At 48.9% G+C, this 69015-nt stretch overlaps 4 protein-coding genes across 6 annotated transcripts; all 4 read left to right on the forward strand.

The window, feature by feature from the left end:
- Nucleotides 1–3168: 3168 nt before the first annotated feature.
- Nucleotides 3169–17687, forward strand: LOC123035092. Of its 2 annotated transcripts, none has more exons than XM_044452958.1 (5): nt 3169–3196; nt 10030–10986; nt 14616–14751; nt 16434–17192; nt 17279–17687. In XM_044452958.1, exons 2-5 carry the CDS (start codon nt 10225–10227, stop codon nt 17665–17667), a joined length of 2046 nt encoding a protein of 681 aa, XP_044308893.1. In that variant the 5' UTR covers nt 3169–3196; nt 10030–10224; the 3' UTR covers nt 17668–17687. The 2 variants fall into 2 exon arrangements, with proteins under 2 accessions (XP_044308893.1, XP_044308894.1); XM_044452959.1 differs by lacking the exon at nt 3169–3196 and adding an exon at nt 4204–4263.
- Nucleotides 17688–28508: 10821 nt separating this feature from the next.
- On the forward strand, nt 28509–38854 carry LOC123035072 (zinc finger and SCAN domain-containing protein 12-like). Its single transcript, XM_044452912.1, has 5 exons — nt 28509–29309; nt 31026–31149; nt 33245–33514; nt 35565–35660; nt 37388–38854. Exons 1-5 carry the CDS (start codon nt 28509–28511, stop codon nt 38185–38187), a joined length of 2091 nt encoding a protein of 696 aa, XP_044308847.1. The 3' UTR covers nt 38188–38854.
- A 3841-nt stretch (nt 38855–42695) lies between these two features.
- LOC123035100 (zinc finger protein 287-like) lies at nt 42696–48225 on the forward strand. Its single transcript, XM_044452976.1, has 3 exons — nt 42696–43468; nt 43614–43710; nt 46586–48225. Exons 1-3 carry the CDS (start codon nt 42728–42730, stop codon nt 47416–47418), a joined length of 1671 nt encoding a protein of 556 aa, XP_044308911.1. The 5' UTR covers nt 42696–42727; the 3' UTR covers nt 47419–48225.
- Nucleotides 48226–52778: 4553 nt separating this feature from the next.
- Nucleotides 52779–66557, forward strand: LOC123035091 (zinc finger protein 397-like). 2 transcript variants are annotated; one of them, XM_044452956.1, is made up of 5 exons: nt 52779–52796; nt 54542–55312; nt 58105–58228; nt 59702–59935; nt 63343–66557. In XM_044452956.1, the coding sequence occupies exons 2-5, from the start codon at nt 54629–54631 to the stop codon at nt 64428–64430; spliced, it is 2130 nt and encodes a 709-aa protein (XP_044308891.1). In that variant the 5' UTR covers nt 52779–52796; nt 54542–54628; the 3' UTR covers nt 64431–66557. The 2 variants fall into 2 exon arrangements, with proteins under 2 accessions (XP_044308891.1, XP_044308892.1); XM_044452957.1 differs by having other exon boundaries at nt 63346–66557.
- Nucleotides 66558–69015: the final 2458 nt, after the last annotated feature.

Genomic DNA, 69015 nt, shown 5'->3' on the forward strand with positions numbered 1-69015 from the left:
GATAAATAAGTAACTCTTCAAACGCCAAGGATTGTGGGTATCCTATGCCTAGCAGGAAGGAGATGAAGGTTGCCTCCGTGCTCTTGTCATGCACAGCTCTTAGATGAGCAATTTTGTATTATTCTGGGTTATTTAATGTAATGGTAATATTTGTTGCAGTGCATTTAAACCTCACCCCACTTTCCTGGTGAGCCTTGAGAATACACTGGAAGAGAAATAATCTTAAATACATAGATATAACTAGGCCGTCCCTGCCATTAGGCAGTCGGGCATTTTATTTATTTATTTATTTATTTGAAACATTTTTATGCCGCCCCCATCGCAACAAAGCCTCGGGGTGGCTCACAGCAGCATTCACCTCTGGTGGCTGATGATGGGAGGTGGCAGGAAAGGTCTGGGGAAAGCACAGCCAGGCCACCCGCCCTGCGCCCACTAGGCCAGCCTGCCACCCTCAGGGTCTGGCAGTGAATCTTACTGCTTTGGCATTATTGGAATAGAGGTAGCCAGAGTGGTGTTGTGGTGAAACTATTGGACCGGGACTCAGAATATCTGGGTTCTAGTCCCTAATCAACCATGAAATTCCCTGGGTGCCTTTGGGCTAGTCACTGATTTTCATCCTATCCTACCTCACAGGGTTGCTGTGCAGGTGAGAGAGAGAGGAGGAGAACCTTGCAGGCTGCCTCGGGCTCCTTGCAGGAGGAAGAAAGGTGGGGTACTAAATGTGCTATGGTAGTAATAATACTGACAATAATAAAAGAAAATTCACAACTGCCTGGTCTGATTGGCATTTGAACACGGAATGAGAGAGGCCGTCATATAATGATGGACCTTGGAGAGCAAAACGTCTCAGGCACCCCCCAAAACAGCATTAGGGTGCCGTTGTTGCCAGAGTGACGAGGAAGATTGCGTAGGCCACTTGGTTTCCTTGCAGGAAGAAAAATGGGGATAGAAATAGAACAATCATGTAAAGAGATGTCTAGGCAGAAAAACATCCAGGAAGAAGACATGAAATTGCAGACTTCAGCCAGGCCTGAGGAATGCTAGAAATTATTATTTTTTTAAATCTGTCTAAACATGCAAAGGGTTGTGCCTTAAGGTTCAGCCTTATGCATGTTAAGACAGAAAAAAGGCCTATAACTCCCAGCATGCCCCAGCCAGACGGTTTTACTGTCTCAACAGGCATAGGATTGCGCCTTTAGGAAACTATGATGTCTCTGTCCGTGGCTTTATTACGAGCAAGCAAAATTCCACAAAAGCATGCAAACTTTCAAGTTCCGCAGGCTCTTGGAATGAATGTTGTGCAAATTCGACACCGATCTCCGCATCACCTGTGTTAAACCAACTCAGAGATTCAAAGTGCCTAGAATACTTCATCGGACAAGATGATGCTGTCGCTGCAAGAAAAAGCAAAGTAGGGAAGAAATGCAGCTGAAACACGCACATCTGCATCTGCAGCGTTAGGTATGGAAAGGATCTGGAAATCAAGCCTACGGGACTAAAATTAAAAATGCACAAATATGCATATGCAAATTTATATATGGTGTAAAGATTGTACGTGTGTGTTTAAAGGACCGTTTTCTAAAGACACCCCTATTGTAAAAAGGGATATATATAGACAGAGGGAAGAAGATATTTAATTTCAGAAGGAAAAAAAAAACCACTGGCAGAAAAATGCAAAACAGAGGCAGTGTGACCTAGTGGTTAAGAGTGCAGGACTGGGACTCAGGTGATCTAGGTTTCAGTCCCTGCTCAGCCATGGAGCCAACTAGACTATGGCCTAGTCAGAGAACCTCAGCCCAACCTACCTCACAGGGTTGTTGTTGACTGTGAACAAGAGGAAGGGAATGATGTAAGCCACTTTGAATACTTTAAAAAGGAAAAAAGTAGGATATACATCAAACAAATAAATACATAAATAAAACGGGACAGCAGAAGGAAAAGCACTTGTGGGTCAAAAGCCAGATAATCTGATGCAAAACGGACCTTCAGGACCCCTGTAGCTTTAGTTCAGCAAGAGGTGGGGCAGAGATCCCGGCCTCCAGCCTGTGGGGCACCTCCTACGGCCCCCTTTCATCTGGACAATCTCCTGAAAAGCTCGTGCCTTAATAAGTGTGCCCGTCTTTTAAAGGGTCACCATGTTCTGGAGTCCTGCAGAACTAAGCTTTCAATTTGTTTTCTCCAGCCTCGCCAAGACAATAATCCTCGCAGGCAGAAATTCCAAAGGTGTGGCTTTATTTTATTTTTTTTCTTTTACTGCTGCATTATGGAGGCATGCCGATCTGGAAAACTTCGCTGCTGGCTGACTTTCTACCTGGAGGGGGGGAAAACTTAATCCCGTCCCACTTGAGTTATGCAATCCTGACTGTTTAAGAGGTGCGGTTCCCGCGCGTCTCCGATGGCGGGTTCTTAACTTCCACCTGCCTCTTTTGTTCTCACAACCCGGGAAGCAGGTAACAGGGGCCTGTTGCAGCCTTTCCCCGTGTCTCTTTTCTTCTTTTTGGCGGCGCCTTTTCTTATTTTTATTTTATGTGTGCGTGTTTATTTTTCCTGGGAGAAACTATCCTGGAAGAGAAGAAAACAACATTTTTGAAAGCTGGGTGGATTTACTTTGTTTTCCAACGCAACGCATTGTCTAGCTTTTAAATCCCTCCCTTAAACCCCTCTCCTTCCGCTTAGACTCTTTTTTTAATGACCCTGCCCACTGCCTGTTAACCTTTTCCTGTCCCCACAACTCTGCATTTAGTCCCTCTATAAACTATGGGGAGAGAGAGGGAGGGGGGAGGGAGGATAGGGAAAAATGTAACTACACACCAGAGAATACACACACCGCATGAGATTCCCTCCATGGTTTTGCAGTCTGGGCCGAAATCACAAAAGGCGAACGGCGTGCAGGGCGAAGAGCAATTTTAAAAACAAACACGAAAGAGGACCTTTTTTTTTCCTTCTTACCAAGAGGTAGTGGACGGGTTAATCCGATAGAGGGCTGTGTTTCCCAGAGAGGACAAGAAACTTGAGCTATAGGAGGCTCTTAATACCCGAGGCCCTTTTCTGAAGAGAGGGACGCACAGAGAGAGAGGGAGGGAGGGGGAGAGAGAGAGAGATTGAGAGAGAGGCTGGATTTAGAGTTAACATTTTATGTTGTTGTTGCAACCGAAGCTGCGGCTCCAGAAGAAAGAAATGCACAGGCAGATGTATGGTAGGTAACCGACAGGGGTGCAAAGGGAGGGAAGTCCGCTCGCTTTGCAAAATAAAAGTAGCAGAAGAAAGGGAGGCGAAGGGGGAGGTGTTTTGACCTCCCCACCCCCACCGGGCCACCGTGAACAGGGCTGGTTTTGTGCGGCTGATCTCTGCTAAGCATGGCCCCAGCCAGGACAATGGCAGAAGCAGCAGCTGATCCCCGATCAAAGCACAAGGGGGAAAATGGATCTTCTCCTTCCCCTTCTCTCCCTCCCCCTCTCCCTCTTTCTTTCTCTCCTCAAAATCCAGAGGAGGAAGAGAGAGAGAGAGAGACGGTGGCTTTTTCCCTTTCCCTCCCCCCACCCCCCCCCCCCCCCCCCATCTCAGGGCTTTGCAAACAGGAGAGGAATGGCTGGAGACCTTTTGTGTATTGCGGACGTAGCCGGAGGCGCCGAACTGAACCCGGAGCACCCTCTCGTCCCGCCGATTCCTCGCCCTTTCCCCATTCCGCCCATGGGCCGCCGCGAAAGGAGGAGAACTCCCGTCCGACTCCCAAGGAGACCCACTGGAACGAATGGGGCTGAAACGGGGCTAACGCGGGGTTGCCGCGCGAGGCGTGCAAGCGATGCGCGTTCAGAAAGGAGCGCGCTGGCGGAGCCGTCCTGTTGCGTGTCTCCTTGGAAGTAAGCCCAGTCGAGTTCAGCGGCGCTTCCCCCCAGGTGGAGTTTAGGGTTACCCCGGGCTGCCCGCTCCGGGGAGATCTCTACTTGGAAGCAGGCGCCATTGAACCTAGTGGGGCTTCTCTGCGCTGAGGACGGGGCGCTTACTTTTCTTCCCGTTGGGTGGGTTTGGGCCGCATGTGAGTTCTGATATATTTGCTTTAAACCAGGGCTGTAGGGCTTCGTGGATTTGAATCACAGCACGAGTAGATTAAGAACTTTTCCGTTGTTAATTACAATGAGAAGAAGAAAAGGACTAAAGGGGGAGCAAAAGATACGGGAGGTTCGGACAAGTTGGCACCCTGTTGTCTTTCCCTGCAAAGAATTAGGTCCGAGGCAGGATCGGGGGTTGTGCCCCACGGCAGCCGTAAGTCTCATTCATTTCGACGCACGCATTTTTCCATCCCCACTAGAACAACAAAAGGGCTTATGGCACCTTAGGGCAGAATCCTATGCATGTCGAGACAGAAAAAAATTCCAACAACTCCCTGCACGTCCCAGCCAAGCCAGGGACTTTGTTCTGCCTCGACACGCATAGGATGGCGCCCTCAAAGGCTTAACCCGCTTTAGGTATTTATTTGCAATAAACGTATTTCGCCGACACGGCGCCACAAAGCGCGTTTGCGGCAGCGCGGCCACCCCCACGGCGAAGGGTTTCTGTCTGGCTTTGCTCTCGCGGATGAGATCGTTTCCTTGAAAAGCAAAAGGTTCCCGAATCAACAGTGGGTAAAACGAGGACGGGCCCCTGGCTGAGACCCCAGAGCCGGCGTGGGAGACCCCCAGATGTTTGGGGGCCTGCAACTGCCCCTTTTGCCTAGGACAGGTTGGAGCCCTAGGCCGAAACGGCTCGATTGTACTGAGCTGTAGGGACCAGTTATCTCGTTCAGTAAAAGACAGAGTCCCGTGTTTCTAGTCCTTAGGAGAAGGCCCAGAGCTTTGTGGTAGGGCACTACAAACGGCCCCAGGTTCAGCCTTTGGTGTTTCCAGAAACAGGCTGGGAAAGATGCCTGGTTTTGGCCCTGAAACGCCTCGACCCCGGATGATCTGCATAGCATTTGCCCTTAACTCCTGCCAGTTCTAGCAAGCAGTCCCAGTGGTCGGAGATCATGAAAGTTTGAGTCCCAAACAGATTATCCAGCCCCACTGAGCCAGATGAAGCAACAGTTTGACCCTACACAGGTTTCGTATGTTCCTAAAGAAGGGCTGCAGCTCAGGGTGCTGTGTCCGTGCCCGCATGGCTCAGTCAAGGCTGGAAAATATCTCCATTTGAAAGCCACTACCAGTCAGTATGGGCCAGCCATCCCCAATCTGTACCCCTTCACGAGATGCTTTGGACTACAACTCCCATAGTTCCTTGCCAGGATGGTCAATGTTGAGGAATTGTGGGAAGGAAGTGGAGGAGGGTGGTGTAGCCCAGCCAGCCCCAACCTGCTGTTCTTAGATGTTGTGGCCTACAGCTTCCATAATCCCTTGCCAGCATTATAGGAAATGTAGTCCAAAACATCTGGAGGAAACCAGGCTGGGAGAGGCAGAAGCTGAGTTAGATGTACCAATACCTTTTGATCCTGACCCCATTGCTTCGGACCCATAGAATCTGCTTTCGTGTCATTCAGTTTCCTTTACTCTTAATGTCATTCCTGGAGATCTTCTTTGGCATATTCTAGATTTTTCTTAAAAGGGGCCTAACATCGTGACTGTTACAAAGCTGTACTTTTAAATTCGAGACCTTGTGAAAAATGGCGGGTGGCTAACGTTGTCTTGCACAAAGCATCTTCTGCAGTGTGGGGAGGAAGTGTTCCTCCCCAGCTGCCCTCCGAATCAGTTGGACTGTGACTCCTATCTTCCCCAGCAGCATGGGGAAGATGGGCATTGTAGTATAGCACATCCAAAGGTTTTAGGTAAGGGAAGGCAGTTCCAAGATGGCAGGTGGTGCCTGTCATCCCGGTGCCTCTTCTGTCCCGCCTTCCACCCCATCTTCCATCTCCCACGCCCACCAGCTTTCTACACCCACTGAACACCCACCTTCCTCAAAGAGGTTTTTTTTCCTTTTCGCCCCATGTGCCAGAGTTTCCCTTTACAGGTTTTTTCCTACTTTGACAGACCTTCTGTTCCCCGGATCCTGCTGGTGCTTTTTTCTCATGCTTGGAAGGTGCTCGTTTATTTTGAGTGTAGTTAGTATGTGCCTTGTGTTGCTACCCAAGGCACAGAACCCTGAAACAGAATCATGTTTTTCCTTTTTTCTCCTGCCCCCCCCCCCCCCCCCCCCAGACTGGGGATTATTATTGTCCTAGGCAGTGTGCTAAGATTTAATCCTTCACATCAGTGGATTGAAGCACCAGTGATTTCTATTTAATTTAGAACTAAATACACGTTTCTTTAAATTTGAATAAGCAGATTTGTTCTATTTCATTTATTAGAGCTCATAAACATATTTCTCCCTGCAAGGGACCCAAGCAAGAGTATAGGAGCCTCCTCCTCCTCACCATTTTTTTCACAACATCCCTATGAGGTAGGCTAGGCTAAGAGTGAGTGACTGGCCCAGTCTCCCGGTGAGCTTCATGGCTGAGTGGGGATTGCAACCTGTCTCTCCCCAGTTCAACACTCTAACCACTAGACCATATTGCCTGACATCTTCTCTAGGCCATGATAGCCATGCTCAAATGCCAGACAAGTAGGAAGATGGCTTCTTTATGGACCAGAGGTGCGGAGCCTCCGGGAAGAGCTTTGTGCTAAAACACACAGATGCTTTGCTTTCAGCTCCTTGGCTCCGCCCCTTTGCCTTTGGCCCCGCCCAGCCCTGGAATGCCCCTCCCTCCAAGATCTCCTCTGCGAGGAAGTTGGTCAAGTGCCTTTCCAGGAGTGTGCCAGAGAGAGTCCCTTAGGAGGAAGGGGATTTTGAGCTGCTTTTCCCTCCCCTCAGCATTCCTGGCCTTGCCATCCAAGAATTCACTCTGGCGCGTGTGGCATGGCCGGGGGGGGGGGGCACACTGCAGGGAACTGGCCAAAATGGTTTCCCCGCACGTCCCACTTCGACCGGATCAGAACTCCCTTTGCGCACGGGTATGCGGATGCAATCCCGAGCAGGAGTGGTAGGCCAGCTGGCCGGCCCCGAACGCAGCAGGACTGCCTCCGAGCCATCTGTGCGTGGGATTGCCCCTCTCAGCTTAATGGGCTTGTGTTGTATTTCCTTGCTTTGCCGTTCCCCATAGCCAGGGTCAAAGAAGCAGCCGGGGGGGCTTAAGCCGCAATCCCATCCTTGGCAAGACACCGTAGCCGGTATTTTACTGCTTGCCATAATGGGCCCGGGCCTTGCTCTAGCTGACAAGATTTCACACCCTGTCTGTGTAGCCTGAAGGACTAGAAACTTAGACGTTTTCCAGAATGTGTGTCAGACAAGTGGTGAAGACATACTGAGCCTGACAGGGCAATTACATGCTGGCCTTTCCCAGCTGGGCGCCCTTCAGATGTGCAGGACTGCAGCTCCCAGCAAGCACAGAGCTGATTGGAGGATGATGGGAAATGTAGTCCAGCACACCTGGAGGGCACCTGACTGTGGCAGGCAGCTGAACCTGCATCAGTCTGGGACGGGACTTCGCTGCTACTCTGGCAGAGGGCTGCTTTAACCCGTAAATTCAGGAGAGGGAAAACGTCCAAGTGGGAAATGCAGAATCCCCGTCACGGACACACCGCCACAGCCTGGTGACCTGCAGCAGCTGCATCCAGAAGAGGCACTGCCAGGGTGGAGGTCCTATTTCAGAGGGAACGGTCCTCTATTTTGGAGAGCTGGCAGAAGGTAGACGCCTGTTTGAAGAGGCCTCTGTCCAGTTTTGAGGGAATTGAACGCCTCAAAGGCAAAACAGGAGAGGTCACGAGGTGGTCCACGGGTCCTTTATTTTGGGGCAGAAACAAAGGTCACCCAGCACCTTTTTCTATTTACTATTATTGCATTTATATCCTGTCTTTTTTCCTTTTTTGAGGAACTGAGGATGGGTTATGTAGCTCCATCTTTTCCTCAAAACAACAACCCTGTGAGGTAGGATAGGGTGAGAGTAAGTGACTGTCCAAAGTCACAAAATGAGCTTCATGGCCGAGTGGGGACTCGAACCCGGATCTCCCAGCTCCATTCCAGTATCAAACCACCACACCACATTGACTCTCGTAACACAGTGATGTGTTTTTAAGTTAAATTTTAGTTCTTTCTAAATTTGCACTAAAAGATAAGGATGTGCATGCATGTATGCTATACAAATGGGTGTCCTCTATTGTTCTCTTTTTATTGCTTAATTAGTCCCTTTATTAATAAAACAGATGTGTTGCTTAAAAGTAAAAATTTCCAAGGGGGACTCGTGCAAATACAAAAAATCATATTTCTATAGAATACTAAAAATGGTTATTAAAAGCGATTTAAGCTACAATGAACAAAATGCTTTTAAAACACACTTTTAAAAACAATTTTAAAACTACCCTAAGAGTACAGAGACAATACAAAAAAACAGTGAAACAGAGCAGCATATAATTCATTGCAATTATTTACCAGAAATCATAGAATAGTAGAATTTGGAAGGGGCCGTGAAGGCCCAGCCTCCTGCTGGTGCAGGACACCAATTCGCACCATCCCACTCAGATGGCTGCCCAGTTTCCCCTCGAATGTCTCCAGTGTGGGAGAGCCTACCACCTCTCCAGGCAACTGGTTCCAGTGTCGTGTTGCTCTGACCAGGAGAACTCTGACCAGTTTGCCCTGGGGGCTTCTTCACGTGAGGCATTAACCAGCCCTGGTACCGAGGCTTCTGCTTCTGGTTTCTTTACGAGATTAAGATCTGCTCTTTTGCTTTCTTTTGGCTTTTCCCTAGTGCTTTTCTTACTCGGCCTTTGATTACACAACCCTAAGGTGGCACAGTGCAATTGTGGGAATACACATGCTTATTTTAGCATGATTTCGTACAGCCTGTCCCAGCCTTGTGCTTCGCAGACCTTTTGGACAGCAGTACCCAGAATTCCCAGTCCACGGCCCTGCTGCATGGGAATTCTGGGTTTTGCCGTCCAAATGCCTCTGAAGGGCACCGGGGGGGGGGCGGGGAGGTTGATGTACTATGATAGCCAGAGAATAGCTCAGTTTTCTCACTCTAAAAAAAAACAAAAAAACACAGAAATGCATAGAAAGGAAGACAAAATTCTTCTTTGCTCAGATTATGGAATATGTTCCCCAGTGAGGTCCGCCTGGCACCGAGCCTATACTCTTTTCGGCGCCAGGTTAAAACCTTTTTATTTAATCGCTATTTCAAAAATCAGTATTTTTGCCACTTATAGTCGCTTTTGTTTAATTGGTTTTGATTGGATTTATTTGTTTCGGGTTGTGTATTGTTCGATTGATTGTTTTATGGTTTTGCTTTTAATCATGTGAGCTGTCCTGTGACAAGACAGTGAAGGGCAGCATACCAATGTTTTAAATAGATGAATAAAGCATCCACAAGCTACTGTGAGTAAGAAATCGAGAGCACAATAAATTCCTTGTTGCGGGGAAGACCCTAAATGCAAATGGCCAGTCACCATTTCCAAAGGTATGCTAAGCTCTAGTGCATTTCTGTTTAAAGGAGAACCCTGTCCGGTAAATTAGCATATCCAACAGTTATGCATATCACTCTTTTGTCTGAGTGATGCATGGCTTCATTTGTGGTGATTCCCAAGTGCCAATCTTTGCCCCTGCTTTACTAGCCCCAGCAGACTAATGAAAATGAAAATTCATACCTTTTGAGGACTCACACGTTGTCCTTACATACCATCCAATCACGAAAGCCCCCCAAAATACCCTTTCCATGACAGCCCCGCTCCGCTGTTGTAATCCCAAGGTTGCGCCTTCCTTTATGGAGTCCGTCCATCTCCTGTTTGGTCTTTCTCTTCTTCTTTTGCCTTCTACTTGGCCCAGCATGATTGTCTTCCCCAAAGAGTCCGGCCTTCTCATCAGGTGCCCAAAGGGTGACAGCCTCATGGCTTGGCGTAACCTTTTCTGTCCCGCATCAGAGTTTTCTTCCTCCTGAACGACATTACTCAAAAGGAGGGCCCTTTGCTGCTTTCGCTGAGAAGGATTCTTCTGCTAAATGTCTGTCTTCCATTCTCTTTCATTCTCGTTCTTCAGGTAGAAGATCCTGCAATCAGCTACTGATTTTTTTCATTCAGAGACTCTCTGTGTGCTTCTAAGGCAAAGGCATCATTCCTAAATTCGTCACAGCCTTTCAGGCGGATTGAAACACATCCTAAGAGCTTCCTCCCACGTCCCCCACAGTTGCCACGAGAGAGGGGGGGGGTCTTTGGTCTCAAGGTGTGTCTCAAGATGGCAGCAAAACGTGGATCGGGTCTCCAGTTCCAGGGCTCGTTGGAGCAGATGGGCCGGCGAGGAATGAAAATGGAGGAGGAGGAAGAGGAGCCCGACAACCCTGACCCGGAAGAAGGTTGGAGAGGGAAAGGGGAGGCCTCCCGCGGCCCCCGAGAACGAGAGGAAAGGCTTCCTCGGGGCCGAGCCGCTCAACAGAAGGAGTTCCTCAGCACAGCGCGTTCCCCCCGCTCAGGGTGGAGGAACCCTCCGGCAACACGGCCTGCCGAATGGGAGGACCGGCAGGACTTTTCCACCTCTGTGGAGGGACCGGCGGTCGCCCGCCAGTGGCCAAGGGGAGGGCGGGTCAGCCGGCGCCTGCCGAACCTCAGCGGAGAAGCCCCAGAGGCCCAGAACGTCCTGGACTCTGGGGAGATTGGAGAGACTGGGGTGGTGAAAGTCAAGGAAGAAGTGGTGGGGGACGACTCTGCCAGCATGGAGATGAAGCGGCAGCGCTTCCGGCAGTTCCGCTACCAGGAGGCCGAGGGGCCCCGCGAAGTCTGCAGCCAGCTCTGGTACCTCTGCCACCGGTGGCTGAAGCCCGAGCGGCACACCAAGGAGCAGATCCTGGAGCTGCTGATCCTGGAGCAGTTCCTGGCCATCCTGCCCCCGGACATCCAGAGCTGGGTGCGAGAGCACGAGCCGGAGAGCTGCTCGCAAGCTGCTTCGCTGGCTGAGGATTTTCTACAGATGCAGCGGGAGGCCGAGAGGAGAGAACAGCAGGTACGGGAAAGTTTTGTGCTGATAATTGTGTGGGAGGGGAAGCAGGGAGGTTGTATAACACATCATCCCCTAAACGTACAGTGAAGACCCCTCTGAGCTGGTGTCCTGTTTGCTGCAAAGGCCAGCTAGGGCTCCCCTGAGAAACCCCGAAGCAGGACATGAATGCAAAGCTGGGGTTGGCACCAAGGGTAGGTATGGTTGGGCCCTCACCCCAGCAGGGACCGCTTGACAAGAGACCCCTGGAGGTCGTCTTCTTCACCATGGTAACCTGCTTGCTCATCTGCTTCTCCCTCTGGCCCAGACAATGGCAGTGGGGAGAAAGAGGAGTAGGAAATGCCAACCAATTCCCTCCTCGCTGGTTTTCTGCCCGTCGTGCATGCAAGTCCTGGCTGTGCTGGGGAGGAGGAGCAGAAGCAAGAGCAGCTGCTGGCAACGGCCTGAAGGGAGACTCTCTGGGGGAGGGAGCCTCTCCGGGTGTCTTGGTGAAGGACTCTCCAAACCTGGTTGTGGCCTCCGAAGCTGGAAATCCAGCATTGCCCTCCTGAGCCGTGTTGCAGTGGCACCAGGGCGCACAGGACCGAGGCACTGGGACCTTTCCTTAGCAGGAATGGTGGCATCATCTGCCCACCCCAGAGGCTTCCTTGTTGCCTCCAGACTCAGCTGCAGTGCTCACAATCACAGCAGGTTCGAAGGAGTGGATTTCCCTCGTTGCCCCGTGTTGCAGTTTGAGGGTGGCTTCATCTGGAAAGGGCAGTGAAGCCCCAAGAGCTTTGCAGAAGACGGGGTGGAGATACAAACTGAGGGAAAAACTGGTTGGTGTGGATCAACAGAGCTGCTTGCAGTTTGTGGACACTTTTAGGGGACGTGGTTTTGCAGAAAGTGATGATAATCGCTTGCTCTTCAAACCAGCCACTGCGTCACTGACTGCGACTGATTACAGGGGGCTGCTCAAACACCTCTTTCAAAACCAGTGGCTACCAAGAAGTCTTGGTGGCCACAAATTCCATCCACCCATTTTCCCATGAGTTGTGTGAAGAAATAGCTCTCTAGCACAGCTAACCCTCCCTCACTAAACTCTGAAGCTCCAAACCCCTTTAAGATTGCAATCCTATTTATGTCTACTCCAGAGTATATCCCATTGTGTCCAGTTGGACTCAATTCTGAGAAAGTGTGTCTGGTGACTGAGCAACCTTGAAATGTTCTGGATACGACCCTCAGAATTCCTGACCATCCACTGTGCGGATTGGGGCTTAATGAGTGCTGGATCTAAAACATCAAAAAACTATAATGTTTCCTATAATGTTGGGTACGGGATTGCTGCCCACAAAGACGGCAGCGGGCAGCTTGTGCTCCTCCCGATTTTTTGGCCGTGGCTCAGTGGCAGCGGCGCTGCTTTCCCTGCAGAAGAATCCTGCAGAAGCCCTGCAGAAATATTGCTAGTCGGTGTCCAAAGTGCCTGGGAAATCCAGGGCAAAACACAGGCCGCTGTCGTGCAACTAATATTACTTATTACATTTCTATACCACCTGTAGTCAGAGCTCTCTGGACTGTTTGCAGCAATAATAATAGAATCATACACTCAAGCTACAAGCTGCTCACCTGGTTTCCTCTTCCTTAGGGCTTCACATGTCTGGTTTCTTTGAGTTTAATGCCCACAGGCACCAGCAGTAGGAAAGCTGCATTCCCAAACTCACCTGGGAGCAAGACCTGTTGAACTCAATGGGACTTCCAGTTAAGGGCAGGATCCTACGCCTTCCAGAGGCTGTCCAGAGTGAAACTCTGTGGGGATGTGATCTATCCTGGTGGCAGCTCAGCCTCTCCTCCTCATGAGTAGGCACAAGACAGCCGAAATTGGCTAAGTGTTCTGGAGGGCTGGAGAAGGGCCCTAGGCTGGATTAAGTTCCGTGTGACTGACTCATGTATGCACTTTAATATGTATTTATTTAGAATCAGTGCCCAGGGGACTGTAATATTTTGCACCTGGTACACTTTCTGGAAATAATGGGGATCTCTTCCTATATTTCTTCCTAGAGGTGCCATGGGCCAAATAGGTGGCATATAAATGTTTTAAATAAATAAATAAAATGTGCATCCCTTTACTGTGCTCCACCTTGTCACGAGGCAAAGAGCTGGACTGAGAGAGGAGTCATCAAAGTCCTTCTTCTCTGTGCCATCTTCTTGGACTCCTGCAATTGTGGATGGCATTGCCCTTTCCCTACAGAAATCTCCATCATAAATTTTATTTCTGTACCGCCCGATAGCTGAAGCTCTCTGGGCAGTTCACAACCATCTCTCAACAATACAGAAAGAAAATGCTATAAAATACATGTAGTCCATGAGGACTAGAATCATGCACATGTTGCATTTTTAATTAAATGCAGAGGGTCTCTGGATTCTGGCTTTTGGGTTCCATAACAAAAACTGCACATGCTCTGCAATGCCACAAATTACTCAGAGCCTTCTGAGTAATCTATTCGAAATGGAAAGGAAATGCTTTCCAAGTGGACCCTGGCTGCGAATATGGGAGCTGTAGGTGGGGACCTCTTGCGGGTGCTTTCAGGGAGCTTCAGGTGCCCTCAAGCAGAAGCCACCGTGTAGCAATCCTGCTTTTGCTTTCTCAGTGGATTTTTACGGAGAGAAAAGAGATGGGAAGGCTATGGGAGGGTGATAACTGGGAGACGAGGCCTGCGTCTGGATCACCACCACGCATTCTGAGCTGGAGAAACCCATTTCCTTGCCAGCACCCTGGAGCAAGAGAAGTCAAGCCTGCTCCATCATCTGAAGGACCCCCCCCCCCACCCTTAATCTTTCCTGCCTCAACTTGATGACTAGAGGCTTTTATCCACAAGGCTGTTGAACAGTTAATCCTCAGTCACCTATTCCAGTTTCAAAATTCTGCATTCAGTAGCAGACATAAGCTACATAAGTTTAGAGCACATGCTGGGAGTTGTAGGGTTTTTTCTCTGTTTAAACTAGCACAGGGTTGCACTTTAAATGCTCTAAAAAAAACTTGCCAAAGCACTAGGCACGGATGCAAACTGGAGAGTCAGGAAACTGCTGCGATTAGGGAATGAGGAGCACAGGACAAATGCCTCATATGGAAAAGCCTTCTGTGCAAGCTTGTCTCCTTCCTCCTCTATTGTCTCTCGTGGCTTTTTCTCCAGTGAAGGATCCAGTAGGTGGGAGCCTCTTGTAGGTGGGAACAACGCAGAATTGCAGCAGAATGTTGAATTAGACTGGGAAGAGACAGGGTTTAATTTTGGGATCGTTCTGGCCAGTCACCACTGCCTGGCCTGGCCTACTTCACAGGGTTGTTGTGGAATTCAAAGGTGGAGGGGACATGAAAAGAATATAACAAACACACATATTCTGACCCCGCTGGCTGAAAGCGTTGTTCTGGAAGTGGGGGACAAGCAGGGCAGGGTTAGGGAAACCTGCAGCCCTGTTGGGTTCCAACTCCCATCACTTCTGACCCATGGTTGGGGCTGAGGGGAGCTGGAATCCCACAACCTGTGGAGGGCAGGGCTCCCGGCTCCCGAGGACAAGTGGAATGAGCATTCCATGGAGTGCCCTGGCCTTCCCTTCCCGGAAATATCTGACCCAAACACGATCTTTGCTGCTGCTTCCAGGTGCTGGGGCTGTTTGAGATGGATAATGCGGAATCCCCAGAAGCCGAGGCGGAGCGGCCCCCGTCAAACACAGTGCCGAAGCCGCTGTTCAGGGAAGCCAAGCAAGAGGTGGAGGAGGAAGAGGGCAGCAACTTGGGCAAGTCTTCTTATTGAGTTGTTGGACCTTTGCCGGTCCTTGGGGCAAAGCGCTTTGCTACCAAGATTTCTTCAGGGGCCTGTGCTTTGGGCTTTGTCATGTAAAATCTTTAGCCGAGCTTTTGCGCAGAGGGAGAGTTTCGGAACCCAGTGGAGGCAACCGGGGACGGGCAGCCAACCGAGGGATCCTGGCTTCTTCACTCCCCTCCAGAGTCACCACTTCAGCTTTTTCTCAAAATGTTGCACTCCAGAGTGTTTGCGACCCTTCCAACTTGGGATGCATCTGCTGACCATCCCTTCACTCAGGCCGTTAAGAAAGTGGCAGGCAGCCTGAACCAAATTCCTTCGTTTTCTGTCCTTGGCTCCTGCTAGAAGGGGCTGAATCTTTTTGCTGCTGTGTGAACTCCAGTTTGGGAAGCACAGCTTGAAGGCTGCCAAAGCTTATTCAGTGCAAGCCATTGTTTCACCTTAAAAATAAACTTCACAGCACTAGTGGGGCAGAAGAGTTACCCCACCTGCTTCTAAAGAGCGTAAACTCACCTTTGCATGCATCAAGTCGAATCCTCTTACTCAGTGGATTTTGGCTAACAAGTCCAGGAAAAGCCAGTTTCTGTAGATCCTACTAGACAGACTAGAAGCATCTCCTCTCCAAAATTGCACAGTTCTGAACTCAGCAAAAAACTTTGGTGGCATGGAGTTCCTCCTAATTCACTCAGAAATGCCACTGTTCTTTTGAAACTGGCTGTTCTCCAGCACGGAGTAACTTGCTGCTGCACTGTGACGGGTTTATGTCAAATCGCGCAGACTGTCCTGGCATTTCTGGGTCTTGGGAACCCTCCTTTTGTGTCGGGGTCCTTAGAGGGCCTCTGCCGGTCAGGGCAGAGATCCTGGGATGGAGTCAACCAGGGATGGGCAACCAGGAGCTGGAGAGGTACTTATGCAGCCCTTGACCTGATTTCACAATCCTTTGAGGGCTCCTGCCGGGGGGGGGGGGGGCAGTGCCAAAAGAGAAAGGGGGTGGTGTCTGAGAGAAAGGAGAGTGTCAGAAAAGGAAGCAGGAGTGTTGGAGAGAGAGAGGTGTCGAAAAGAGAGAGAACGGGATGTCAGAAAGCGAGACAGAGGAATTGTGGGGGTCGAAAAAGAGGGAGAGAAAATAGAAAAGCAATGGCAGAAAGAGAGGAAAGTGTTTTGGCCCGGATGACCACCAGCACAGGGGCCTGGATGGAGGATCCCTTACAAAGTAATGCAACGCTCAACAGAAGAAGGGTTCCTCATCCCTGGGTCGTTCCGAGCTTCTGCTCAGGATCCGGCCACTTGCTGCAAGCGCTGATGGTCGTGGCCTTGCACGCGCGTGGCAGCCGAGTGTGAAGGCCGTGTGCTTGCACCACAGCAGCTCGCTGGGGCAGTTGGTCTCACTTCATGCTGGAGGAACAGTGTAGGGAAGCAGGGACCGCAACCGTCCTTAGATCTTTCTGGACAGGGAACAGGGGTGAGGGCAGGAACGTGGGAGGCAACTCCAGGAAGCGGTAGAAGCCGTCTCAGCTGGCCAGTTGCCGTGGCCCCAAAGAGAAGGGCTTTTCTGTTTAGATGGAGGCAGAGAAAGAGACGCACACACGATCCGGATCTGCTCCCAGCTCCAAAGGTAATCCGGATCTCTCCCGCTCCCCCTCTTTGACCCTACAGGGACCATGGGGCAAGTGGAGCCCCGGGCTGGCGGCCCCCTTCCCCTCTACCCGGAGGAGGGCAGCTCGGACGACGAGGGCCTCCTGGACCTCGTCTACGCCGCCAACCTGGAGCTGCACAGCCGACGGCCCCCGCGAAGGACCCGCCTCATCCGGATGCGCACCCACGAGCTCCAGGTGTCCGACGAGGAGTGCCTGACCCGCTTCCGGCTGGACCGGCAGGCCATCCAGGACCTGTGCACCCTCCTGGCCCCGTACCTGGACGGGGCCTCCGCCAGCCGCAGGCACATCCCCACCTTGCAGAAGGTGCTGATCGCGCTGCAGGTGCTCGGGACCGGCTCCTTCCAGCGCATGACGGGCGACAACCTCCGCGTGTCCCAGTCCTCCGTCAGCCGCTGCCTGGACGCGTTCCTGGAGGCCATGCTGCGCCACGTGCACGAACACATCACCTTCCCCACCACCGACTCGGAACTCCGCCGCACCCGGGAAGCCTTCTTCGACATCGCCGGCTTCCCCAACGTCATTGGGATCGTGGACTGCACCCACGTGCCCATAATCGCGCCCGCCGACATGCCGGCCCTCTACCGCAATTGCCACAACTTCCACAGCCTGAACGTCCAGGCCACCTGCGACGCCTCGGGCTGCTTCACCCACGTCCTGGCGAAGTTCCCCGGCAGCGTCCACGACGCCCGGATATTCCAGCTGTCCCAGCTGCAGAGGCTGCTGGAGTCGTGGCCCGAGGGGAAGGGCTGGCTCTTGGGTGAGTGTCCGGGGCGGGGCGGGCCGGGGCGCCCCTTCTGAGAGGCGGGTGCCCCCGATGCTCACGATGCGTCCTCTCCTCCACAGGTGACTCCGGCTACCCCTTGCGCCCCTTCCTCATGACGCCACACCCGGACGACGGCCCGGAGCCGATTGCCCGCTACAACACCACGCACGAGACCACGCGGATGGTGGTGGAGAGGGCCTTCGGGCAGCTCAAGATGCGGTTCCGGTGCCTCCACTCCACCGGCGGGCGGCTCATGCTCCGCCCGGAGAAGGTGGCCAAGGTGTTCGTGGTCTGCGCCATGCTACACAACATGGCCCTGCGGCGCCAGCTGCCCATCATCAATGGCGGACAAGGGGTGGACACCGAGGTCCCCGTGCCCCCATACCTGGAGACCGATGGCATTGTAGAGCAAGATCCCCGTGCCGTGGAAGTCCGGGATCAAATCATTAGCACTTATTTCTCACAATAAATTCAACTTTCAGTAGATGGCTTATGGCTGATTGTACGTCCTTCTGTGTTGGAAGCACCCATGCGTTGTGCTCCTGGCATGTGTGACTCGTTGTGAGGTCTCCTCGCCTCGCTAGATCTAAATCCCGAGTCCTGCGTTTCCCCAGCACGGCTTCCTTAGCGTTAATAGGGGGCCTGACGGATCAGGGGTGGAATATGTGTGGGATCAAACTGGATAATGTTTCAGCTTCTGAGATTTTATATTTTGTGTGTGTGTGTGTGTAGTTGGGCACACTTGCCTGAGTCAGGTAGGGCTCCTGCTCTGAGGACATTTTGTTAGGGTGCTCTGTCCAAACTTGCTCCACATTTGAATCATATGGCAGGTTGCTTTTTGAACATAGTGAGGGAAAGGGATTTTTCTTTTTCACTGCTCCTTATTAAGATTTCTGCTTTTTCATGAATTTGGGGACCTGTAAAAAAGCATATTTCCCCCTGCCCCCATCCACAGTAAAACACCAGGTATTCACAACAGAGCAAACCCCATGAGTATTGCAAAAGATTCAACATTGCAATATTTTCTTTTCAACTCCACCTTCTGTGGCCCTTGCATTTTGCCTTGGTTGCAAGAAATGCAGTGTAGGCCTACCTGTGAAGACTATAACATAATATGTTCTTCCACTCAGGATCAGACAGTGATCCTGCTGTTTTGCTGAAAATTATCGGTCACGGTCACGGGGTGAGCACCAGCCTCTTTGTTTTATCTCGTGGGGTAAAGAGCAGCTTTGTTTAGGGGAATGGAATTTCCGTTCTGGAAAATGGTTCAAGAGAAAGTTAACCTCTCTTCCTTGCCCTCCCAGCAGGCAGATCAAGTCACAGTGTGCTTGCTATTTAAAGTTTTAAAATGTGATGGGTCTATTTAATGGGGTCAGCGATGTTTGGCCCTTGGTCCATTTCATGCGACTCTTGCCCTCATTTCCGAAGACCTTTGCAAGCAATTAGCACAGACTTCCAGCAAGAGTGAAGTCTGTTCCTGTCCTGATTAAGATGGAGAGGAAGCGATAGAAAAAGAATTGAAAGAAAGAAAAGAGAAAGAAGCGGTGTTTGGAATTAAGATGGGACAAAGAGAGAGACAGAGGGAATGGGTAACGGAGAGAACCAAAGGGAGAAGAGGAGTGAAACACTGAAAAAGAAGTCAGAACAGAAAAAAGTGTATACTGCCCATCTCCAGTAAAAAAAAAAAGCTATTGAGCTTGTGCATTGTACACCCAAGTCCAATTTCCTGTTAAAAAGCAAACTTCAGTATCAAAGCCGCTGCCAGTCGGTATCAAAAAGCAGACCTGGTGGATAAACAAATTAATTCAGTCTCGGGTAGCTCTGCATAAATTTTGTCTGCTATTAAAGGCACAGCTGGTTTTGCAAAGCTTTTCAGCCCTAATCTTTTCTGCGCACACACTCGCGCCCTTCCGGAAGTGCCGCTGCCTTTCCGTACCAAGGCAAAGGGATATTCATGACTCCGAATAAATAAACCTTGACCCCGGCACGTGCTACTTTGGAAATCCCAGTCCCTGTTACAGATCTGAGGGAGAGATCCAAGCAACAATTGTATGTCCAGGCGGAGGAGGTGGCCCCAATCCCCGCGTGCTTCCTCGTGGCCTCCACAGCAGCCCATGCTGCTCACTGTGAGTACCACCATCACTGTCCTTGTCGCCACAGGTTGTGGCCATACTGCGCCTCATTCCAAGCATGCACCATCTCCTAAAGCAGCTTCAGCAACCTGCTGCCTCCAGATGTTTTCAGCTACAGATCCTACCAGCTCCAGCCAGCAAGGTCCATAGTCGTGGATTATGGAAGCTCTAAGCCAAAGTATTTGGAGAGTGCCCAGTTGCCTGCCTCGGGTTTAAGGGGATCCTGTCGGCTGGAAGAGGTGAGCTCGTGGCCCTGTTGAAAAGCAAGGATTAGAAAGACTTGAGTGTGGGCATCTGTAGTGAAGGTGCCTGCGATTCTGTGCATGTTTACTTGGAAGGAACTCCCACTGTGTTCAGTGGAGCTTACTCCCAGGTAAATCTGCATGGGAGTGCGGTCTTAAAATGCTCCTCTTGCTGCCCCGTGCGTGTGAGGCTCGCTGGGGGGCAGCACCCCCAGTGATCGCATGGAGGGGTCCCCACATTGGACCGCATGTTCTGTCTCACGCCTATGGGCTTCATTGCTCTGGTGTCCTCCAAGCGTTTGGGGCACAAGCTTCAGCCTTCCTGCCCACTGGCCATCTGTTAGCTGGGGATGATGGGAGCTGAAGCCTCCACAACATCTAGAAGGCCAGAGATTGCCTACCTCTGATCAAGTGCCAGATGTGTTGGACTACAGCTCCCACAATCCCCAGCCAGTCAGTCTGCCTGAGACGAATGGGACTTGCATGCCAGCACAATCGGAGGGCGCCCAGTTGAGGAAGCCTGCCCGCTCCAGGGACCATTGACCCTTCCAGTGAAGAGCGGGCTCTGCACCCAGAGGGGGAAACAGGAAGGGGGCATCTTGTGCTCCCTGGAACCCCCCGACTGGCGCTGCTGCAAAGCCGGATGCCGGCCTTGGGGGGCTCGTGGGTTCAGGGTGACTTCCTGAAGAAAATGGAGTCTCCTTGCTGTGACTGAGAGTTCAGAGCCGCTGGCAAAACACACACCCTGGGGTGACTCAACGGGCTTTTTGGTCTCCTTCGAGCAGGTGGCCCAAGGCAGAGCGAGCAGCCCAGATCCTACCAGCCCTCAGTGGAGAAGCCCAACAGGCCTTTATTAGCCTGGAGGGCAGGGACAGAGAGGATGATGGGAAAGTGAAGACAGCCATCTTGCAAGGGGGTGATGCCACCAATCCAAAGAAGCTGTGTCAGCATTTCAGGCATTTATACTACCGGGAGGCTGAGGGGCCCAGAGGGGTTTACTGTCGGCTCCAGAAGCTTTGCGACCAGCAGCAAAAGGCCAAGAGACACAGCTAGGGGCAGAGCCCGAAGCTGCTGATCCTGGAGCAATTCCTGGCCATCCTTCCGTTAGGAATCCAGAGCTGGGCCAGGAGACGTGGTCCCGAGACCTGCGCCCAAGCCGTAGCCCTTGCCGAGGATTTCCTGCAGCAGTAACCAGATTAGAGGCAGGAAAAGGAGGTGAGGCCTTTTTATCTGGTTAGCCGTTTGTGGTCCAGGACTCTGGCTGGAAGGGAGTCGGAGAGCCATTGCCTGGCTCAGCGCTGGAAAAGTGGGACAGGTGCTAGGCCAACGGCAGACATGTGCAAGCTCTTCCTGCTGGGGCTGCATCCCATTGCAGAGAAGCCCTTGGGGGCCGCGTTCTGGTGTGGGGCAAGACCACAAGCAAAAGGAGTGGAAACAAATATATTTAAAATACCAGGACATTTCAGCAGGAAGCTCTTCGTGCCAGTAACTAAGCCTTCAGGAGGGGCATTTCAGTCTTTTTGGAAATGGGGGAAACACTGCACGAACGCTAGAAAATGACATCATGTCTGGAGGAGGGTGGTTAGGGTCTGGGGAAGAGAAGATGTGGGGCATCTTGGGAGGCAGCATTGGGAACGTCAGCTCTGGGGCTGCAGTCGGCCACGATGCCCAGATGAGAGCCCCCAGTTCTGGAGGACTGTGCTCCTGCCTCCAGGAGGAGGTGGACAAACCCTTTCTCCCTGCCCAAACTTCTCCTGCAGGGGGTGCTGTTGAGCTCGGGGAAGGAATCGGGCAAGTTGCTTTTCTACCTTGACAGGGTTCCTCTCCGCCATAACAGGCCTGACCTTGGGCAGAAGCAGCTGCGTGCAGAGACCAAGCAGGGGAGGACAAGGGAGAGGCCAGCCTGCTGGGTAAGGATCGGGATGGCTGTGAGCTCGGGTCCCCCCCTTCGCACACTCAGAGCCATAGATCCTTCTTGCAAAATATTGATCAAAGCATTTTCCAGATGCACAAACACCTGGAATAAGTCTCTTTTTTATATAAAGATTTTTATTAAAATTTTTAAACTAAAAACATCAGTCATCAAATACATCGGACGTACTGGGTCAGCCCCCTATAACGTATCTTTTTAACATTCTATAATCAAATTCAAACCAATTTATAAAAATTTAAAAACATCTTTAAGCCAAGTCCCGTTTCTCCAGCCAATCATAAAAAAGATCCCAAGTTTGAGAGAAGTCAGTATCTTCTTTCTCCTTCAGTAATAGAGTCAATCTGTACACCTGGAATAAGTCTCTGAGCATGCACAGAGTGGTTTGTGGAATCCAATCTAGTATTCACCGCCAGGAACACTCCTTAGGAGCATGCCTGGGCCCCATCCCTTTGGAAGGGGCCTTCCGAAAGTAAGCACACCTCGTCTCTATGCTGTTCCTCTAATTGGGCCATCCTCTGCTGGTGATGCAGCATGGAGTCGAGAGCTGAGTGGGGGACTAGAACTCGGGATCTTCCAAGCTGCAGGCGAACACACCAACTGCTTCCCTGCACTGGCTCTCAGTGGACTCACTGGATGTTTTCCAGTGTCGTGCACACTGCAATGGACTCCACTGTGAATGAATGGTGGTGCACACATTTTAAAAAGGCAACAACCAATAAATCCTGGATTTTCTCATGTCTCCAGGAGAACAAGGGTGGTTCAGCATTGATGGAGGAGAGACATAAGTGCCAGAAGATTCATAGCAGGAGAGAGCCTGTGGAACTGTGGCAGCGAGCATGGAAGACAGGCACAGACATGTCCCTGGGAGTCGGCGCAAAGCAGCATTCTAGTAGGAAACCCACCCAAAGGAGAGAGTAGACAGATTGGCTTCTTATACAGAAGTTTACACAGATATTGGAGGAATTGCAGTCCACCAAAGGAGACACACTGGTAAGAGGCAAAATGCCTCTGGCACTTATGGGAAACACCACAAAGTACAAAGGGATGCGCAGAGGTGGCAAATCATACATGCGCTTTGTGTGTGGGAAGTGCTTTCTTTCCAGCTCAGGGCTGGCCACCCATCAGCACATCCAAACCAGGGAGAAGACATGTGAGTCAGAGAATAGTAGAGTTGGAAGGGGCCATGAAGTCCATCAGGTCCAACCCCCTGCTATTGCAGGACACCAAGACGCACCATCCCACTCAGATGACTATCCAGTTTCCCCTTGACTGTCCCTAGTGTGGGAGAGCCCCCCACCTCTCCAGGCAGCTGGTTCCACTGTCGTGTTGCTCTGACAGTGAGGAAGCTTTTCCTCCTATCTAACCTGAATCTGACTTGTTGCAACTTGAGCTGATTATTCCGTGTCCTACACTCTGATATCAGGGAGGAGAGATCTTGACCTTCCTCTTTGTGACAACCTTTGAGGTACCTCTAGAGGGATATCATGTCCCTACTCAGCCTTCTCTTCTCAAGGCTGAACATGCCCAGTTCTCTCAGTCTTTCCTCATAGAGCAGTATTTCCAAACCCTGGATCATTTTTGTCGCCCTCCTCTGGACCCTAATTTTTCTGCATCTTTCTTAAATCTTGGTGCCCAGAACTGGACGCAGTATTCCAGATGAGGTCTGACTAGGGAGGAGTATAGAGGAAGTACTACTTCTCGTGATTTGGAAGTAATATTTCTATTAATGCATCCCAAAATAGCATCTGCCCTTTTTGCAGACGAATGTGGAAAGACCTTCAGTGGCACCTCAGATCGGAACCACCACCAGAGGACTCCCATGGAGAAGCCACGCAAGTGCTTGGAATGTGAGAAGCCGTTCCCACAGCGGTTCAGCCTCAGCCAGCACTGCAGGATCAGTGCTGTGAGCATCCGCATACATGTTTGGGAGCTGGCAGAGGCTCTCCTGTGACATGAAACCTCTACATTTCCCCCAGAGAGGTTCTTGTGGGGCAGAGTCTGTCTCCGCTTTATCTAAGAAGTATTTGCATATTTTCTTGCTGTCAACCAGGGTTGGTTGAAAACAAAGTTGTGGCCTCTGGCCACTGGCATCTCCCTATTTCCTGAATGACAAGTGACTAGTCCATTGTGAGCATCTGCCACTTGTCCATCCAGTCACATGCTCTGCTTACTTCCCCGGCAAGAAATGTGTTATGCGTGGTGAAGCATTTCTGTGGCACGTGTGTTTTTCCTGTCGCCACTTTTGCTTTGTGTTTTTTCCTCTATTAGCTTTCCTTTGAGTTGCCTATCCCTTTTGTGGAAAAGGAATCAGAAATGGGATTTAAAACCCCCCAAAAGTGCAAAAAAATATTGAAACAACAACGGAATAGCTGTTTAAAACCGCAGTGTTCTGTACACAATCATCTGGAGTAAGCCCAGGAAGAACAACAGTGTCTACTTCCAACCAAGTATGCGCAAGAATGCACTATAAGTGAAATACAAAACTGAAGCAGCCATAAATCTGTAATATAGATGGACAGAAGGCATGGGATGACCTAGGTTACTCCTGATGCAAAGTTGCAGAACACCAATTTGAAGAAGAAAACTGGGCAGGGTTACAGTCCTATCCAGACTCAACTGGGGGTGGGGGGGATTGCCTTTGAATTCAGGAGGATTGGATTCCATGTAAGCATTCATAGGATTGTGCTGCTCCTGGTTGTCTCGGAGATCCACGGTGGAGCCAGGGCTCGCAGGGTGGATGCCCCAGGACTTTTTCTGCTGTCCTCTGCCACCAGTATCAGGTTTCCTTATTCGCTCTGATCTTAGCTGCAATTCTCACAGCAGCTGGGTGGGAAATGGATTTTCCCAGCAAGAATGTGTGGAATCTCTTTGTAATGCAAAGTATTATGGAGTGGCAGAATCTTGTCTTGGTAAAGAGGGCTGCAATCCTAAGCATATTTGGACAGAGAAAATGCCCACAACTCCAAGCAAGGCCCAGAAAATGAACATCAAATAACTCATAAGTAGGCATGTAGAGTTCCCTTAGAATACTTACCAGATTTCTGAAATCGGGGCTTCATAGCAGTGGTGCTGGCTGACAGACAGACATCCTTCCTTTTATTATAGCTTTATTATTGCATTATAGCAATTTATTTATACATAAATTGGTAAGCTGCTCTTCAGAGATTTTTTCCAGGGCAGTTTATACAACATTCAATTAAAGTAAAATTGTGTTATGGTTAGGGTTAAAGCTCTTTAAGTTTTTAAGCTACAGTTGAAAAGAAACACTGCAGATAGTGATTGTGGATTATATCCCATCTTTCCACCGAGGACACACTGTTCAAGGCAACTTGATACCAAAGTGATAACCAAACTTTGAAACAAGAACTTAGTCAAAACTATCAGAAAATAAATAGATAAAAAGGGTGACAATAAAGGAGTAAAAACTGCAGCCAACAGACCTGCCTGCATGCCAAAGGCCTGCTTGAATGAAAACATCTTTGCTTGCTGGTAGAAGGCCCTAAGAGGAGTCACCCTAGTCTCACTTGGTAAGGAGTTGCAGAGCCTGACTCTCGTATCCCCATCAGATGTCCCTCCAGTACTGGCAATACAGATGACCCAGCCACACTGAACGGGAAGCAATAAATGCTTCCTGTCCCGACCTGCAGTTAGAAGCTTTTAATTAACATTGGGATAGACCTTGGCTGAATAAGGCAGCCTTTCAAGTGTACATTAGAATGATTGTGGCTTTAGGAGGAAGTGTGGAAAAGACATCTCTGGATAATAGAGTGTTTTTTTGTTCACAAAATGTGTGAACAAGCCCTGCACAAAACCCCAAATATGAGTGCAGTCATTTCCACCCAAAATATACGGAAATGGTTGAATACCGTATTAGAAACTCGTGGCTGAGTGGCACTCGCATTGACTGGACTCCCGTTGCCTCTCAGGATGAATAACTGCCAAACATAAAAGTTGTGCATACAACCTGCACATCTGAGCTGATTTCCACAATAACACTAAGCAGAAAACCGTTCCCTGCAGGAGCTGCTCCCAGGAATGTCCTGGGATCATTTTAGGTGCCCATTTATTTATTTATTCGATTTATATCCTGCCTTTTTCCTACAAAGGGCTCAAGGCAGCTTACATCTCCTCCTCCATCTCATCCCCACAACAACAACCCTGTGAGGTAGGTTGGGCTGAGAGTCTGTGACTGGCCCAAAGTCACCCAGTTGGCTCCATGGCTGAGCGGGGACTCGAACCCAGATCGTCTGAGTCCCAGTCCCCTGCTCTTAACCACTGCACCACACTGGCTCTCCTGCTCCTTTCCCAATTGTACGATATCCATTTTTAGGTGCGGCCACCAGATTGTTCACATCATTCCAAGCAGGTCACCCCGGAGAGATTAGTACAAGGGCGGCTCGATCCCGGCAGTTTTCCTTTCGGCTCCTCTCCTACTTTTTCCGGGCACTTCTTAAGGCTCGGCCCTTCTCCCACCTGCCGAGCTCCGGCGTGGACCGAAAGCAGCGCCGGGGCGCGGCTTCTTCGCGGGGGGGGGGGGGGTGGGGTCTGCGGCCTGCGAAAGGGTTAAGGTGAGGGAGAGCGAGCGCGGCGCTTCCTAGAAGGGACGGTCCAAGCGTGGCGCGGGCGCGCGAAACCCGCGCAAAAGGCGCTTTGTCCCGGCCGGGGAGGACTCCGAGGTTGCAGCACGGACACGTCTCTGTCGGTGGTGAAGGTGAGGGAGGGCAATTGATACGGGTCTTGCAAAACCGTGGCGGGCAGCGGCGGACTGGAGTTGCGGGGTGGGGAGAGGGAGACCCCCTCACCGTTACCCAGTTCTCCAGCCCCCTGCTAGCAACTGAATTAGGAGCTCAACCAGGATCCGTCCCGCTCTCTCCAGAAGTGTTGTAGGTGCCCCGCTGCTATTTTCTCCAGAGCCACTTTCCAGGAGTGTTGGACTTCCAGTCCCATCATCCCCAGCCAGCAGGGTCGATTGTTGGGGTGATGGGAGTTGCAGTCCAAGCGCCCAAGTTGAGAAGGGCCTGGATGTTGCTGGGCGGTTATCCCTTCCGAACGGTCGGCTATGTCAGCTGGGGAATGATGGGAATTCTAGTTCTATAGCATCTGGGAATCTAAACTCAGAAATAGCTGCCCTGGGGCAAGGAGGGTTTTTCTGAGAGCTCCCACCCCTTCAGAGAGCAAGGCGGGGTCCTGACCCATGGTCAGGGCAAAAGCTGTCACGGATGGTGCAGACTTGTTCTCCGCTGCTCTGCAAAGCAGTAGAACTGATGGTTGGGAATGGGATTTTGGCTGACCGTTAAGGAAATTATCCTAATGGTGGGAACTGTTCTGCAAGGGAACAGTTTGTCATAGTTTTCCCTCGCTGGAGGTATCCAGACAGAGAAAGCAGAGCCAACTTGGCAGAGATGCAGGATAGCAGGATCCCCTCCAGCTCTGAAATGCTATAATTTAAAAGTTAGCCCGATGCAATTCTGCTTCCTAGAAGGAAATAGTGGAGGTGTTTCATAAATGTATGTTTCTTAGCAGTGCCCAAACAGCTGGCAGCTGCAGCCCTGTTTTGCCCATTTCCTACGTACTTTGGGGAGATTTCCCACCCTTTGTGGAGGGAGCCACTCGTCTACCCCTGATTTGTCTCCTCCCAGAACACAGCATTTATGGTCAGGCTGAACATTCTTCTCTTTCTATTTTCCCTGAGAAGTGCAGAGTGACTCACTTCCTTGAGTCGTCTGGGTTGGTTTTAATACACCAGGGATGGGCAAGGGCAGCCTTTAAGTTTTCACCTCTGCAATCAGCACCATGTGACAGTCCTGTCCTGTCCTGCCATACTGGGTGAGAAAGATCTGATGCTCTTTGAAAAGCAAACAAAAAGTAAAGGTATGTATTATATCAGGGGTGTTGACTCTTGGGCCGGAAGACCAAATCTGACCTGCCCAGGGTCCAAATCCAGCCTCCCTAAATGGTCCAGTCCCTTCCTCTGATCTCTGTAAATTCAGTTACTCAATTTTTAGTTTTCATTTATTAAAAAAAACCTTATTTTTATATCTTGCTTCCTATTCTCTAAAAAGCTTGCTGAATCCTGCGCTCAGTTTTGCCCTCACAGCAACCCTATGAGGTGGGTTGGGCTGAGACACTGTGACTTAAACCAGAGTCACCTTCATGACTGATTGCGCACTTGAACCCAGATCTTCCAAGTCCCAGTCCGGTCCTTTAACTATTATATATGCCAAGCATAAGGCCAGAAGTTTTGCTTTTGAAACAGTGATGGTGTCTTCCTACCCACGTGTCTTCTATTAGGTCAAGTTATACTGAAATTGCTTGAGATGTTTAAACTGGTTTACATTTTGGCATGCTGTTGCTGTTATCTGCCCTCAAGCCTAAGGCCTGAAAGCCTTCCAGAATGTCTTATGTATGCCATCCCAGTTTAGCGCTTCTAAATTCCAGGCTGCGGCTTCCTTTATGGAGTCGATCCATCTCATATTTGGTCTTTTCTCCTTCTGCCTTTGACTTTCCCTAGCACAATTGTCTTCTCCAAGGAGTCTTGACTTCTCAGGATGTGTGTGAAGCACAACACCCCAGGTTTTGTCATTCTTGCCTGTAGGAAAAGCACTTGCTTGATTTGATCCCTTGTCCGTCTTTCTCTTTGTCCTAGGTTTTCGCAAAGCTCTCCTCCAGGACCATGTTTAGAATACATCCATTTTCTTCCTGTCAGTTTTCTTCACTGTCGAGCATTCACACCCATGCATAGTCATCAGGAATACAGTAGTATTTTATTTTTATTGTATCTCATTTTATGTTTTGAGAAATCATTGTGAACCTCTCAGACAGCTTCAGCTATCGTGTGGTAGAAATAAAATCAACCAGTCAATCAAAATATTTGGCATTTGTTTCCTTAATTCCTGATTCTGTCTCTCTCGCCCAGGCAGAAGTTTTGGGTCCCCTCTAGAGCTTCCTAGTTTCTTGTCAGGCATTCTGCGATACGCTGCCAACGCCGTGAGCTCATCCAAGGATGAAAACGGAGGAGGAGGAGGGTGTGGGAGCTACACAGATGGAAGTCTCAGAAAGATCTGGAAAAAACCTTCCAGTGGGCACCGTTGCTTGCAGATCCATGGGGACCTTGGAGGAAAAAGGGAAATCCACCAAGACGAAGCGTCCTGGGGATACTGATGGTCCCCTGCAGAGAGCAGTGCTATGTGAGGTGAAGGAGGAACCAGAAGATGACTCGGCTCAGCTCTGGGAAGCACAACGGCATCTGTTGCTAAGGATGATGGCGTCCCCCACCACAGAATGGAGGGTCCCAGAGTTGCTGGAGGAGGCCTCGCCATGGAACGACGCCAAGGCCTTCCTGGCCTCCTTCGAGCAAGTGGCTGAGGCCTGCCGGTGGCCCAAGGAGGAGTGGGCAGCCCAGCTCCTGCCAGCCCTCCATGGTGAAGCCGAGCAGGCCTTTAGCAGCCTGGATGCCCGAGACAGAGAGGATTATGGGAAAGTGAAGGCAGCCATCTTGCAAGGGGCTGCCTTGAGCAGGGAGACGATTCGCCAGCGCTTCCGGCATTTCTGCTACCAGGAAGCCGAAGGACCGAGAGCTGTTTACAGCCGGCTTCAGGGACTTTGCCATCGCTGGCTAAAAGTCGAGAAACACACCAAAGAGCAGATCCTGGAGTTACTGGTCTTGGAGCAGTTCCTGACTGTCCTTCCGTCAGAGGTCCAGGGATGGGTCAGGGCGTGTGGTCCGGAGACCTGTTCCATGGCAGTGGCCCTGGCTGAGGATTTCCTGTGGAGGCAGCAAGAGGCCAAGGGGAAGGAAAGCCAGGTGAGATCCTGTCATAGGAGAGGGGGTGAGCCTGGTCACCCCTCCTGCTGGAGGGATCCTTTGGGCAGCCGGTTTGCCCAGAGTCCAGCATGCTGGACTGGGTGGACCTTGTGCCTGATCCTGCAGGGCTCTTCTCATGTTCTTACCAGTCCCCAGGGTAGATTTAAAGCTAAATGCTTGCCTTGTACAGGTTCCAGAATAATAGCTGCAAACGCAGGGACAGTGAGGTCTGTGTTTGCTTGAGCTAGTAAGAAGACCCTAGCCTTTCAAATATCCCAAGAGAACCCCAAAGCAATAGTCTGGAGTGAAAAGTTTGAAATGGGCATGGATAATACTGGCTCAGGAAATGCCAGTGACAAATTCTGTATGGAGTCCTTTATCCAGTAATGTTCTTACTGAACAGGGCAGGTGGCACTCCTTGCGGGGTTTCCTTTCCCTTCACGCAGTTCGAAGTTTAGTGATGAAGTAGCTTCTAGAGCAAGGGCGTTAACAGACACCTGCCCATTGGATCTGAAACATGCGTTCACAGGTGAATTCCAGTTGTTTGCACACATATATGCAGGCAGGGAAACAGCGACAGAGATTAGCATTATGCAAAAAAGTTGGTGGCAAGTTTTCCAAATGTCTCTTGCCATTTTTGGACTGCTCTTTTTAAAAGTTGAGCTATAAAGGCCTGTTTTAGATTAACCATGTGGCAAAAAGCACCATCTTCACTTGCATGACCTAGAATGGAGAATGTGTTTTTTCAAAAAATGAAATGTGAAGATGTCATCTATGATTTGGCTAATAAAAAGAGCTGCAAAATCATAGAATAGTACAGTCAAAAGGGGCCATGAAGGCCATCGAGTCCAGCCTCCCGCTGTTGCAGGACACCACTTTACACCATCCCACTCACATGGCTGTCCAATTTCCCCTTTGTGGGAGAGCCCACCACCTCTCCAGGCAGCTGGTTCCACTGTCCTATTGCTCTGACAGCGAGGAAGCTTTTCCTGCTGTCCAGCCTGAATCTGGATTGTTGCAGTTTGACTTGATTATTCCATGTCCTACACTCTGGGATGAGTGAAAAGAGATCTTGACCTTCCTCTTTGTGACAGCCTTTGAGGTACTTCAAATGGGAAACCGTGTCCCCCCTCAGCCTTCTCTTCTCAAGGCTGAACATGCCCAGTTCTCTCTCTCTCCTCACAGGGCAGTATTTCCAAACTCTGGATCATTTTTGTTGCCCTCCGCTGGACCCGTTCTAATTTTTTTGCATCTTGCTTAAATCTTGGTGCCCAGAACTGGACACAGGATTGCAGATGGAGTCTGACTAGTGAGGCGTATAGAGGAACTACTGCTTCTCGTATTTGGAAGTAATACTTTCATTCTTCCCAAAATAGCATTTGCCCATTTTGCAGCTGAAAAAGCCAACCTTTAAGTTATTGAATCTATTTACAGGCCCTGTACTGAGGGCTTGTACTAGTATTGACCATGTTTGCATGCAAACGGTAAGTCTCCAGATTTTTTGGACTTCAGCTCAGAAGCCCCTGCCAGAATGGTCAGAATGAAAGCTGATATTGACCATTTGTAGACGTTCATTTCCGGCCCATCCCAGCATAAAACTCACCAGGTAGAAAACAGCAGTATGTCTGAATTGGGTCTCCTAGTTTGTCTTTCCCAAATAAGCCAGGAATTGCAGACCAAGAACAAAGCCTAGTTAACAATTCTTTGCTGTTGCAGGTGGCGTCAGAAAAAACAGCTACGGGTTTCTCCGATGCAAGTCAGGCATCTCATGACTCCGAGCAGGGACAAATGTGCATAGAAACCAAAGAGGAAGATGACGATGGAGAAACCGGCCAGTTGGGTAAGAAGGGTTCCTGCCTATGCCAGACCGCTTGCTTATGCTATAAAGTTTCTTCTTGCACTGACCTTGAATCTGCTTCCTTCTGTTTCCTTTTAGGGAGTTTGGGAATTGCACTGTCTTGAATATCTATAGATGGTACCCAAGAAAAACTGGGGTGGGGGTAGAGGAGAGAGATGCAGATTCCCAGCATTCTGTGGGAGCTGGTCCTTTTCTGTGTTTCCCATGGCACCTCTTTTATTCCCAGCTGCTGCTCTGGCCACCAAAGGAAGCATCCTCCTTAATAGCTGGAATGTTTGGGAACCATCTGTGACATCAATCATTGTAAACTCAGCCAAGCCCCAGGCCGATGTGTGGATAGCAGGCAGACCTTTTTTTGGGGTGGGGAGGTTATTTTGGCAAACTGGAAGCCATAAATTCCACAAAGGACACCACGGTCCTGAGTTTATAAGAGCTGAGCCAGGTCATTTTGGAGGGCTTTCATCCACAGGGTCGCCGTAAGTTGGAGGCAACTGGATGGCACGGAACAAGAAAGATACTTACGAGATCCTCTATGTTCTGCTATTGCTTGTGATGTGCCGCATTCTGCCATGTGGGGTGTGCATGCTGGGAGGTCTCGGGACTCTGGCAGCTTCTGTATCCCCCCCTGCACACGCACCCCCCCGATGATGCCATGAGGTGGACCCCGGCCTTCCGATGTCACCCAGTCCCTGGCCGGTGCTCCTCCGGCTGGTGGTCTTGTTCGGGATGCACACACTGGTGCATGGAGGATTCTGCCCCAGTGGGACTGGATGCCCCAGCGAGGTGCCGGGTGGTGGCACATTTCCCCAGCCAGCAGGGACAGGTGCCCTCGGCCTTCCCCTGCGTGGGAGTGTGAGGGAGGGGCAGCCGCTTGGCGCGCCTCTCGCTCTCCCGGTTGGGATGGAGCGTTTGCGCCACGGGCAGCCCCTGCAGCGGCTGCAGCGAGGGGTCCTCCCCCTGCCGGCCTCCTGTGCTGAGCTGGGATTCCTCCCCTTGCACTTTCGTGGCCACAGACCCGTCATGCAAAAGTGTTCTTCGTTGGCCAGAGTGTTTTCCAGAAGCACAAACCCCCGGAATGAATCTCGGAGCATGCACAGAGCGGTTCGTTGAACCCAGTCTGGCCTTCACCTCCAGGAACTCTTATTAGGAACATAGCAACAGAGCGAGTCAGAAGGGGTCTCTAGGGCCATCTAGCCTGACCCCAGCTCCAGCTCACGACATGCCCGCCATGTGCATGTCTAGCCTATCTTTGAACACCCTCCCCGATGGGGCCTCAGCCATCTCCCGTGGGAGCCCATTCCAGACCCTCAGACATGCCCATGCCCTCGCCCGCTAGGAGAGGCCTTCTGAAAACAGGCATGCCTCCTCTCTGCATGCCGATCCTCTAATTGGGCCACCCTGCTCTGCTGATGCTGCATCATGTGGTCAAGAGCGGTTCCCCCTCACCTGAGCCTGAGAAACTTCCCTGCCCTGAGGCCCCTCCTGCCAAAGTACAGCTTGGTGATTCCCAGAGGCCACCGCCCACCTGGAAGTCTGCCCTTGAGAGAAGTGTCTCTGCTTCTCTCAGAGTTTCTGGATGGCCCATATTCCCCAGCCCCCTCCTGCATCTGTGCTTCTCCTGATTCTTCTGGAGACCAGCCAGCAGCCCTGGAGAACGTGCGCCCAAAGCAGCCGTCTTGCTCACTCCCAAAACCTTGAGCCTTTGGGAAGAGCCCTCATAGGAGGTTCTTTGGACCAGGTGGGCCACATATGCCTGCTGGCCGGAGGTTCTTTGTCCGTGCCCTGCTGAGTGAAGTCTGGGAGCAGAATGTGTGCTTCTTTGTCGTCTTTGCAAGATCCTTGGGTAATAAAAAGTCCCATGACTCTCTGGCTGGGGGTTGCTTTTTTTCAGTCTAAACAGGTTCTGTTGTTCTCCAGTTAAGATTTTGGAGGCTTGGCTTGGCTTGGCTTGGGATTTGATGTGATTTGATTCTATTCTTTGTTTATTTAGTCTCTTGGTAAGCCGCCCCCAGGCTTCTGCGATGGATGCAGCATAAAAATGTTATAAATAAATAAATTGATTTGATTTGATTTGTAGTAGACGAGGCATGGATGGCCACCGACGAAGAGAAGTATGTGCCGGATGGTTCGGAACTGCGGGAACCGCACAGAATGCTAGCATGGAAAGCAGAGGTGAACCTTCCCCCGTGCTGTGAGAAGGAAAATGCCTTGGCAGATCAGGAGAGAACAGGCTGTCTGCAAGAGAACCACCCGGGGGAGAAACAGGACGAGCCCGTTCCTTGTGGGGAAGGTCAGAAGACCCCCCGTGAGCTGGACCTCCCTGCAGTCTGGGCTGGAACTGATGCTGGTAATGCATTAAACTGCTGTGATGCATGTTGGTGCAGCTTCCATCAGGATTCCCCAGGAGAGGAGGAACGAGGCGCATGGGCTTTGCGGGAAATGTTTCCTCTGCAGCGTAAAGCCCACCGATGAAGAGATGGCACTGGCAGCGGGGGAAGTGCACCCGGCACTCTGGGCTTCCCCTGCCTCCAGTTTCATGCCCATCGGATGTTCCAGTCGCAGGGGGAAGCTTTGGGATCCCGTAGTTGGAACAATCAGGAACAGTCCGTGACATCAGAGGAGGGTTCACAAATTGAATGGCACACATTCCGGCAGGTTTATTTTACTCTGCATGAGTTAATATGTAACTTCTCTTCCAAATCTAGAATCAGAGGATAGTAGAGTTGGAAGGGGGTGGGCAAGGCCATTGAGTCCAACCCTCTGCTCAGGGCTGGTCTCCCAAGTTTATTTATTTATATTTATTTATATTGTGATTTATATCCTGCCTTTTTCCTACAAAGGACTCAAGGCAGCTTACATCATCTCTCCTCCTCCGTCTTATCCCCACAACAACAACCCTGTGAGGTAGGTTGGGCTGAGAGTCTGTGACTGGCCCAAAGTCACCCAGTTGGCTCCATGGCTGAGCGGGGACTTGAACCCAGATCCTCTGAGTCCCAGTCCCATGCTCTTAACCACTACGCCACACTGGCTCTCCCTGACGGAGAGAGTTAAAGCATCCCTGACGGAGGGCTGTTCTGCCAATGCTCAGTGCAGCTTGTCTTGGGACAAATCTTCCTCTCTAGTTTTAATTCTATGTCACTTTAATGTTTAAAATGTTTGTCTGGTTTTTGAAGACAAAACATTTCCCCAGAGAGGTCCGCCTGGCGCCATCGTTATTTGTTTTTCGGCGCCAGGCTAAGACCTTTTTATTTAAACAATATTTTAACAATTTTTAATATCATCTATAGGTTTTAATTTGCAGCCAGGGTGATTCTGGATTTTAATTGCATTATTTGTATTATGTTTGTTTATTGTATGTAAGCCGAGGCTCATACGATGGGACGGCATACAAAAATAATAAATAAATAAATAAAGTAAGTAAGTAAGTAAGTAAGTAAATAAGTTCACTCTTTCAGGGTGCTGTCCTATGCACATTTAGCCCAGAAACACGTTTATGAGAGATTGAAGAACCGTTTTCTGTCTAAATATATACAGGATTGTACCTTGAATAGTTTTATACTATATTTTGTAGTTTGCTTAAAAATGCAAACTGAACAACATCATTAATCAGGGTAATAATTCAATCTGATGCCTTTCCGATGTGTTAGACTATAATCACTCACTGGCATGTGGATGATGGGGGTAGTAGTCCAGCCATAATTAAGAAAAATCATCTCTGACTGTGATGAACGTGGACTGGGTGATTTCTGAAGGGGAAATAAAGCAGCTTTCCCTAAGCTGGGGCTTTCCAGGCTTGCCATGCCCATCAACCACTGACTGGGGCTGATGGGTGTTACAGTGCAAAGTATCTGGTGCAACCAGGTCGAGAAAGGCTGCTAATGAAGATAAAAGCATGTAAGGAATAGAAAAACCTCCCGGGCGGGGGAGAAATGTAGGTGAACAAAGAGGGGAAACTTCCCAGAGCCGTCTGCATAGCTTCGGTACCAAAACTAGCCTGGCCTTTGGGCTCTTCCTCCATTTCTGTTCTCCTGCCTTCCCAGCCAGCCTCCCTAACCAATGACTATTCCTTCCCTGGAGCCAAATGCGGAAGGTTCATAGATCCAGTGGGGTGCAGAGGGGAAAGGGTTGGAGTGACTTCCAGGCCCCCTTGAGCTATGAAGCTTGAGGCCGGCTGCCGACTTCAACCTAACTGACCCCACAGGTTGTTGAGAGGATCAAATGGAGAGCAGGCTCCTACCCAGCACCATGGGATTCTGGAGTGGAAAATGGTTCGATCGAAATGTAATAGAAGGGATTTCAAAGTCCGTCTAGTCCAATTCCGGTGCCTGCCGAGATCTGATATCCCAGCATCCCTAAACTAACCTGCCTTCACTTATTTTTGTTGCTTTCTGCTGCAGGAGGCTCCCGGATTCCCAACCCCAATCTCCTCTCTTGGCTGGAAGAGAAGGAGGAAAGTCTTGCTCGGATTTCAGAGGAAGGAGAAAGATTTTCAGGTGGCTGCTTCATTCTGCACAGGGCCCCTTTTCTGTCTGGGGTAAACCTGTGGCAGGGCATGCTGGAGCCACTGGTTTCCCCCCAAGCTGCTGCTCTAAGATTTGAAACCTGAAATCAGCCCTGAAACATTAAAAAAAAAAACCCATAAGTGGAGCAGAGGGAGTGGGAAAGAGCCATTTTGCTTATAATACTAGAACCCAAAGTGGCATTCATTGATGCTGGTTTGTTTATTTTATTTTATTTATCTTATTTTTAATTTCTATCCTGCCCTTTTTCTTTCCAAGGAACTCAAGACAGCTTGCATCATTCCTCTCCTCTTTTCTGTCTTATCCTCATAACAACAACCCTGTGGGGTAGGTTGGGTTGAGGTCTGTGACTGGCCCAAAGTCGCCCAGGGAGCTCCATGACTGAGGGGGGATTCGAACCCAGAGCTCCTGGTTCCCCAGTCCCACACTCTTAAATCAGTATACTACACTGATTCTCATTAGTGGTAAAAGTGAATGGTTCAGGACAGATGAAAGGACAAGCTTCTTCACACAGTGAAACTAAGGAATTTGCCTCTGCAAAATGTTTCAATGGCTATCAATTTGGATTGCTTTGAAAGGGGATCAAATAAGTTCCTGGCAGAGAAGGCTATCAAATGCAGCTAGTCCTCATGGTCATACACTTTCTCCAATATCAAAGGCACCATGCCTATGTACTCTGCTTGCTGGGGAAGATGGGCAGGAAGGTGCTGTCACCTTCATGTGCTCCTTATGGATTTATTTATTTAAAACTTTTCTAGACCGTCCCTTACGGATGTCTCGGGATGGTTTAACAATACGAAATGTAAAATAAAACACAGTGTCCTAAAAATCCAACTGATAATAAAACCCTAATTAAAACAATCAGATCCTAAAACATTGGGAACAATAAAGAAGTTTTAGCCTGGCGCTGAAAAGAAAAAAGTGACGGGATGTCCCATGAGGCACGGTGTGAATGGAAAACTGGACTAGGGGAACCTTTGGTGTGATTCAGGGCAGCTCTTTTTATGTAGGACTCGACTTGAAAAAGCGTCTTCTTGGTTGTGGCTCTCCCTCTATTCATGTGTTTCCTCCTAAATCGTTTTTGTCTCACGAGAAGCATACTGTGACCGAAGGCTATTCCTTTGTATAAAAGTCAGTCACAATATGCGCATTATTAGTATTAATATTTATTCACAAAAATACAAACCTTTCCTGTCCTTCCCTCAGCTACTGACAACATTGCAGCTAAACTTAACGGGGGCAAGAACGGCTGGAGTTGGGATGGTCCTCTGAATTGGGTGTCCGGGGACTTGGTCCGTAGGAGTCCCGGCTGCACTATATCCCTGATCTTAACTGAGCTGTGCATCCACCATGGAGAAGTGAAGGGATATGCATATCACTTGCTTCTTTAGCCCGAGCAGTGAAAACAGTGTGTCTGTCCCACATGTAGGAAGTCCCGGGCAAAAGAAATGAATTAGAAGTGGATAACTTGGTCGGCTTCCTTGCAGATTGATACTTTTAAAAATGGAATTAAAAACATCAAACTGGAGATCACTGCATTGCCCTTGCTACTTTCTATGGTGTTTATAATTAATATTGTGTATTTTTCTGACATTTATAAAATCCACCTCTATGGAAGGCCTTTGAAGAAATGGAAGACAAAATTAGTGTTCTACCCTGACATTTTTAGTCTTTAATTCTGGTTTTTTTGTTCATTCCAGAAGGTGCTTGGGAGTACATGAACGCAGGTGAAATGCAAGAGGTATCTTTAGAAAGAACTAGCTCTGAGTGCTTGAAGGTAAACTTGCAGGGTCAAAATTATTTAGAGTTGCAGGAGAGAAGTCCAGCTGAGAACAAGGCTAAATCTGCTATCCCTCTGGATGTGGAATGGACTGAAATAGCAATGGAACAGAAAAGTCAATTTGATGAGAGCAGGAATCCGTGTCTTGGTTTTCCCCCAAAGGAAGATTCCAGTAAAAGCTTGACTGTTGCAAAGAGCTTCACTCATCATCAAAGACTCCAACAGGGTGAACCACCACACAAATGTCTGGACTGTGGAAAGAGTTTCAATCACAAAGCAAACCTTACTTCTCATCAGAGGATTCACAGGCGAGAGAAGCTTTATAACTGTTCAAATTGTGGGAAGAGTTTCCTTCGTAAATCAATTCTTAATATGCACTTGAGAATGCATACAGGGCAGAAACCGTTCAGTTGCTCAGATTGTGGCATGAACTTGAGTGCTCAGTCTAGCCTCATTAGACATCAGAGAATCCACACAAGAGAGAAGCCATATAAATGCTCAGACTGTGAAAAGAGCTTTAGTCAGAACTCGGACCTCATTCGGCACCAGAGACTTCACACAGGGGATAAACCATATCAGTGCTTTGAATGTGGGAAGAGCTTCAGTCGGGGGGACTGCCTTACCTCTCATCAAAAAATCCACACAGGGAAAGATCAGACCAGTGTTCAGGCTGTAGCAACAACAGCTTTTGTGATAAATCAGGTCTTATTCAGCACATGAGAATTTATACAGGTGACAAACTCTATTTGTCTGCCTTCCCCAACCTGGTGCCCTGCAGGACTGGGTGGGGGATGTTGAAAGTTGTAGTTCAATAAGTCTGGAGAGAAGCAGGCCAGAGAAGGCTGGTATTCATGTTTCAGAAAGAATGCTCAGAAAGAATGCAATCCCTGTTTCACAGCAAAGAATCCCCCAAGGGGCCATCCATGCAAACGAAGCTTTTCACAGACAGATCAATCTGCAACCTGCTAATTACATGTTCTCTTACAGAAGAGAAGTGATACAAATGCTCAGCTTTTAGGATCAAGCAAATAGACCTGACTGGAACATTCATGAAACCATTTAGTTATGCAGGGGACAAATTGAAATTCATACTGAACAACTGGGAATGGGTGAGAAAAAATCTAAATCTTCCGTTTCTTCTCCATTAGTCTCGTCAAAGCTAAATCAGCTTTTTGTTGCTGGTTTTCATAGAAACTTTGCTAGCTTGCTACATACATAATAGTCCATTTGCTTTTCTCATATGTTTTCATGTAGCATTATATGTTATCTTTGCTACACCTAATTGTTTAAATAAATAAATTTTTGTTAACAGGGAAACTGCACCATGAAAATCTACCTACTCAAAGGTATGAACAAAGTATATTTTTTAAAAAATGATGACCAAGTTGCTGTGTTTGTTGTTTATAACATATATATCCCCCTTTTCTGTGGATGATGCTTGAAGACTTGAAAAACCAAATAATCCTAACAATAAATCAGTTGATAATCAATATATAACAATCTGTAGGAATCTAAAGACCAAAAAATTCTCCCGACACCAGCTTGAAACCTTGTCTTTGTGGATTGTCAAATGGCCAATAGTTCCAATACTTAATCCAGAGCTTCACACAACACATAGCAAAACGGTGGAATTTGCTTTTACCAAATGCAGGGATGGCCACAATTTAGAACTTTCTGAAAGGGGGCTGAGCAATCTACTCCTGATGGCTCTATGCTACTTCCAGGATCAGAAGGAACAAGTCTCTGATGTGCATCTTTTACATGTTTCCCCCAGAGTTTGCCTTTCTCTGTTTTTCTCTGTATTCCATGATCCAAGCTCAAAGTGACAGTCTAGCAGAACACTGACAAACAAAAAAACTTCCATTCCAGTTTGTTCTGCATTTGAAATTTAATAGTTGAATTTTTGTTTTTGTTATGCTTTTTCAAAAAGCCCCAAAATGGTTGGAAAACATGGGAGAGGCCCTGGAAGACGTGCAAATTTACCTTGCCTTGTGTAGAGAACCCTACAGTACCAGTTTTTGAGAAACACAAGCAGAATGGTACGGATCGAGAGGAGACATCCGGCTGAGCATGGTGAAAAAAGAATGCCGTACAAATTAGGCTTTGGGTCCAGAGTAAAGTTTCTAGGAAAAGAAATGAAAAAAGGGGATGCTCCAAAAACGGGCTGATGGAGACAGAGCATGTCCCAGTGGCCCAGAGCACTGGCTGTTCAGGGGGCAGAAGAATAATAGAATAAGAATAAGGAGCCAGTGTGGTGTCGTGGTGAAGAGTGTGGGACTGGGACTCAGGCGATCTGGGTTCTAGTCCCGCTCAGCCATGGAGCCAACTGGGTGACTTTGGGCCAGTCACAGACTCTCAGCCCAACCTACCTCATGGGGTTGTTGTTGTGGGGATAAGATGGAGGAGGAGATGTAAGCTGCCTTGAGCCCTTTGTAGGAAAAAGGCAGGATATAAATCAAATAAATAAATAAAATTGCTTTGCATTGCATTGATATCCCCCCTTTCTCGGGTGGTTTACATTAGCTCCATTTTATCCTCACAACGACAACCCTGGGATTAGGTTATTAATCATATTCCTATACTGGCCCAATAGCCAAGCTCTCGGCCGTTTGCAATGGTACATAAAATGCAGTAAAATTTGCTACAGAATACAGTTAACTGCAACGTCATTCCAGAAGCCACATGAAAAAGCGCTCGAAGCGTGTGGGCTTGCACCGCACTCTTGCCTTGCTGATACCTTCGTGACTGCCGTGTGGTTTTTAATCAGATGAACTGCACGATCTGCTATTGGGGTGTGGACGTCAGTCACGTCAAAGACTGCCATTCCTTTTTACTTCCAGGGTCCAGTTTCGAGTCCCCACCTGGCCAAGAAGCCTTTGGGCCCATCGCTATCTCTCAATCTAAGCCACCTCACAGGGTTGCTGTGAGGATAAAAAGTTTTTCCTTCTTGAAGCCATCGTGGGTTCCGTACAGGAACTCTAAATATAGTAAATGCCTGAAATAAATCAAGAGGGAGATCCGAGCATCCGGTGTGTGCCGACTGTGCGCGGATGGATAAGGGCAGCCTTGCTGGGCATTTCTGCCTGGGGATGCTGGGAAGCGCAGTCCAGCGCAACTGCGGCAGGCGCCGCAAAGTCAAGCGCATGTTGTACAGTACTTACCTCCTTTCTCTTGTTTGCAAAGCTTTCCAAAGAGTTAAAGCGACGGAGCGCGGTTTACTAGAGAGTCCCTTTCCTGCTAGGGGAGGAGTTTGGTTTTGAATTTCCCTGCAGCAAAAAACAGAAGAGGAAGGAGATCTTGCTGAGCGGAGAGGTGAGTTGCAGCAAGGGGAAGTGTAATAAACCAAGAAGGGGGGGGGGTGGCGAGAAAGCAGGAGAGGCCGCAAGTTGGAGGGGAGACCCCGAGAGCGCGCTTCAGCCCTGCTCAGGTGCTGTCTGGTCCCAGGAGGGCCCCCCCCCGTTCCTCTTGCACATCAAAGAAAATGAACCCCCCCCCCGGTCCGGTTCTTTCTTCGGAGGTCATCCCTGCAGCTTCTTTGCCATGCAGTTGCCGGGCAGGGTGTGGGGGGAAGAGGGCTGTCCCCCCGGACGCCCCCCGGAATCCGGATTCGAGAAGCTCGGCCAGCGGGAGCCGCGGCCAAGCGTTGCAGGCTGCTCTGCCAGCCATGCCCTCTGCGGGAAACTCCATTCCGTTTCCTGCCCGCCCCCGGCGCGCCCAGTTCCCCCATCCCGCGATGCGTCGCGTCGTGCAGCCAGGTCACCGGGCATGGACCAGTTCGGAGCGGTCCGACCCACTCGGCGTCAAGCCTTGTGGGTCAGCCCCTTTCACACGCAGTTTGCACTTCCGCAACCCTGGGTCCTTCCCCGAATGAGCGGGGACCCGCCTCGGATCGTGCGTGGCTGGTGCCGTTTCGGTCAAGCGAGCAGCGGAGCTCAGCACCCGAGCCTCGGGATGAAGGCCGTGCGAGCGGACAGGCGCTGACCCGCATGTGTGAATCCAGCCGCCTTTGAAAGGGTGGTTGTGAACTGTACGTGAAGGATGAGAGGATGGTTTGTGTCAGCAGGGTTCCTCTTACCTTCTAAGCCAAGGGCAGGCAGTCCAGTGCCTTTTCAAGCACAACTCCCATCATCCTCGACCATTGGTCATCCTGGCTGGGGCTGTTGGGACCCATGTCTCTCATCCATGCTGCTTCTTGTAGCTTTGAAAGCACTGGAGTTGCTGGAGAAAGCACTGAACACAAGTTGCAGTCTTGGTGATGGCTGCAAGGTCACTAAACAAGAACTCAGAGTTTGTCCAGGACAACCTTCCAGTCTGTTCTTCTCCATCAGACTATAATTCCCATCAACAACCTGAATGGGGAGAGATGGAAGGGAACAATACAGAATATAAAAACAGTGCAGAGCTGCTGAGGCAGAAGGTTGGTAAGGGCATACACCGATGCCCCGTATAAGCTTTCAAGACGCATGTAAGCTTTCAAATTTGATCTCCACTACCACATTTTATGCTTTGTATTTTATCTAGCTGGACTTTTTGTGGAGCTGGGATTCCAAAGAATCCTTTGGCCTCCTAGATGCATGTTTAGATAGAAAAAACTCCTATAATTCCCATGCTGGCTGGGACATCTTGGAGAAGTTTTCTGTCTAAACATACACAGGATTGCACCTGCAATATAAAATGACTCAACTGTACCACCGTTAGGTTGGTTGAGAAACAGCAGTGTCTTCTCGGTGGTTGCACCCCAGTGTGAAATCCTTTCCTTGGGGAGGTTTCTGTTTACCTTCGTCAGGCTAGTGAAGACAATTCAGTTTAGTTGAGCTTTTAAATGCTTAGCCTTTGGCTTTGATATTTTTGTTTTTACTTGTATCTGCTCCTTTTTTGTCCTTTTAAAGTGTTTCCCACAGTTCTATTGGATGACTTGAGTGCTGAGTGCTGTTTTATAATCATGTAAAGCAATTTTTTTCTTCCAAAAAGCTGGATTTCTTCAGACCTTCGCAATCCCTTCCCCAAAGCCTCCTTGTAGAAGGGCGGTCTGCTTTTGGCGAACATGGACACCGGAAGCAAAGGGTGTGCAGAAGGCAGCCACTTATGGCGCTAACAGCAAACTATGCTCAGCATTTCCCTTTGTTCACATTTGTTTTTCCGCACTCAGGAAGAAACCCGTCATGCTGGTCTAAAACAATGCAACTAACTTCTTGCCAAATCCTCTTTTATATTCTAGAAGTTTCTATATGAGCGATTCTTGCGGGGGCATCAGGTGGGGATGAAAATGGAGGAACGGGGCCCAGCAGGCTGCGTGCAAGGAGAACGTTCACAGGGTGTGCGAAAAGGCCCTCACCTCCTCCAGGCTGTGATTATTGGAGAAGACGCTCAGAGGATCCCGGTAGTGCAGATTAAACAGGAACCGGAGGAGGGGGAACTCCAGCAATGGGAAGTGCAGTGGCAGGAGTTTCTCAAGACTGTGGAAGCACCTCAGTCAGGCTGGGTGATCCCTCAACTGCCGGAGGAACCCGCCCCCTGGGACGACACCAAGGCCTTCCTGGCCTCCTTCGAGCAGGTGGCCGAGGCCTGCCGGTGGCCCAAGGAAGAGTGGGTGGCCCGGCTCCTGCCAGCCCTCAGCGGAGAAGCCAGGCAAGCCTTTAGAAGCCTGGAGGCCCAAGACAGAGAGGATTATGGGAAAGTGAAGGCGGCCATCCTGAGAGGGGATGCCCTGAGCCGGGAGAAGAACCGGCAACACTTCAGGTGCTTCTGCTACCAAGAGGCTGAGGGGCCGAGGGGGGCTTACAGCCAGCTCCAGGAGCTTTGCCACCGGTGGCTGAAGGTGGACCGGCACTCCAAGGAGCAGATCCTGGAAACGCTGATTCTGGAGCAGTTCCTGATCATCCTGCCCCCGGAGATCCAGAGATGGGTGAGAGAATGTGGCCCAGGGACGTGCCCCGAGGCCGTGGCCCTGGCTGAGGACTTCCTGCTCAGGCAGCAAGAGGCACGCCAATGGGAAGAAGAGGTGAGCAGCCCACCCGAGATTCCTGAGGGGTTTAAGTTTAGCGAAGGGACACTGAGGAAGGGCGAACAGCGGCCTATCTTATTACTGGATCTGGGCCGGGATCTTTCTCCGTTGCACAAAAAGGAATCTTTGCATCTCTTTTTAGGTGCGGACTCCAAGTTCCGTAAAGGCTGAGCCAACTCCCCTTGGCTTTGGGGAGAAGCAGGTCGAGGCCAAGCAGGATTCAAATGCCAGGCTGCTGGGTAAGCCAATGTTAAAATTCTGTGATTTAGGAGCAACGTTAAATTTCAAATCCTGATCAACAAGAACGGCTTGCAACAGAAAGTTGTTGGGTAGAGTGTTTCTCTTCCCAGTTCCAGGCACTCCGTTCCCTGCGCCTGTGCCTCTTCCACTCAGCATTCCAGCTTAGTCCTCATTGGGCTGTTTTCACAGGGTTTCCTCCTTTTTGTAATTCATTTTTATTTTCCTAAACTTTTTTTTAACTGTGGGAAACCTTGCAGTTTCCCTCAAGCCTTCCTAATGCGTCATTTAAGCCACAGTGTTCCCCAGCCTAAACCTTGAACACAGATGGGACGCTACACAGAGAAAGTTTGCCAGTGAGTGTGCAGATGCCGATCTGGGCATTTTTCTTGCCGTCGAGCTGTCTTGGATGACCCGCGGTCCAGGTTGCAGGAAAGTCACTTCGCCTGTTTGTTGAGTGCATTCTGGTTGCTTCCTTTGGGCCTCATCACTGCACTCGGTCTGACTTCACACCGAGTTCGTTCTCTCTGGCTGCCATGGGGTGGGTGGCTTGGCTTGGAGCTTCCCTGCGAAGGTCCTTCATGATGTTATTGGAATCTTGGGTTGAGGGTGAAGATCTCATTCTAGGGAGTCACAATCATGCCTTGAAACTTCAGGTAGACACTTGCATGAGGCCAAAGCAACCAACATTTGCCCCGTGCTTCCAGGAATTGGAAGAGGGACCTGAGAGATCATTTAGTCCAGCAGTAGGAAGCTTGCGGGCATCCAGGTGTTCAGCGTACAATTCCCATAATCTCTCACCCTCAGCTGTGGTGGCTAAGGCTGATGGGAGTTGTAGGGCAAAGCACCTGGAGCTGGCTTCTTCCCACCTTTCCCTCTGCTGCAGCCTGATGGGAGGGCAGAGGGCAGCGGAGGGACGAGCTCCGTGGAGTCGGCTGTTCAGAGCCGACGGAGTCTGCCTCCCTTCTCTCCCTCTGCTCTGTGGTCTGGGGACATGGAAATTCAGCAAGGGTAGGCAGTCTTGGGCCTCTGAAAGGGAGGAAGCCCTACCTTCTGATGATTCCAGAATGCTTTTCCTTTCCTGAAGCCACCTTACAAGCGGGCAGAATCAGGAGCAGCAACGACGCCATCAATTTATTATGGTCAGTGACCAGCAAGATCTTAATAAACAATCTACAAACAGTATCATAGGTTAAAATATTCCAACTATTCAAGGACAAAATAACACTAAACAAATGATATAAAATTGCTTTAAATTGCCTGTTACAATTCTTAATTAAAATTTTAGAACATTGCATACGATATCTTTGCAGATCTTGCAGGAAGCTGCAAAGAACCCAGCCCAACAAACTGCTAGCTGGTCATTGGTGCCTAGAAGGAGCTTCCTGGCAACCTTAGGTGCCTGGCCACCTTCTAAGCAGATGAGAAATAAACTTGGCCTGTATTTCTTGATAAAACTGACAGTAAAATATAACATGTTCAGTTGTTTCAATCTCTATGGCACCATGTCTTATAGTACAAATTTAAGCAACCATCCCAAAAGTATTTATTTATTTATTGCATATCTAGAGCACCAGTGAGCCAGTTTCCCTACTGCCAATTAGCACTCCAGGCCGTTTACACAATAAAGTTTAAAACCAAAAATACAACAACATAGTAAAATATAATATAAAAAGTAAGTTTATATCAAGGTAAAGCTAAGGGAGTAATCAAAATAAAAGCCCACATCCGTGCAAAATTTTTTAAATTCAGGAAACACACAATCTTGAGTGGTTGTAAGATTTTGGAAATCCTACCCCAAGATCCCGCAGTCTCAGGACCAAGCTCCTGCCGTGCCCCTCATGGGCTGGTGCAGAAGGAGCCCCATTGGTTGTCCCTGTAACCAAAATTGCAAGTGGGCCTTGTGTGGGGGGGAAGGGGGCAGGCGGCAGGTGAGGTTGCAGCTGGGGCATTGCACTGATTCTGACTGGTGCTGTACCCTCCTTCCCTGGACACCCGACTAGGACATCTGGCACGGTCACTTGTGAATGTCTGCCACAGGGTTGATAGCATTGTGCCCTGACATATTTTTTAAAACCGAAGGGTTAAAAGGCCTGGAAAAACCCAAAGGTCTTTGCCTGGTGCTGAAAATACCACAGTGTAGGTACCTAGTGAACCTCTCCAGGAGGGGTTCTCTCTAGCAGGGTTCTGTCTGTCCTTCTAGTCACTCACCTCATCAGATTCCCATTGAATTAGAGGCCACATTATGAGGTAAAGTTTCTGGTGAAAAGTGAAGGAGCCCTTTCTGTTACCCTGTTCTGACTTTGGAACGCACTATCTTGCCACTACCCGCGTCTATCTTTCAGTGCCAGGCCAAGCCTTTCAAAACTTCAAATATCAATATGAAAATATTTTTTATTTCCGCCATCCCACATGCTGTTGATTCTGTTTTATTAGTTTGTGTGAGGCTCCTGATGGCGTTAGTTGTTTTCCTCTGTTTTCTTTCACTTGTCTGCTGAAGACGTGAGGAATTCATTCATTTATTGCAGGTGCAATCCTGTATCTAAACATTTTAAAAATCTGACAACTCCCAGCATTCCCCAGCCAACATGGCTGATTGATGAATACTGGGATTTTTTAGATCTTTTCCTATCTAAATATGCATAGAATTACACCTAAATATATTAGCTGACACATAAAATAAATGTCTCCTGGCATTTTAAAATTTAAAACATAACAACAATGACAACAATAATGATGGTGATGATGATGATATAAAATCAACCATATTAACCTGGTACATTAATTGAAGTAATTAATAAATATGAAGTGAGGCTTCATCCAGAGAAGATCTGTCAACAACAAATATGACCATTTCCCCCTTTTTCATTCCTCAAGGTTACATGCAAGTGTGTGAAAGTGGAGAGAATGTTCTGGAATATCCTGAGCCAAGTGAGGTCAGAGAGAACTTTCTGGAACGTTCCGAGCCAGTAAAGCCCCAAAGGAGAGCAACCAAAGTTGTTTCCCAAGTTGGGGATGAGGGCAAAATGGCTGAAGATCAGGACAGACTAAAGAGGCAGCAGAGAAGCCATCTGAGGAATGGCACAAGAGATTCCACTCCGAGTGTGACAGACAAGATCCTTGGCGAATGCGTCTTAGGACACAAGCAAGAGGCATACATGATAGTCGAGGAAGTCTTTGGGGAGGTCCCAGGACTTTCCGGCCACGAACGAGTCCTTAATCGCGAGATGCCGTTTCAGTGCGGGAAACTCCTCGTCTGCAAGGACCAGCTTACGAGACACCAGAGAATCCACCCTCTGGAAAGTCCCTGCAAGCGCTCTTATTGTGGGAAAGCTGTGTGTGAAACCTTCCACGAGGGAGCCCATGTCGAGAAGAAACCCTTCCAGTGCTCAGCCTGCGGGAAGTGTTTCAGCCGAAACTCACTCCTCATTAAGCACGAAAGGATCCACGGGGGGGAGAAACCGTACACCTGCTCCACCTGCGGAAAGAGCTTCGTTTACAGTTGGAACCTCATCAAGCATAAAAAGAAGCACACGGGAGAGAAACCCCACCAGTGTTCCGCCTGTGGAAAAACCTTCTTTGAACGTTCGGACCTTATAAGGCACGAGAGGACCCATACAGGCGAAAAGCCGTACCGATGTTCCCACTGCTGGAGACGTTTCAGTCAGAAGTGGCTCCTGATTAAACACGAGCGAACCCACGTGGAGTAGAGGCTGCGTGGGCAGAAGGCCTGTTTGTGCCCAGGCAGGAGAGAAACCGAAAAAATCGGGGTGGGCCAAATTGTCGTCGTCGTCTGGTAACACATTCCCTTGAACCTAATCTGTCAGGGTCTGCGTGCTTGCGGCGGGCAGAGCTGAGGCCAGTGGTGGGTGGAACGAGAGAAAAATGGGTGGCTTTCCTCTCCCTCCCTCTACCACCACACTTTCTCTCTCTCTCCTCCGCACTTCACCCCTTCACGCTCCCTCTCTTCCACCAAAAAGTTGCAGGGGAAAGAACACTTGCATTGAACGGATCGCTTCCAGAACATTTTTGAAACTAAGTCTAGGTCCACATAATTTTTGCCCGGTGGCTCACAGTTTGCTTACCCTTGGATAAGCGCATAGGAAGAGGTACATTTGCAAGTCATTTCTCGCTCAGTATTAAAGAATCTTCAACAGAGAGAAGCTGCAGGCACCTCGTAAGATGACTCAGGGAAAAAATATCTCTTTCTGATGAGACAGGAAAAGAATCGGTGTCTTCTAGTTAAATATGGGTATTTCATTGGAGGGGATTTTTTAAAAGCATCGAAGGAGCAAATCGTGTGCGGAGGTTGCCGTGTCTGGGTGCATTCACAAGGGGGGTGTTTTTGCCCAGTCAGACTTTCGGAGCTAAAAGCTGCAAACCTCGCTTGTCCTGTTTATCCAGAGGGGCACTGACCCCTGTACTGCGGTTATAACCGGTTGTGAGCCGGCCCTTTGTTCATTCCTGCACACCATTTGCTTTTGAATCAATAAAAAAGCACCAGTAGCACGGCCTGAGCATCCAGTGGCTCACCTGTCTTTCAAACCAGTAGGGACTGGGGTCCCCCAAGGCCCTCCCTTTTTTTCCAGCAAGGTTGCTGATGTTGCTGATGTCCCTCCTTCTTCAGAATTGTTTCTTCTGAGCTGAGCTGATATTTGCACAGTGAGCGAGTGGAGCTCCCTGTTGTTGTGCACCGTGTTTTGGGGCGGCTTGTCTGGACTGGGCAACGAAGACCCAAAAGCTGGGGATGAAAACAGCCTGAAGAGGTGTGTTTGCATGGATCAGTGCAGCTGCCTGCTGCTTCAAATTCTGTTTGGCATTGAAGCTGTAGGGACTGCTGTGATGAGAACTTCACTTCCAAATGCACTGTGACCAGATGTGGACATCATCAGGGAATGGCCTATCCCTAGAGATCTGTGGATCCAGCTGTCACCTTTAAGGCACTGTCGGTGGCCTTGCTGCCCCCCCTCCCCCCAGTTGTATCGATGCAAGCCTGTAGGCCTCATCAGGCAGATGATCTATTTATTTCCAGATTTGTAGTCTAAAAAGTCATGACACAGAAGGAAAGAGGGATGGGGAGGGAAGAGAAAAAATTAAGTACACGTTGAGCATTGCAGGTGGAAAAATCCTGCACCCTGGTCTTATCTCCCTTTGTACAGGTTGGTGGAATGCTGCTCCACCAGATACCACCAAGTGGGATTAGTGGCTCTGGATTCTTGGCGGAGGGGCCTACTGGATGGGCTGTTGTGAGGGAGAATGTTACAAAGTAAAAGTGCATACAAAGCACAAGGCCCAGGTCACACAAGGTATTCATATCTTCTAGTGGTTAAGACTTGGGAGATCTGGGTTCTAGTCCCCAGTCAGCCATGGAACTCACTGGGTGACTTTGGGCAAGTCACAGACTCTCAGCCCAACCTACCTCACAGGGTTGTTGTTGTGATGGTAAGATTGCTATGAGGCAGGAGAATTATGTAAGCCACCTTGTGTTCTCTGAAAGAAAAAGCAGAATATATATATAATAAATGAATACATAGAAATAATAGTTCAGAAGATCGTGTGTGAGGTTTCCCCAGGTTAGGGAAAGCCAGTTAAATGTGCAGCTGGGACCGAAGAGAACCAGGTTCAATTCCCCACTTGGCCATGAAGCAATCCAGGTGCTTTGGATCAATCTTTTTTCTCAGGTTAACCTGCCTCACAGGGTAGTTGTGAGGATAAAAGTATGGGAGGGAGAGGAAGCAAAGCCGTGATTTTGTGGGTATCTTTATTAAGGAGTAATCTGTGTGTTGCAGGATCAACTTTTGAGGGCTGGAACCGGAACTGAAGTGTTCAAGCTCTTAACATCTTAAAGGTCATCTGGGCAAACACTTTGCCAGGGCGAGCTGTAGCATCCTCAAAAAGTCTGCGTAAAAGCCTCTTGGGACACTGGCTGGGGGATTCTGGGAAATATAGGACTTTTTCTTTTTAAGGATTGTGCCCTAATTGAAGGGGATTCTGTGCCACGATCAAAAATCCTTCCAAGGTTCTGGGGAGAGGAAAAAAAATAACAGATGTAATTTGAACCTGTTGCTTTGAGTCCTGAATAAGCTCATGCCTTCACATTTGTGGACTGCCTAACAGCCAAAGGTCTCTGGGTTGTTTACAAATATTAAAAGCCTTAAAAGTACACGTCTGTTGTTACATGTTGTCCGGTCATCTCCAACTTAAGATGATTCACCTCCATAGGAATGTGTGCCCTGGACAGCCCAGCTCAGCTCGTGTAAACGCAAGCCTGCAGCTTCCATTATAGAAGTCTTATATTTGGGCTTCTGCCTTGGACTTTCCCTAGCAGGATGGTCTTGTCCAGGAAGTTGTGCCTTCTCGCAATGTGTCCAAATTTTGACAACCTCAGTTTTGTTGTTTTAGCTTCCAGGGCAAGTTCTGGCTTGATTTGCTCCAGGGCCCACCTGCTTGTCTTTTATCGGACCAGGTATTCACCAACTCTTCCCCCAGCGCCATGTTTCGGATGCAGCCTCTTTCTTCCCGTGGACTTCCTTCACTGTCCAGCTCACACACCCCTGCATGGTGGTTGGGAATACGAGACTGTGGCTGATCCTGGCCTTGGTCTCTAGAGACATTTGCTGATCTCTTCTAGCTCCTTCATGGCTGCCCTTCCAAGTTCCAGTCTTCTAATACCTTGGCTTCATACATTTACAAAGAGACATATCAACAGACAGCACCCACTCACTTCTAAGCAATTGTAAACAATTGCCATTTTTAAAAAAATCCAGGGTCTGATTAAAACCCCATCATAGGCTGCCAATACCTTGAAAGAAGAGGAAAGTCTTAACTTGTGGCACTGAAAAAAATAAGTGTTGGCATCAGGTGGCTCTTGCTGGGGAGATCATTTCAAAATGGGGGCACCACTGAGAAGACTCTGTCCATTGTGGCTGCCTTCCTAGCTTCCCTCAGTGGAGGCACCTGGAGGAGGGCTGTAGAAGGTGAATGTAGCATACAGGTAGGGTCTCATCAGCTGGTACAGTCCCAACCTGTGTAGTAAGACTTGGTGAGTCAAAAACAGCACCATGAATCGGACACAGAAACGCCATCCTTTACGTCGCAGCCCTTCCAGGGGTTGAAAGTGGTGGTCATCTTACCTCTTGGTCACTTCTTCTCCAGGGCCAGCTGACCTAACTACTTAAACTTTTCTTCTTTAGGCTTTCACCATCTCTGAAACACTCCTTGCAATACTTTTTCCCCATTTACTCCGTGCATAAGGTCTGACCAAAGTGGAATAAAGTGGTGTTGGGCTTTTAAAGTGCTAAAAGAAGCTTTGTTGCTGTATTCTAAATAATGTCAAGATATTGACAAATAAAATGAGGAAACTGGATGGATGACAACAGGAAGGCTAAAGGACAATCAGCGTCAGGTGATTTTCCTCTTAAATGTTTGGGGTTTGAGCCTGTTCATTTTTGCCTTTAAAGTTGCACTCACTCACCTGGGAGAATGTTCCACTGAACTCAGTAAGGTTTGCTTCTGAGAAAGTAGCTCTCAATTACACTGTGCAGACTCTATGCAAATTTGGGAGAGGATCTTGGGCACCGTTCGGCTGTTTATCCTTGTTTCTACACTACTCCGGAGCTCTTGAAAAACACGAGCTTGAAATGAACCATCCGTGTGTAAGGCAGGAAAGGCTGGTTGGCAAGTCTTGGAGGGAGATCTTTTCCCTTCCAACCCGCCGGGTCCTTCCTGACTGGAGCTGCCAACAACCGGACCTGGGACTTTCTGCACATGTGTCTGGATTAGCCAGGATAAAGGTCTTGGTGGAGCTTTGGTTTGACCTGTGCAGAATCCTCATATTATCTTACTCTGCATGGCTCAATGGAACCTCCATGGGGAGAGGTAGTGTACCTTTATGATGGGATAAAGAACACCTCAGAAGCAAGGTGAAAGAAGACTTTGAACCAGACCAGCCTTTGGCCTGATCTGATTTTTTTTATAATGGATGGGGAACCTATTTCAGCCTGTGGGGGGAATTCTATTTTGGAGGCTAAAATTCCTGGGGGAGTCTGAAGGAAAAAGGGGTGCAGCCAAAAACAGCAGCATATTTTCACCTTTTCCCCCCATAACAAAGCCTTAGGAAAAGCCCTGCAACTTTTAGAATAGACACCGAAACCCATTCTGTGAAGACTGGGATGCCACCGAAGGATCAGTGATGGGGCTCTGGAGGGTCTGACGGGCCCCAGAACAGGCCAGAAGTGGGCCGCATCCATCACATCCCACACCCCTGTTCTGTGAATCACATTCTACTCCCTCTGTGGATTTGTTTGTTTCTGATCCCTCTGTGGGTTTCAACCTGACCAGACACAGGCTGAAAAAGTTCAGGAAATACAAGTGCAGCCAGCTAGGGCCCAAAACTAGAGAAAGGGAGGGGAAGAGGTGATGGGGTGAGGGACCCACGCCATCTGCAGCAGGGCCGCCTTAACAGCATCATGGGCTCCGGGCAAAGCGGTGTACTGGGGCCCCTACAACAACTACTCACAGTGCTGGGTTGTATCAGGAAAGATACAAAGCAGAAAAGAACTTGAATGAGCAATTAGTGAAGTAACTATACGCCTTTGATCGGTATGTATCATAGATGATACAAGGTGCGTTGAAGGGTTAACATGCACAGATTAGATGGGCACTTGCCCATCAGGCCCATGCGTTAAGACGGCGCTGTTCTGCAGTCTTGCATCTGCCTTCAGAAAGATCTCCAGTCCAGAGCAGCCTTCCCCACCCTTGCGCCTTCCAGACACGCCGGGACTGCGACACCCAGAAGTCCCACTCAACGGCCCTGCTGGGTGGGAATTCTGGGAGTTGCAGTCCAAATGCTTCCCCAGGCTGCCAGGGCGGGGAAGGCTGGTCCGGAGGGTCGCGGCGAGGGACCCCCCTCCTCGGGATTCCCGGACAAAGCGCCGGTGTCGAGCCAGGAGGTGGCCTGGGGGCCTCGGAGCTGATCCCTCCCCGGAAGCGGCCCCTTTCTCCGCCTTCCCAGCCTCCCAGACGCGTCTGATTTTCCCCGCAGAGGCTGCGGGGACGGCGGGGGGCGTGTGGCCGGCGGGGCCCCGGGGTGAGTCGCAGCAGAGCTGCCGGGAAGGGCGCTTTTCTCGCGGCGGGAAGGTTTCGAAGGAATCGACACGGGGATGCGCCGCGGTTTGTTTGGGGTGCTGTGTCACGCGGGCGCTTCGCCGGCCCTTCGGGTTGTTTGCAGGAAGGAGGTCAGAGGCAGGAAGAGGGTGCGGGAAAACGGCGAGGAAGCCGCGCACGCTCGCCCGATCGTCCCCCCAACACCGCCGACTGCCTCGGAGGCGAAGGAGGGGGAGCAAGCAATCCCCCCGGCTTCTGCGCGTGAAATTGGGGGAGGCGATCCTTGCAGCACCGGATGGAGCCGCGCCAGCTGCAAGATGTCCGGCTTATTCTGCTGGGGGCAGTTTATCCAAGTCCCGCACCTCCTCCCGCCGCCCCCAGTATATTAATAGTGGATTTCTGCGTTTGGGTGTGTTACTTGCTTAGAGATGATTGTCATAGGAAGCAACACATAATAAGAATACGAATAAAAATAAAAATCGTCTTTAGGCGATTCCGGGAAATAGTGTTGAGAACAAAAGGGGAGTGATGGAGTACTTGGTCGGAAGATCAAGCCGAGGCATCCATCTGGTTATATATTATCCCCCTGCTTCTGCCACCTCTTCTTAGTCATGTGTCTTAAGTGCATATATATCTTGCTTAAAAATGGCTCTCCTGCTGCTGCCTGGTTTCCGGCTCATGCTTTCACTGATGCTCCCATTTACATTCATCGATTGACCTCTGCCGCACTCAGGACTCGCCTTGGACATCTCATGTAAATTGTAGCTGCTTCAGATTTGTTCCAAAACTCAAAAGTGCTGGACCCACAATCCCCAAAGTACCCTTCAGCTGGCACAAAACCAACCGGTACATTGGGGATTGTGTGTCACTCTGCACAAAACGTAGAACGGTAGAAGCAGCATTCCTCTTGGCCTTATAAAATACACACATGAGCCTACAACAAAATGTTGCAGCATGAAAGGGGCTTGTTTTGCATGTTTTAGCTGTTTCCTGAGTAAAGAATCTTTAAGCTGCAGGGACAGATCTGGGTTGCCCAGAGGGCCCCTGCTCTGTGTTAGGTAGTGGTAACTGTTATGTGTTGTCAAGTTGTCTCTGATTTATAGCAACCCCATGAATGAAATCCCTCCAAATGCCCCATCCCTAATAGCCCTGCTCAGCATTTGCAAATTCAAGGCCATGGCTTCCTTTGTGGAGTCAATCCATTTCTTATTTGCTCTTCTTCTGCCTAGCACCTTCTGCCTTTTTGTTCTGGACTGAATTGTTCTATTTCTTTTTGTCAGTCCAGGGTGTTTGCAAAGCTGTCTAAAGGTGAGCTGTCAGGAGAAATGAAAGCTGTGAATAATCTGTGCTCCAAAAAGCAAGTGGCCAGTAGATCACCCCTTTCACAGCAAGATCCTTGTTTCGTTTTTGTTTTTCTTAGCCCTCTTCAGGTTCCTCTCACTTCTCCATCTTTTCCTGAGATTTTAGGTGCTTGGGGAAAGTGCAAAACTTCAAGTCACTCTATTTACAGGAGAATGGAGGTCTGGCAGCTAGCTATCCACTTAGAGAGAGCCTTTGGACTAATTTAATGCAAAATATAAATTGAATAAATACATAATATTGAAGGGTTTTTTGTTTTGGTCAAGGCTAGTTTTTTGATAGGGATAGATACTTTTCACCCATGATGGCTTGTCAAGTTATATAAATCCAGTCTGTCTGTCTCCTTCTGGTTTGTATCTGTGTCTCCAGGAACAGCCAATTGTTGCATCAGTCCAGAACTTTTATTCGACAATTTTCTGGATTGTGTAATCACCGAGGGTCAAGACAACAGTGAAAATGAAGAAACAAGGCCCTAAGTCAGGAGAACATCAGTCTGCGGGTATGAAGGAATTCCTGCAAAGGATCCCAGAAGAGGTTAAGCAGGAACCAGATGAGGTCCTGCATCAGGCAACCCAGTGGCCGGACTTCCTGGAGAAAATGGAGTCGCCCCACTCTGACTGGGGGATTCCAAAAGAGTTGGAGGAGCCCACCCCATGGGAAGATGCTCAGGCCTTCCTGGCCTCCTTCGAGCAAGTGGCCAAGGCCTGCCGGTGGCCCAAGGAAGAGTGGGCGGCCCGGCTGCTGCCCGCCCTCAGTGGAGAAGCCGAGCAGGCTTTCCAGATGCTCCAGTCCCACGACAGAGAGGACTATGGGAAATTGAAGGCAGCCATCTTGAGAGGAGATACTGTCAGTAGGGAGAAGAGCCGCCAGCGCTTCAGGTGCTTCTGCTACCAAGAGGCTGAGGGGCCGAGGGGGGCTTACAGCCAGCTCCAGGAGCTTTGCCACGGGTGGCTGAAGGCTGAGCGGCACTCCAAGGAGCAGATTCTGGAGATGCTGATCCTGGAGCAGTTCCTGGCCGTCCTGCCCCCGGAGACACAGAGCTGGGTCAGGGAACAAGGCCCAGAGACCTGCTCCCATGCTGTGGCCCTGGCTGAGGATTTCCTACAGATTGTACGAAATAGCAGTTCAGCGCGAAGTCAGGTGAGACCATTATCCTGTGTCCAAACTATTCCTCACCACCAAGCAGAAATTTCCCCCCATTATTTGATCCTTACGTGGTTTTCCTGTTTGAACTTTTCCTTTTTATTACCCTATGTAGTAAGACACAGACTTAAAGGACACTTGTGGGTTCTTACGTGTTCTCTAGAAGGACTTCTATGAATTTCTTAAACAATCACTGGATTGGTGTGATGCAGGTGCAAATTAATAGAAAAATACATTTTGTTTGAGGTGATTTGGATGAGAAAGTAATTTCGCCTCCTGAGACATCTAGACACATTCTCATTATTTATTTAATTTCTATATCACCCGTGGCCAAAGCTCTTTGGGCAGTTTAGGGCATCCTGCTAAGTGTTTCCAAATTTGCATATGCAGACAGAGATAATAAGCAGATGTACATTTGTTTCTAAATCTACAGATAGAGTTGCGAATCAGTATGTGCAGATTTTGTGCAGATTTCTGCCCTTTGACTCTGGCCAGCCGATTCCTTCACGTGTCTAACAATACCCCCGAGTCTCACCCTCCACCTCCTGTGTAAATTGCTGTAGAGAAAAGGATTTCAGGGGCGGGAGATGCAGTGAGGTTATCCCTGGGATGTGAGCTGGGTAGGTGAGGCCACTTGGCTTTAGAAGAGAGGCCCAGCCAGGCCCAAGAGCAAGACAGACCCCTTTGGCCCTGCAGCAGCAGTCAAGCAAGAGGTGTCCTTCCAGGGCCTTTGGGCAAGAGACCCGTCGTGAGCCAGGAGTCCCTTCCCAACGAAGGCAATCATCCAGCAATGGCTAAAGAGTCTTTATTCCAATTGGCTACCAAGTATTCACAAACACCAAAAATACACTCGGGGAGAAAGCTGACCTCTCGCTCTGACTGACGTCACCCCACACTGCTTACGAACCCTTCGGGGCCTGTCTCTGGGGGGGGGGGGGTGCGCTTTGGACGCGTGCTTGCCGCCCCTCCTCGAATCGTGTCCAGTTGCCTCAGCCGACGCATGGGCCTGTGCGCTTGAGCATCCCAAATGACTCGTAGGCCATCCAGAGACCCGCAGCGTATTAGACGGGGTAAAAATACCCAAATAAATAAAGAAATAAGTCCCAGGAGCCTCCCTGGCCTGCTCTCTCTCTCTCAACTTCGTTCTCACAAGTGAGAATAGTATCAGTCCACCCGTGTCTGTCCTTGAAGCATTTTGATCCTGTACCGTCTCGGCCTGCCGTTCAGCACCTGGCGTTCCACTAGTCACAACTTCTGTAGCATCAGGGTGAGAGCTCCGCACTGCTGCTGGAGTAATAATCTGGCCAGGGCGACTTCTTCTCTTCTCTTCTCTTCTCTTCTCTTCTCTTCTCTTCTCTTCTCTTCTCTTAAACTTTTCTTTTATAACTTCTTTTATATCGTTTATATTTCTTATTTATTTTATATTATTAATTTTAATTTTATATTGTTATTTTTGTATTGTATTGTATTTTATTGTGTTGTAAGCTGCCCCGAGGCTTCGGCAAGGGGCGGCATAGAAATGTTCTAATAATAATAATAATAATAATCTCCTCTTCTTCTAAGCTTGAGCGATGGCTCTCACCAGAGCCCTCACTCTCCTGTGTGTGCATGGGAATCTCATCCGAGCACATGTGCGCGACAAGACCGACCCTCGGGGAGTTCAGAGAAGGGGAACAAAAATTCTCGGGGGGCTGGGAGAGCTCCCCTTGAGGAGTGGCTACAACAACTGGGGCAGTTTAGCTCGGAAAAATGGCGAGGAAGAGGAAACAGGATAGATGTGGTTAAAATTGGACCTGGCATGGAGAAAATGGAGGCATTTTTTCCCTCTCTCATATCCCATGGAGTTGGGTGGTGGGAAGTTCAAGACAGTTCAAAGAAGGGACTTCTTCAGACGGCTTCGAGTTGAACTGCGGACCTTGTTTTTTATTTATTTATTTATTTATTTATTTATCGATTTATATCCTGCCTTTTTCCTCAAAGGGCTCAAGGCAGCTTACATCATTCTCCTCCTCCATCTTATCCCCACAACAACCACCCTGTGAGGCAGGTTGGGCTGAGAGTCTGTGACTGGCCCAAAGTCACCCAGTCGGCTCCATGGCCGAGCGGGGACTCGAACCCGGGTCGCCTGAGTCCCAGTCCCACACTCTTAACCACTCACCACAGGAGGTGGCGGCGGCCGTCCATTTGGACGGCCGTCTGAGAGGGATGGTTTAGCTTGGAGCCCTGCGCTGAGCAGGGGTTGGACCTGAGGGCCTTCTGGCCCCTTCCCACTCGGCTGTTCTGTGATGCTAAGAAAAGAGGGCCGGATAGACTCCTGGAGGAGGCTGTTGACAGCCACCAGCCCGAGCGGGCCCTCGTTCCCCGGGGGTGGCATGCCTGCACACACCGGTTGCTGAGGAGCTGGGCGGGGGTGTCTTGGGTTCTTCTGCGCCTCCCCGCTGCTGTTCTCACCGACCACTCCTGTTCCTTGTTCTCCTCTCATCCTGGCTACCGCTTGTTTGCATGAGCCAGGCTGCGAAGGGCCTGCAGCTCCTCCTCCTCCTCCTCCTTTCTGCCCACCACCATGGCCTGGACCAGAGTGAGTGGAAGGGGCGCAAGCAGGGTACAACGGGGGAGAGGAGGCACATCTCGGGGGGCTCTTGTCCGTGGGCCCCTGCTGGGTGCAGGCCCTTGGCAAATGCCCCAGCACGCCTCCCCTGGGTGCTGTCTGGGAACAGGCCTTTCGATCAAGTCCTCCTTGTTCGCACCCCGTTGCTCTGCCCTGGAAAGCCCTCTCTCCGCTCTTGCAGGTGGCGTTGCAGGAGGGAGCCGCAGATTGCCAGGACACACAGCCAGCTCCGTCAGCCTCTGAAGAGGGGCAGCTGCACAGGGAGACCAAAGAGGAAGAGGACAACGGGGATGCCAATCCTGTGGGTAAGGGAGAGCACGCCCATGTGCCTGGGTGCTGCGAAGTCCCTTCCTGGGTTGGGCTCAACCGTGGTTCCTTTGCAAGTCCAGGGTGTACGCCAGCCTCCAATTCCTGATGTTCTGCAGAGAACCCCAGCGGTTGCTTCTTTGCACTTGTCTAATATATTCCTTAATCCTGTTGCACGCAAGGGAATCCTGTTCCTCAACCATCAGGACATTCTGTGACCTCACATAAGCTCGGCCAGTCACTCAACAGCTTTAAGCTTTGTTTGTTTGTTTGTGGCTTTTATATGCTGTCCTTTATATAAATATCTCAGGACAGCTTACAGCAAGTTAAAAACAATTTAAAACATCTAGTAACATTATCCACAGATTAAAACAGTGATACTGTATAAAACAATAAATAAACATAAAATAAATCAAAGTAAATCAAAATAGACAAAGCAGAAGCAACTGGAATCATTAAAACTATTAACTTTTAAAATAACACTTAAATAAAAAGGTTTATATATATATATATATATATATATATGGATATGGATATGGATATGGATATGCTAATACTTTTTTACTTTCTACAGCATGAGTGTATTTGTTCTTTTGGCCTTAGGACCATGTTCATTTTCAAACAAACTTTTGAGAATCTCACAAGCACTGAGCCAGGTTAAAGGCAAAAGGGTCAGTGTATTGGGAAGAATAAGACACTGTGATGAGTTAAGCGCAAATTGTTCCAAGCGTCCAAAACAGGCACTCAGTGTAGCTATAAAGGTAACTGATACTCGTTATACTTAACTGCTGTGAGAAACCGCGATGCAAATTCCTTGATCATCCTTGAGGGGAAGATGCTAATATGCCCTTTTGCTGGAGTTCCTTGCGTAACAGGCTCTGAAACAGGGAGAGGGGAATGACCTTAAACCCATGGCAAGGGGCTTAGCAGTTTGGCTTTCCTGTTGGAGCCAGGAGCACCGAAGGTCCGAGGACATGTTGCTCTGGGGGCCCTAAACGGACACCTGCACCTTTTTGATTGTCTTTTAATAATCTGCATCCATATATGATCAACCATCTATCATCTTGGGCACAGGCATCTTTCTTCCACAGTGTTCTCAAATCCAATCTGAAGTCTTGGTTGGATTTGGCTCTTTGTTAGGAAAAAATCTGTGAAAGTTGGGGGAAAAGGCAGTGGGCCCAAAACACCAGTCTTACATGTTAATACCACTAGCTCAGCCTTCTAGTCCAACCTTCTAGAAGGGGAAAACAGCTCCAGTGAAACTGGGAAATACCAAATGATCGGTGCGTGGGGGGAAGTGCTGGGCTGCAGGAGGGGGCGAGCCTTTCTAGAGAACCCACCCGGAAGACTGGACTGGGACCCTGCAGGAGGTGGGCTCCTCGCTTGTTTTTCTCTTCCTTAATCCCCATTTCCTCTTTCTGGATGAATGCATTCTTGCCATGCTCTCCCTTTTTTCTCCCCGGCAAACAAAGGGTGGAGGGCTACTGATGATGCGGAGAAAAATGTGCTGGAAGATTTGAACCTGTCGGAGCTACAGAGGAAGTTAATGTGGGAAGCGGAAGGGAAGCTGCCACAGCGCTGCCGTCAGGAAGGTGCTTCAGCGAGTTCAGAGCACCGGCAGGAAGTGCCCCTGGCAGAGGAGAAGGGCGAACTGATGCCTTGCACGGAAGACCACGAGGCCCCTGGTGAACGCATGGTCCCGACAGGTAAAAAATGAAATATTTGCAGGGCTTATGGGAAATATTTTGGCTGGAGCTCCTATGAGCATTTGATTGGTACTCAACCAGTTTAGATTGCAGCCTTGTTTTGGGCAGAGGTTCGTACTTGGTGGGGAACGGAAGTCAAAGAAGATGCTTTCCAAGGAGTTTAGGTCGTGGCAGCCTCTTTCTGCTCCGTTATTCAGAATAGCTGCTCCACCCGCACTCCAGTTCTGCTGAGAGTTTGGTGGGTGGACCACGCTGGTTCCAGGCCATCCTCAAGGCTGGAATACCAGCCCACCTGAGCATTCTGTCAGCTGACCCTCAAGGGCCCATCCTTGCCTGCCAGGCCGCATAAAGCCCCCATCTTACCGGTTGCTCCTCAGTTGGAGCATTTTGCCTCTGGGTCTCCCTTTCTGTTTGCATGGGCTGCACGCTGGGCTCAGCTCCGTGTTGCACTACGCACAATGCTAGGGATGGGATAAACCTCCTTGAAATCTGTCCCTCTGGTATCCGTGGACTTCCTCTCGTGCTAGGCCCGGTCCTGCAAAGCAGGCCAAGAGGAAGTCCCTGAATGTGCCTGGAGCTCTTGGGCAACCGGCAACCTTCCCTGTCAGGTGTGGTTGCCCAGAGGGCAGCTGCAGGGATTGATTTATGTACAGTTTGTATGTGCCGCCCCATTACTAAAAGTCTCTGGACGGCTTACAAAGAATAAACAACGAAAAACAAAACAAACCATAGCAACAACTCACTGCATCCAATAAATAATGAGAAAAACAAGAATGAAACCAGTTCGTTTTTAAAATATTGGGAAAATTAAAAGGTCTTTGCCTGACACTGAAAAAATGAAGCGACAGCGCCAAGCAAACCTCCCTGGGGAGCGTGTTCCACAGTCAGGGCGCCACTGCTGAACAGGCCCTTCTCTGAGTAGTTCCCCTCCTGGTTTCCTTCAAAGAGGGCTCCTGGAGGAGGGCCTCTGCCTCTGATCTCAAGGGGCAGGCCGGCACATAGGGAAGAAGGCGCTCCTTCAGGCATCCAGGACCCAAGCCGCTTAGGGCCTTGTCGGTCATTATGTGGAAGAGGGGAGCTTCTCGCAGTCACACTGGGCACCGTTCCTTGAGCCCCGGTGACCAACCTTCCCCTGGGTCTGGTGTGGCTGGCAGCGGCCGCACTGGGGGCAGAAGAGAGTTGTTGCTTGCGCAGTGTGTGGGGCTTGCTCCCTGGCCACAGAGGCTGGGTATGCTCCCTGGGAACTCAGACTCCGGGCCACTGCAGGGCAGACTGGAGTCCGGGAACGTGAGCCCAGGGAATCTCACAGATTCCCACCTCCAAAGAGATCCCGTGCATATCCCTACGTAGCATCGCTGAAGCATCCCTTCGCTGCCCCATAAGCCCTGGAAATGCACTTTGTTTGGCTTTTTCCTTTTTACTCGCGTGGAGGAAGATCAAGTCCTGGAACTTTTCATACAGGTAACAGTGGCGTCCTCCGTACTGGGGTGACTTGGCAGAGTAATTGCAGCTATTCTGCATAACGAACGCCGTTTGCATTTATTGTTTAAATAAGTGGGACCTGCAGCATCCTTCACTGTTGGTCCTGCTGGCTGGGACTGATGGAAATTGCAGTCCCACGTCATCTGGAAGGCCACACATTCCAAGCTTTGGTAGGGCCCACCACTCATTTAGAAGGCAGCATTGGGTGTATTTAGCCTGGAAAAGCGCTAAATGAAGAGGTGATGGGATGATGAGCATTACAATATTGCCTTGCATTTATATCCCACCTTTTTTCCTCTTGTGAAGAACCTGAGTCAACTAGGATAGCGCCTCATAACAACAACCCTGTGAGGTAGATCGGGCTGAGAGTCTGGCTGGCCCAAAGTCACCCCGTGAGCTTCATGGCTGAATGGGAACTGGAACCTGGATTTTCCATGTCTCCAGTCCAGCACTCTAACCGTAGCCATATTATAGCATACCATAGCGGATTTGCCTTCTGTTCATTCAGAGGATGGGAACAAATTAGAAAGGGTCCAGAGGAGGGCAACAAACATGACCCAGGGTTTGGAAACACTGCCCTGTGAGGAGAGACTGAGAGAAGTGGGCATGTTCAGCCTTGAGAAGAGAAGACTGAGGGGGGACATGGTATCCCTCTGTAAGTACCTCAAGGGCAGTCACAAGAGGAAGGACAAGATCTCTTCTTGCTGATACGAGTGCAGGACACAGAATAATCAGTTCAATTTGCAACAACCCAGATTCAGGATGGATGTCAGGAAAAGCTTCCTCACTGTCACAGCAATGTCACAGTGGAAGCAGCTGCCTGGAGAGGTGGTGGGCGCATCCACACTGGAGACATTCAAGGGGAAGTTGGACAACCACCTGAGTGGGATGGTGTAACTTGGTGTCCTGCAACCGCAGGGGGTTGGACCTGATGGCCTTCATGGCCCCTTCCAACTCGACCTTTCTGTGATTCTATGAAAACCAACACTTGGTGGATCCTCTTTCACAAGTGGTGTTAAGTAGGATTAATAACTGGAAGGCACTGTAATTCTGAGTTCAGATGCACTGTCCAACCCAGAGTTTTAACATACCTGCAGATGAGTCAGGGTCCTAGTGCTGTGAGAATGGGATCTGGTAGCGCGTCAAGCATGAGAGCACCAGCTACCAGCCACTAGAAGCAGCTCATCTGCGTCCTGAGAGCGAGCTGTTCCTGCCTGCCTTTGCTCAAGCAGTTCCTTAGGACTGCCAGGTCTTTTCTTCCCTCTCCCACCATTCCCTGTTGGCAGCTTCTGACAGCCTCCGAAGCAGAAACCTCACTAAAGCTCAAACGCTCTGCTTAGGGGAGAAGCCATATAAATGTTTGGTGTGTGGAAAGAGCTTCAACTGGAGCGCAAACCTTACTTCACATCAAAGAATTCACACAGGTGAGATACATTCATACCCTCCTTAGCTCTCTTTGGCTTTTGGCTTAGCACGACAAGCATGCCAAGGGCTGGGAGCAACATCCATTTGATCAGGGAGCCCTGTGCCTGTAAACGGGTCTTTTGCTTGTGTATTGACAATCTGTATTTTACCAATATATGTTCATAGAAACATAGAAACAGAGCGACTCAGAAGGGGTCTCCTGGGCCATCTGGTCTGACCCCCGGCTCCAGCCGGCTCCACTCATGACATGCCCACCATGTGCATGTCTAGAGCTATCATTGATGTTCAATCAACTGTTTATAATCTTTCACAGACGAGGTCCTATTTTTTCTGGATCATTCCCTTTCCTGTGCAGGCCAGGGCTCTAGGATCTTGTAGTAAAGGAAATCCTGCCTTGGCACCAGGACAGACCAGCTGAATTTTGAGGTTCCTTTCAATTGTACAGTCATATCTATGTTTTGAGGCTTTCACTTCTTACTGGTCTCCTCTCTTTCATCCAGCAGGTGATATGTGGAACGGTGGGACTGGAATATCATCTGGAAGAATGGACCATAAGGAAAAAATGCAAGAGGAAAACCACCTGGAGAAGAGGAAACGTAAAGCTATCACTTGCCAAAGTGAGAACTTCTGTGGAAACCCATTCCAACAAGAAAAGCAAACAGAAAATATAAGGAACAAGTGCCTCGGTGCTCATCGGAGAATCCATGGAGGGGAAAAAACAAACAAAAGCTTCAAGTTTGGGAAGAGCTTCACTTTGAGCAGAAACCTCACTAAAGCTCAAATGCTCTGCTTAGGGGAAAAGCCATATAAATGTTTGGTGTGTGGAAAGAGCTTCAACTGGAGCACAAACCTTACTTCGCATCAAAGAATTCACACAGGTGAGAGACCATATAAGTGTTCTGACTGTAACAAGACCTTCTGTGATCAGTCAGGTCTCATTAAACATAAGCGGGTCCACACAGGGGAGAAACCTTATCATTGTTTGATATGCGGAAAGAGCTTCAGTCAGAACACACACCTTACTACGCATCAAAGAATGCACACAGGGGAGAAACCATATAAATGCCCAGAATGTGGAAGTGGCTTTAGTAGGAAAACATACCTTATTTCACATCAAAGGATTCACACAGGAGAAAGACCTTACAAATGTTTGGACTGTGAAAAGAGTTTCTTTCAGAGCTCACACCTTACATCACACCAAAAGATACACACAGGAGAGAACCCCTATAGCTGTTCAGTCTGTGGTAAGAGGTTCTCTGTTAAAGCATCTCTTCTTCAGCATGAAAGGACCCACACAGGGGAGAAACCTTACACATGCTCAGATTGTGGAAAGAGCTTTAATCGGAATACAACTTTAATTGCACATCAAAGAATACACACTGGGGAGAAGCCATACAAATGCTTAGAATGTGGAAAGAGCTTCATCCAAAGCACAAGTCTTACTTCACATAAAAGAATTCACATACATGAGAAAGTAAATAAAATCATAGCTGGGAAGAGCTTCAATTGGAGCAGAAATCGTACTGAATATAAAACACTACACAAAGAGAAAAACCATATAAATGTTCCGACTGTGGAAAGAGCTTAAATCAAATAGAAGCCTTGCTTCTCATCAAAGAATCCACACAGGGGAGCAACCATACAGCTGCTCAGACTGCATAAAAAGCTTTTGCGATCAGTCAAGCCTTATTAAGCATAAGAATACACACAGGGGAGAAACCATATAAATGTTTTCAGTGTGGAAAGAGCTTCAGTCAGAGTACAAACCTTCTTAGGCATGAAAGAACTCATGTGAAGTGTTCATCCATATGAGAATCTGCATACGTGCTCCATATTTGTAATGACTTGGGAATTGGTTGCAGGAAAAAAGGCCTTCTCGGTGGCTGCTCGTTTTCTCCTCAATCATCTGATTAAGATTTGCGGCTTCTTGCTTGCACAGTTTCTTTGAACATTTCAATTTCATCGTATGTTTGGGCTGGAAGATGGGAGAGGCATTAAATAAGCCTATGACATAAAATAAAAAGGAAGCAGTATGCATGTTTGATGTATGGGAAGCTTTCCTATCAACATATCTGTGCACATGTAATGATGAACACATGTTACCTAATATCTGGTGGTGGTCTTTGTTATGCACTGTCAAGTCATCTTCAACTTAGGGTGACCCCATGAATGTCGGCCTGCCTCTTTTTCGCTCTTCTGCTTCCTCTTCTGCCTTTGACTTTCCCCTGCGTGATGATCTTCTCCCAGGAGTCTTTCCTTCTCATGATGTGCCTCAGGTGTGTCCGTTTTGCTTCTAGGCAAGGCTCTGGCTTGGTTTGATCTAGGACCCACATGTTGTCTTTGTGTTGGTCCAGGGTCGTCACAAAGCTCTCCTTCAGCCCTGTGTTTTGAATGCCGGAGGAGGGCGTTGCAAATACTTGGTAACACCATTATGATAATCGTGCTGTCGTTGCTATTTTTGTTTTTAAAGTACCCCGTATTTATTTTAATGTTGATTCTATTTATATCCCACCTTTTTTCCCTTCAAGGAACTCAAAGAGGCTTTCATAGGTCTCCTCTCTCATTTTTCCTCACAACAACAATCCTGCAAGGTAGGTTGGGCTGAGAGTCCGCAACTGGCCCATAGTCACCTGGTGAGCGCCAAGGCTCAACGGAGACGCAGGCTCGGATCTCTTAAGTCCCAGTTCAGCGCTTTTAAGCACTGCACCACACTGGCTCTCTGGGCGGTTTACTAGTCCTGTTTAGCCTAGTATCTTCTGCTTTGATTAGTTCAATGATAACTCACACTCAGCCCTTGAATGCAGGTTATCATGTTATCTCACACACACATGTTCACACCAGCACACACACAAGGGTCAAATGGCTGGTGCCAGCAAAGGGGGTCTGCCTGGCACCAAAATGAAAGTAGGGCTGCTGGCAGGCTAAAACTGTCCCCTGGAAATTTGAGACCCATTTTTACCAAGGGATTGTAAGAACTCACTCTAGTGCCAGCAGGTGTGGGTTTTGCCTCTCCCCTCCCCTCCCCTCTCCTCCCTCTGTAACTTGGAATTGTAATGTTGGCCTGTATTTTATTGCTGTTCACTGCTGAGAGAGCCCTGTCAGGTTATTCAGCAGCCTATTAATTTATAAGCAAGCAACTATTTTTTTCCAATATACGATGAGATAATAAGAGCGTTTTTAGTAGCCAACACTAGCAAATTAAAACCCCATCCGTTGAAAATACATCTTGCTTCTAGCCATAGGCCACTACAAACAGTGTGAAAGTAAAATATCTAAAATGAGGGTATAAAACATTAATATTTGGGCATCTGCATTCTCATACGGCACAAAACTATAACCAAAATACAACTTTCATTTTAAAAATCCCAGAATTCACGTGACTCGGCTTATCCAATTAGATCCGTTTTGCACTCTGCTATTGTCTTCTTCACAATTCTAGTTCAAAGTTTTTAGCTGTCGTGATAATTCAACAGGATTTGTGTGCATCTGAGAGCAAATATCATTGGTTGGCTTCCTTATACATTGGGACACATAATGAAATACAAATTTTGTTCTGGAAGAATTGTATAGTCCAGAACAGTAGGAAATAGAAGAAATCCTCTATGCAGCCTTCTCTACACATGTGTAATCTTTCTTTCAGGAATATGTAGATGTCTTCCAGACATGTGCTGAAACCCAAGTTCAATAAAATCTATCCTTAACTGGAGAAAAATGATGATCTGTTAATATTTTGCAAATTGATGGACTTTTTATGGTGGGGAAGAACAGTTGCTAAACATGGTAGGCATGTCATGAGCAGAGCCGGATGGAGCTGGGGGTCAGACTAGATGGCCCGGGAGGCCCCTTCTGACTCTGTTTCTATGTTTCTGTCCAGAAATGTGGAAAATCTATTTACCAAGTCCAGAACGAAAGCGATATAACAATACACATTCTATCAAATATTACTGCATCTTATCCTGACACATCCCAGCCCAACCTGACTCTGTCGAGGTGCTGAGAAGTAGCAACAGGCCTAGCCACTCTGACGTCTGCAGAGATCGGAAACCTGGAAAGACTATCCTGTACAAGCACGTGGACGAACAATTCAACACTTCTTTATCTGCAGTGTGTTACAGATCCTGAAAGGACTGCCTTTCACGGAACACTCTAAGCAGTAGAGTTTCGATTTTTTCCAGCACTGGGTGCAGGGAGTTTTTGGCAGGCTGCTTGTGGCCCGTGGGCCCCCTGTTCGCACCCTGATGGCTACTTGTAGCTTCTGTGAGTGCCAAACATCACGGAGCCAAAATGGCACCATCCGAGCACACGATGGGAGATCTCGGCAGGGGACTGGTTATATCCGAACGAAGGGGTGGCTTCAGGGGGCAGGCCCTGGGAGGAAGCCGCAAGGTGTTGGAGGAGAGAGCTGTGGGCGGCATGGCCACTTGCCCTCTGCCCCCTAAGCTACCCGGCTGCATTCAGGTGTCCCACTTCCAGCATTTCCTTATAGGACAAGCAGTATGGTAATAGTGGTTTGTACTGGACTGGGACTTGGGAGATTTCTTGTTAGACTCTCAGCCTAGCCTACCTCACATGGTGGTTGTGAGGATAACAAGAGGAGGATGGATAAAATGCCTTGAGTTCCTTGGAGGAAAAAGGCCAGCTAGAATATTATTTAGTTGTTTAAGTAATAAATATACCGCCACATTAGCCCACAGGGCTCTATAAGTGATTTGTTTGTCTATTGAATGGATTTATATGCCACTACAAGAGCTCATATCTGGCTACAATAGTGCACAAACAAACAAACAAACAAACATAATTTCCATCCCAAGGGAAATGGCATTTGGCCAGCTCACAGTAAAATCTGATTAGAAGCAACATCTTAATTCGTAACATGGAATTGTATTGCAGTACAATTCAGCTGCTTTTTGTATGTGGAGTGGCAGAGGCTGTTGTGTGAGGAACTGACATTCTCCCCTCTCCCCAGACTGGGCTCTTGCGTCTTGTGGTCCTGCAGAAGCACCACTGAATGGGAGGGCGGAGGATGTCCGGCATTTCTGGTTGCAACTCTTCGTGTTCTAGTAAAATCTTGAGGACGCTCAGCCAAGCCAGGCACAAAACGGTGGCTGTGGAGTGGCTGCAGAGTATTATTATTATTATTATTATTATTATTATTATTATTAGAACATTTCTATGCCGCCCCTTGCCGAAGCCTCGGGGCAGCTTACAACACAATAAAATACAATACAATACAAAAATAACAATATAAAATTAAAATTAATAATATAAAATAAATAAATAAAAATATAAACGATATAAAAGAAGTTATAAAAGAAAAGAAGGAAAGGAAAGGAAAGGAAAGGAAAGGAAAGGAAAGGAAAGGAAAGTCGCCCTGGCCAGATGAAGTACATGAGCCATGACTGATGCATGAGCTTCTATACAAACCTGTTTCTGCATTATCAGCAATTCTAATATAAACCCCTTAAACCGGAACATGGAACAAATGTTTCCAATACTGCTTCTAATGTATTAGCATTTCTGCATTTATTTACATCCTGCTTTTTTTCCCCTGCAAGGACCTCAGGGCAGCTTCCTGTGCCTCTCTGTTTTGCTCTCACAACAATCTTATTCAGGGTTTTTAAAAAAGAATTTTCTTCTTATTACAATGCCCCCCACTTTATTGCTATAACAACAACCAAAGCAGGTCAAAATTAGCTAAATGACCCATAAATGACTCTTATGCACATTAAGATAGAAAAAGTCCTATAATTTGCAGCTTTCTCCAGCCAGCAAGTGTGGAAACCCCACTTGATATGGCAACTTGTTTCCCAACTTCTGTTTCCATGTTTGTTAGCTAACTTTGGAGTTTCTGAAATATTATAATAACGACATATCAGATCCCAATCATGGCAGCATGTTGTCTTGGATTCATAGTGTGGTGTAGCTCCTACAGATTTTAACCTTATACTGATCCCTGCTCCAGAGTCTGTCTGGATGTGAAGTGGTACAGAAATGATGCAAAATAAATGAAAATAGAGTGTCTAAAATTTAGGGTGCAATTCTAGGAATGTTTAGACAGAAAATGTTTAAGAACAGCCAGCATGCCCCCAGGCAGCTCTTTCTATACATTCAGTTTAGGGTGGCATCCAATGCAAGTTTAGCCAGAACAAAAAAGTTTCTAGATCTGGCTCAGG

Source organism: Varanus komodoensis, unplaced genomic scaffold, assembly GCF_004798865.1.
Source record: "Varanus komodoensis strain SLA01 unplaced genomic scaffold, ASM479886v1 scaffold76, whole genome shotgun sequence".
NCBI classification, from domain to species: Eukaryota; Metazoa; Chordata; class Lepidosauria; order Squamata; family Varanidae; genus Varanus; species Varanus komodoensis.

Bases quoted from the DNA above. Each gene is read 5' to 3' on its own strand.
- LOC123035091 (XM_044452956.1), top strand. From the start codon at position 54,629: ATGAAGAAACAAGGCCCTAAGTCAGGAGAACATCAGTCTGCGGGTATG. The intron at 55,313-58,104 runs GTGAGACCATTA...CCGCTCTTGCAG, and splicing joins GCAGTTCAGCGCGAAGTCAG to GTGGCGTTGCAGGAGGGAGC. The intron at 58,229-59,701 runs GTAAGGGAGAGC...CGGCAAACAAAG, and splicing joins CGGGGATGCCAATCCTGTGG to GGTGGAGGGCTACTGATGAT.
- LOC123035092 (XM_044452958.1), top strand. From the start codon at position 10,225: ATGGCAGCAAAACGTGGATCGGGTCTCCAGTTCCAGGGCTCGTTGGAG. The intron at 14,752-16,433 runs GCAAGTCTTCTT...TTGACCCTACAG, and splicing joins GGAAGAGGGCAGCAACTTGG to GGACCATGGGGCAAGTGGAG. The intron at 17,193-17,278 runs GTGAGTGTCCGG...TCTCCTCCACAG, and splicing joins GGGGAAGGGCTGGCTCTTGG to GTGACTCCGGCTACCCCTTG.
- LOC123035100 (XM_044452976.1), top strand. From the start codon at position 42,728: ATGAAAATGGAGGAACGGGGCCCAGCAGGCTGCGTGCAAGGAGAACGT. The intron at 43,469-43,613 runs GTGAGCAGCCCA...ATCTCTTTTTAG, and splicing joins CACGCCAATGGGAAGAAGAG to GTGCGGACTCCAAGTTCCGT. The intron at 43,711-46,585 runs GTAAGCCAATGT...TCATTCCTCAAG, and splicing joins TTCAAATGCCAGGCTGCTGG to GTTACATGCAAGTGTGTGAA.
- LOC123035072 (XM_044452912.1), top strand. From the start codon at position 28,509: ATGAAAACGGAGGAGGAGGAGGGTGTGGGAGCTACACAGATGGAAGTC. The intron at 33,515-35,564 runs GTAATGCATTAA...TTTCTGCTGCAG, and splicing joins CTGGGCTGGAACTGATGCTG to GAGGCTCCCGGATTCCCAAC. The intron at 35,661-37,387 runs GTGGCTGCTTCA...TGTTCATTCCAG, and splicing joins GGAAGGAGAAAGATTTTCAG to AAGGTGCTTGGGAGTACATG.